The following is a 71,908-nucleotide window of genomic DNA, read 5'->3' as shown; positions in this document are numbered from 1 at the left end:
AGCCGGCCACCGACGTCTAAATCTTCTAGTGCATCAAGGATTGCATAATGGAGTACAGTGTCGTATGCACCCTTAATATCCAGAAAAACAGCTCCAACTAATCGACGGCGTCTTCTTTCTTGTTCAACAGTGGAGACGATGTCGATAACACCGTCAATGGAAGAACGGCCTCTTCTAAATCCATGCATAAAATCAGGAAAGCAATTATTTCTCTCTAGAAACCATTCCAGCCTTGACAAGACCATTCTTTCCATTACTTTGCCGACGAAACTGGCTAAGGTGATCGGTCTGTAGGAGGAAAGCTCGTTAGGGTATCTTTCCGGTTTAAGCAGCGCTACAACAATCTGGAACAATTTCCAACAATCTGGATCATTTCCTGTCTCCCACGTCGTATTATAATAAGATAGACGAAGACGTCGTGATTCGGTGCCAAGATGGCAGAGTGCAGCGTATGTGATTCCGTCTGGTCCTGGTGCCGATGAGCGTAGAGAAACCGAAATCGCAGCGTCAAGCTCTTGCATCGTAAACGGTACTTCGAGTCGCTCATCAGGTGACGGGGATGCGATGGTGACAAGGGATGAAGTCACTGCATTAGATGCGTCCACAATGAGTTTACAGTAGTCCTCTGCTACCTCCAATTCGGTCCGGCGTTGATGTAGAACCACCGCACGGAATGGGTGTCTTTGTTGTGGAGTTGCCTGGAGACTTCGTATGACCCGCCAGATCTTAGATAGAGGCTGTCGTGGATCTAAGGATCCACAGAATGCCCTCCAACGCTGTCTATCAAGCTTCTCCAGATACCGAAGAACATGTCGTTGAGCTCGGCGAATGTTCGAAAGATCTGACGGTGACTTTGTTCGCCGTTCCGCGCGGCGACGGATTGCACGAAGCCCTCATATCTTATGTCGACCGATGATCTGTGCCTCGGTATGCTGATTTCTCTGGTTTTGTCCCGCAGATTGGAAGCAATGATGTCCTCTATTTCGTATGGAGATGTCATACTCTGACAGGCGGTGTCGATATAAATCTTAAATAAAATCCAGAGTGTTTGACGAATGTAACATGAGGCTGAACGGCAAAACCAGCTAAAGTGAACGTAAGTGGGGAGGTAGCCCTACCATGAGTCTCTAGATCCGTCGACCAGCATGCTGAAGACAGAAGGCTCCTTGATACAAACGTTAGGTCAAGACAGCTGCTGTAGGACGTGCCACGAATAAATGTAGGAGACCCGTCATTGAGCACATTTAGTCCCTGACTACACATGAAGTCGGCCAAACATTTCCCACGAGAATTAATCGAAGTGCTACCCCACAGGAGATGGTGCGCGTTAGAGTCACCAATCAAAATATGAGGACCTTGCGGTGCTTGCAGCAGAGACATCAGGTGCGAGCAATCTATCCTTGCTCTTGGGTGGATGTATCCTCCAATAACTGTAACCGTGCGACATCTGTGTTTTATGGTAAGGCACACGTAATCATTAGTGGTATGCGATGGGAAGTCATGTCTGAAATACACCAGATCGTGACGTATGCAAACTAACAGTTCGCTCGAGGTTTGGTCGTTATGAGACCAGATCTGGACATATCCAGAAATACTGAAAGAAGAATCCATATTAGGTTCAGAGATAACAATAACTGGAAATTGGTACTTAAATACCCGCTGTCGGAAATCCGAGAAACGACCACGTAGACCTCGAGCATTCCATTGCATAACAAGCGATTGACACATCCGTTCTTCAAACATCATCGCCATACTTGCTTATTGAAGAACCACTAGCAGTGGTTTTAATACTTCAAGTAGCTGCACGGCAGCCTTGGCAGCCGGGGTATTTAGGCCGGAAAGAATGCTGCGCGTGGAGCCCATCAAATGTTTCAACATAATCGTGACGTCAATGTCATCCATCTTTTCATTTTCTTCAGTGCGTGTAGGAGCGGTGCACAAGGGCGTTCCTGCAGGCCTTGATGGTAACGAGGGACACTGAGTCTCCGATGTGTTTGGGGCCGATGATGAGCCGCCTTTTACTTTCGCAGCATACAGCGGCTTTGAGGCACGTGCTTCTTCATTCCTGAGAGGGGGTGGATGCTGCACTTGAGCTGTCGTTCCTCCTACGCGGGGAATTGAACTGAATATATCTTTATTTCCAGCAGATTGGGGGAGACAGGGAAGAAAAGCTGCAAGTGCAGCTTGAAAAAACACCCTGCCCCCTATGACCACAGGACATGGGCAGCGCGGAGCTGCCGCGTGTTTTTAACAATACAAAAATACACAGTTTTGCAAGAATGCATGAGCAGCGCTAAGTGAAAAGTGAGTAGTTGCGCGTAATGAAGTTACAAAACGTTTCACATATGACAGATGAAAAAAAAAACATATATAGACATATATATGTAATATAAATGTGAACAAAAAGCTGTAAACTCATCTAATCTGCACTTCTGGAATAGCTGGCCATATAAACATTAATATTAGTCCCGCTGATTTAGGCGAGAAAATTCGGATGGGGTAAGGGCACATATATCAATGGCAGATTTGTTGTAAGCATTTAAAAGCCTTGGTAAGTTGTTTTTTTAGCATTTTTGAGCTGTAATTAGTTCTAAAATGGTGCACAGTCCAAGGTTCTGTGTTTGTTGTGAAACGTAAGGGGACACGTTCTTCTAAACATGATAATTTAACAAAGGATAGATCGCTTTTCCTGTTCACGTAATAAAAGTTCTGCAAAAGTAGACGCCTATAGATTTCGTGCGCTGCGATAATTTTTAAACTTGTCAAATAAATGATCGGTGTGTGATACGTACGGAACATTTGCTAGGACGCGTACTATCCTTTTCTGTAATAAAAATAACTTGTTTAAATTCGTATCCGTTGTAGTGCCCCATACGAGGTGACAATGATTGAGATGAGAGGCGAATAAGGCGTTATATAATAGTACTTTAACTGATGTAGGAAGAAGGTAACGGTTAAGACTTATTATACCTGCTATCGGACTCAGTTTTTGCGTTACAAAGTTTACATGGTCATTCCATAGCAGCGATGAATACACGCCTAAAATTTCGATGCCTTCTACAAATTCAATCGGAGCATTATTATAGGCTATGCCATGTAGTAAAGGGGAGGTGCTTCCTTTTGGATGAAAAATTATAGCTTTAGTTTTGGTTGGGTTGACACATAAACAGTTTTGCTTAGACCATGTACTAAGTTTCAGGAGCACTTCATTTGATGTTGTGATAAGCTCGGTATAAGAACGTGATGTTAGAAATATACTGGTGTCGCCTGCGTAAATTAAAAAAATTTACATTGAAATGGATATTTACAATATCGTTAACATATAGATTAAAAAGCAAAGGACCCAGAATGCTGCCTTAAGGTACTCGAGAAAGTATAAACCTCTCTTGCGACCTGAAATTATTTATCTGTACATATTGGCGTCTATATTGAAGATGTGACTTAATAAATTCGAGAGGAAGTCCTCTAACTCCATAACGATTGAGCTTATGAAATACAATATTGTAGCTAATATAATCGAACGCTTTACTTAATATCTACAAATAAACCGAGAGTTATGAGCTTGTTTGCGAAATTGGTAAGGATATATTCTTTATGATGCAGTAGGGCTAACTCTGTAGACTTGTCTTTTTGAAACCCATACTGAGATTCGCTAATTAAGTTGTGCTTATTACAGAATGAATTTAAACATACAAATATTATTTTCTCTAAAGTTTTGGAAAAGATAGGGAGAACAGATATGGGCCCGTAATTATGTCTAGCTTGTTGCCTTTCTTATGGAGTACGGTTACTCTCGCACTCTTCATCTTTGCAGGAAAAACACCAGTTGAGATGCATAAGAGGGCTGCGGTCCCGTTGATGTCGGTGTCGTGAACGGTGTCTGCGGTGGCGGATAGCCCTTGCCGCTTCTCTGTGCGTGGAATGATCTCTACCCATCTTCTTCAGAATACCCATTTCCTTCCTGATCTTTGGGCACTCTTTTGACATTGCGTCGTGAGCACCAGAACAATTTGGACACTTCGCAGCAACGTTGCAATTGCTGTCTCCGTGAGGTCCACCACATCGTTTGCATGTTACTGCACCCTTGCAAACTGCACTGACATGCCCAAGTTTCATACACTTGTGGCATTGTAAAAGCCTCGGCACGTAAGGACGTACCGGATGGCTCACATATCCTACCTTGACGTGTGCTGGCAAAGTTTCCGACTGAAACACTAATTTCACACATCGGGATCGTCCAAAACGGCGAAAGCTGAGCACAGGAGCCGACGATGATGGTAGTTTCGCCAGGTCAGTGTCTGTAATATCAATGTCCACGTCGTAGATGACGCCTGTCGTCGCTTCCTTGCCGTATGTGGGGAATGCGCGAACAGGGATGCTTCCCAACTGAGTGACGTTTTTCAGTGTCGTCAGTACTGTCGGTGTATTGACTTCCACCGAGAGGATGTTCTTCCGATCGTTTATTTCTTCTACTTGACCATGGGCAGTTCGTTCAAAATATTCCGACAGGCTCTGCCTGTTCAGTGTGTTGAGGTTGTCTGTTGTCGAGGTTGGTAAGTATGCAATAGTGTATGATTGCTTGCCACTTGCCTTTTTCGTCGCCTGGCGACTGGTCGGTGATGTTCTTCGTATCTTTCTCTTGAGACGTCGGCTTGACACCACGGTAAAATCGCTGTCCGAGCCCATATCATCTGTAGAAGAGCCATCAAATGACTCAATCGGGACCATGCTGGGGTCGAAGCGGTCACTCACATCACCGGCATAACGAACTGGCCGTTCAGGACCCAATTGCTGGGCGGGGTTTGGGGCCCCCATTGCGGAGGACGACGTCCTCCAGTTTTCTACTCACTGATTGCAGGTAAAAATTGGATAAATTCAATGGAAAAGAAGCATAGTGTTGAACTATATCGAGACTGGAAACAGCAGATCAGGAAGGAAGCGTTTTATGATAACTCAAGAGGTCCTTCTCTTTGAAGCTAGGTCAGGATGTCTTAAAACGCGGAGCTATAAAAAGAAATTTAACGAAGAAGAAGACACATAAACTGTGTGTGGTAAATCTGTAGAAACAATAGAACACCTCATACTAAAATGTGATGGTATCAATCCCGATGTCGGTGCGGTCACAGTCACGCTTCCTGAGGCCCTAGGGTTCAGAGATAATAATAGTCATGTAAATAAATATGCGGTGGAAATTAGAAAAAGGCGATTGGAGGATTGGCGGCTCAAAAGCAGAGAGGTGACATAAAGTTAAAAAGGTAGGAAGAGGTATTTAAAGAAACTCGACAATTTTAATAACACGCAGCGTAGGTAAATAAAAATAAAAGGCAAAATAAAAAGCTGAGCATGGTGGCAACTGCCATCACCCCGTTTCAAAAGGGACGCTCCTACCTTCCATCCATCCATCCAGCCGCTAATAGGTTGACGATGATGATGATGATGATGATATGTGGTTTTTAATGGCGCAAGGGCCAGTTAAGGCCAAAGAGCGCCATGACAAATGGTAATATAAAGGATTTATTCTAAATGGCGTGGACAGTGAATTTAGTATGGTAAGTGTGACATGGCTGTATAAGGGCCTAAAACGTTCGCTGTAAATGGCGTAAATATATAGCTAGTAAAATAATGACACTGATTAGTTATGGACGTGGACGATGGAAGTTGTGTTTGATAAAAACATACGAAAACGAGACAACAGTTACACTAAAGCATCGAGACGGCCCTCGAATACAAGGGCTGGTAATCACGTGTTGAAATTTCCTGGCCAAATTATTTTCAGAATGTCGGTTTCAGCTAAGAAATCTAAAACTATTTGCAGTTTAAAAAGCGGTTCATCACTAAGAAAAAATGCAGGGTGAAGTGGTATATTTTCCCGATATGTAGAAGGGAAATAATTTTTCCTCTCTGTTTCTATTGCAGGGCACTGGATAAGAACATGGAGGACTGTCATGGTATCGCCGCACCTACTACAAGTAGGAGGATCCCCGCCAGCCAAGAGGTAGGAGTGAGTACTGTAATTGCGTCCTATTCTTAATCGGCAAAGAAGTACTTCTTTGTACCGTGCTGTTTTGTCACTTATCCAATTCTGCAATCTTGGTTTTATAACACGTAAGTTATTCAATGTTTGTGTATCCCACTCTGCTTGGCAATGTTTCCTCAATCTACGGCGCAGAAAGGGCTTTAGGTCTGTGGCAGGAATGGGGATATTTCCATCTGTGTCGCTAAAACTCACTGACGTAGCGTTTTCGTCAGCAGCTACGTTGCCTTTTATACTTTTATGGCCAGGTACCCAGCATAGGATAATCGCTTGGTTGCACATATATGCGAAGCACAACAAGCTCTATACAGCTCGTTCAAAACGGGATTACTATGCTTTCGTAAGCAAATTAGGGCTCTCACGACACTTAATGAGTCTGTAAATACAACAGCCTTAGCGACATTTCTGCGCCTTATGTTTTTAATAGCCGAAAGTATAGCGTACGCTTCTGCCGTGAAGATACTAGTGTGTGGGTTTAGTGGCCCAGATGTTGAAAATGAGGGTCCGAGAGCTGCGTAAGCAACACCAGCAGGAGACTTCGAAGCATCTGTGTAATATTCGTCACAGGAATACTTTTCTTTAAGTTCAAGAAAATGCGATTGTATGTGAGCTTCAGGTGCTTGTTTCGATATTTCTCAGAAAGAGATGTCACATCTTATAGTCTACCACTCCCAAGGCGGTGGAAGCCGCGTAGGAGCCATTAGGACATTGTGTAAAAGAGGGACCCCTGTGTTTTCTGAGAGTGTTTCCAACCGGAGGGACAGAGGAGGCCTAGTGGCCGGGCGGTTACGAAACAGCCTAGCAGTGGACAAGTCGCATATAGTGGAATGACAAGGATGTTTAACATCTGAGCTAACTTTCAGGCCGTAGGAGAAAGTTAAATATGTCCTTTGGTAGTGCAATGACCATTCGTTTGATTCGACGTAGAGGCTTTGCACAGGGCTAGTCCTAAAGGCGCCTGTAGCAAGGCGGATACCTAAGTGGTGAATAGGATCTAGCATTTTCAAAGCGCTAGGTGCGGCAGAATTATAGACTATTGCTCCGTAGTCAAGCCGTGTTAATATTAGACTTTTGTAAAGTTTTAGAAGGCACCGTCTGTCGCTTCCCCAAGATGTACGTGATAAGAGCTTCCGCAGATTCATAGTCTTGAGGCACTTTGATTTCAGATACTTCAGGTGTGGTACAAAATTCAGCTTACTGTCTAAAATGATTCCTAGAAATTTGTGTTCATGGCTCACAGATAGCCGCTCTCCATTTAGATCTATTGCGGGGTCCGCAAGTATGCCTCTCTTGTTAGAAAACAGGACGCGTGTACTTTTTTGTGGGTTTAGCTTGAAACCGCTTTTGTCCGCCCACATACATAATTTATTTATGCAAAGCTGTACTTGCCGCTCGCAGATACTTAAGTTACATGATTTGAATCCTATCTGGATGTCATCCACATATGCAGAATAAAACATAGTATGTGGTATGACAGTCTGGATCGAGTTCATTTTGACAATAAAAAAAGTGCAGCTTAGCACACCACCTTGCGGAACACCAGCCTCTTGCGTAAATGGACGAGACAGAACGTCACCAACTCTAACACGGAACGTGCGATTGGAGAGGTAACTCTGAATCACGTTCAGCAGGTTGCCTCGAACTCCCATTTCAGACAGATCACGGAGGATTCTATAGCGCCAGGTTGTGTCGTATGCCTTTTCCATATCTAAAAATACTGATAGAAAAAATTCTTTGTGGACAAAGGCATCTCGGATATTTGTCTCGATGCGGACAAGGTGATATGTAGTGGATCTACCCTCCCTAAAACCGCATTGAAAGGGATCGAGTATCTTGTTGCTTTCAAGAAAATGGATGAGGCGACGGTTAATCATTTTCTCAAATAATTTGCTTAGACAACTTGTCAGAGCTATAGGCCTATAACTGTTCGGTGAGGAAGGGTCCTTGCCCTCTTTGAGAATGGGGATTACGATTGCTTCTTTCCAGGCAGAAGGAATGTAGCCGGCAGAGAACATGGAATTGAAGAGTGACAGTAGTGTATTTTGGGTTTCAGGGTGTAAGTGTCTGATCATCTCATACATTATTCTGTCACTTCCTGGAGCGGGCTTGTTGCAACAGTTCAGTGAGGCCTGGAACTCAGCCATACTAAATGGACGATTGTATGGTTCATTTGATGTGCTTTTCCGACCCAAATGCAGCTGTTCTGCTAGTCGCTAGTATTTCAGGAATGTTTCTGTGTAATGAGATGTACTGGAAATGTGCTCGAAATGTGATCCTGGACAATCTGCCTGATCCTCAAGAGTGTCTCCTTGTGCATTTAATAAAGGTAAGGAATTGATTTCGCGGCCTCTTATTTTGTTCACCCTGTTCCAGGCTTTTCGTTCGTCTGTATATGAATTGATGCTGATTATGTAGTTTTTCCAACTTTCGCGTTTAGCGCGGCGGCGCGTTTTTCTACCTTGCGATTTGTTCGCCTTGAAATTAATCAGATTCTCTGTGGCTGGGGAGTTACGGAGGAGATTCCAAGCCTTGTTTTGCTTTTTCCTGGCTTCCCTACACTCCTCATTCCACCATGGAATACGTCGTTTCGAGGGCGACCCATTTGTTTGGGGAATGCATACTGATGCAGCCTCAATAATGAACGCGGTTATGTATGCTACTGCGTCGTCAAAGCTAAGTTCAGAGATATCATTCCATGGCAGCTGCGTTAGTTCGCAGAACTTCGTCCAATCGGCTGAGTCAACTTTCCATCGAGGAAGATGTGCATGACACTCACTTTGTTTTTTAAGGTTTAGAACGATGGGGAAGTGATCACTGCCATAAGGGTTATTAATGACATCCCACTGGAGATATGGCACAATTGTACTAGACGCTATGCTTAGGTCTATCGAAAAAAATGTTTTATGTGTAGAGCTGTAAAATGTTGGCTTTTTCTTGTTAAGCAAGCAGGAACTTGAAGTGAATAGGATGTTTTCTATAAGCCGTCCTCTCGCGTCACAGCGTGAGTCGCCCCACAGTGTGCTATGCGCGTTTAGATCACCGACGACTATGTAAGGGTGACGCAGCTCATCAATAAAGCTTTGAAATGTTGTGCTAGAGAGTTGATAACTTGGGGGGATGTATACAGACGTGATGGTAACTAGTTTATTGAATAGAACTGCTTCGATAGCCACTGCCTCAAGAGGAGTTTGGAGATGCAGTTGCCGACAAGCAACGCCTCTATCGACTATTATTGCTACACCGCCGGACGATGCAACAGCATCATCACGGTCTTTCCGGAAAATAGCGTATTGCCTAAGAAAGTTTGTTTGTGTAGATTTAAGATGTGTCTCCTGAACACACAGCGCCTTTGGATTGTATTTGTGTAAGAGTTCTTTGACATCGTCGAGGTTGTGGATCAAACCTCTCACGTTCCAGTGTAATATTTGTGTATCCATATTGTTTGTGTTTATGTGCTGTGTGTCAAGAGATATCACTTAGGTTGGCTCAAGGGACCTTTCCAGGCCCCTTGATGCGGGGTATTTCTTTTTTGTTGGCGCGCTCCAGGGAGCAACGCCGTTCCTTCGGCGTCTTAGACGCCGGAGAAGTTTTTGTTACATCCATCGCCTCGTCATAGGCGCTGGATGACGCCCGCTCAGCGGGCACTCTCGGGGGTTTTTGGGGCCTGTCTGCACGAGCAGTGGCCCTGGGGCCGGCAGGCTCGGGGGTCGGCTGGCCCTACGTGCTAGGGGGCGGAAGAGCAGTGGCTGCTCCCGCCAGGGGGGCTGATGGCGCAACCGCCGTCACACTCCGTGTGACTTGCGCGGCCGCCAGAGGATGTGGCACTGCCCCCCGGCCTGTCACATCACTGTAGGACGGATTCGATTGGTGGTGGACAGAAAAACGCTTGCGCGCTTCTGGAAAAGAAATGTTTAGTTTAACCTTCAGTTAGATTATTTGTTTTTCTTTCTTCCATGATGGGCACGATCGCGAATAGGCGGGGTGGTCTCCATCACAGTTAGTGCAGTGGGTTGGTGAGGAACAGTTATCTGATGTGTGGTCTTTGGATGCACATTTTGCACAAGTAGCACTCCCTCGGCAGCTCTGAGATGCATGCCCAAAACGCTGACACTTGAAGCATCGGCGCGGATTGGGAATATATGGTCGTACGCGAAGTTTGCAATAGCCGGTCTCTATCGAATCAGGCAGTTCACTTGTTCCGAACGTTATTATTACATGCTTTGTTGGGATTTCCTTGTCATCGCGTCTTAACTTAATTCGTTGCACCTTTACAACGTTTTGGTCTTGCCATCCATCCAACAGCTCGCTTTCACTGAGTTCAAGGAGGTCGTCATCAGAAATGACACCACGCACAGTGTTCATAGACCGGTGGGGGCCCACAGATACAGGAATATCACCAAACGTAACAAGTTTCGTCAGTTTGCTGTACTGGAGCTTGTCACGCACTTCCAGAAGAAGGTCGCCGCTTCCCATCTTAGTTACTTTGTAACCAGAGCCGATTGCTTCTGTCAGTCATTTTGCAACCACAAATGGGGATATTGTACGGACTGTCTTGGTTTCATGTTGACTATGTATTACGTGGTATTTGGGAAATATTTCTTTTGGTTTCATCAGAAAGTTGAACGTTTCATCGGTGCGCCCCCTCTTCAGGGAGCGATCAGGGAGTGGGGGGAAACTAGAAGCCATATATAGGATTACTTTATTCGGCAGGAATGCCCGCCGCCCACCTCGGAGCCCAACCTGGGGACGTCACAGGATTAGAAAAGTTCTATTCTGCGTACGCCAGCGCTACGTTCCCACTATAACCTAATATAGATATACCCGAGACTGGACCCTAGCCGCCCAGAAAATAGGAAGTTAAAAGAAATGAATAGAAGACAGGAAAGATGGAAAAGTGGGAGAGAAAGCCGAAAATGAGGGTAGAGAGAGACAGGAAACAGCGACTGCCGATTTCCTCCAGGTGGGTCAGTCTGGAGGTGCCGTCTATGCGAAGCAGAGGCCGAAGAGGTGTGTTGCCCCCGCCGGGGGGCCTTAAAGGTCCAAAACACCCAGCATCGGCTCAACCCCCAGGATCCCCTTTTCCCCAGACACGGCTAAGCCGCGCACGGCTACACGCGGGAGGGTCCAACCCTCGTGTGCTCGGGTACGTGGCGTCGCAACACACCAAACGCCTGCTGACGCAGACGCCCCTGCGGGGAGCCGCTAATAGGTAGCGGGCATTGACGCCCGACTTGGCGACCGCTGTGTCGGAAACACTCTCGCACCTGGGGCGCTCGTGCTAAGTCAGTCGTGACGGATTATAGCTTTCTCGCGCCTTACGACGAAGTACTTTGTATATAACATCACAGACGTTTGTGTGGGAGCAGTAGCGCCCGTATTATAGAGCCCGGGCCGCATATATTGAAAACCTAGAAGGCAAGCGCTGCTGAACGCAAGTGGCTGAAAGGCCGCCGGTGAAGATGACTGCACCAGCGCCGCAGGTGCGAGAAAGTCTGTCCGGCGTACCTTCAGGGGCACAGTTCTGGCTGGTGTAGCAGAAGACGCGGGGCGCCGAGCTTAGCGTCACAAGGTGGCGGCTGGGCGTAATTGTATTTATTCAATCGTGTTTTTCTTTTGCTAATTGTAACAACGTGTCGTTATTTCGCATTATTGGCGGCGCCTCCAGGACACCAAAGCGGCAACGGCAACACCATGGCTAGAACCCGGACTGGTCCGTAGGTGTTGGCTCGCGAGGCCTGCGCGTGCCGGGGGTGCATAGGAGATCGGCTGTCCGCGATGTAAGCGAACACCCCCTGGAACGCTTCGGCCTCCCAGGGTGTCTACCAAGTTGATATTTCCAAATTCTCTGAGTGCCTTTGAAAAATTCCCTGAGTGATGCAGAACATGTTTTATGTGAAGACAGGCTGAAACCATACCGCCCGACGCTGTCACGCTCTAGAAGGCACATGAAAAAAAAACGACCTAATCTATTTTTAAAACTAAGGAGTAGTGTTTATGTTATTGAAAAAGAGAATAGAAGGGAGGGTTTAGTAAAATGCATAGCAAAAAAAAAAAATGTATTCGAAAAAATTGCAAATCGAGCTACACATTCTCAAATACGAATAAAAAGCAGATGCATACAGAAGCAAATATTTTGAATGTGAGCTATTTCTATCAACTGATAGCAAGCTCAGTGGTATGAGGCCCGAACTTTGTCAGGTACAATTGAGATTCACTCTTAACAGCTCGTAGTCAACCTCAACTGTCCTGACGTACTCTCAGCCCGCGAACGACGCCTCAGTGTTGTGTTTTACTGCTTTAAAGTGTTTATTTTGGTCTGGGTGAGGGACACCTGCATCTCGGAATCAGCCAACACTTTGTTTTTTTGAGCGCAAGCTCCTTCAAAACGGCGGCAGCACGCTTTCTTTCCCGTTCATTCCTCAATGCGTAGGTGCTTTATGTTCCTGTCCTCCTCCGCCACTCGTTCGCCATACGGACAATTTGAAGCATCTTCTTGGTCAGTTGCACAGTCCACGTCCGATATTTCGAACTCCCTAGGGGCTGCTAAAACGTCCGAAAAATTGCCCAGTTGGAAAGGAATAGATGCATTTCATTTCCTGCCCTTAAGGGCTCAAACCGCCACAGGTACATTCGAAAACGCTCTGAAGGCCTGTCGGTACACGTATTAGGCATATCGGTGCTCGTACTGTGACAGGCGATACCGGGTGCACGCATGTATAATTAAGCAATACGTACTGTGTCCCGTGGCAATAGCCCTTCCCACGCTTGTTATGCTTCGCTGCAATACTTTTGTGTATGCTTCACCAAGCAACACTTATGTACAGAGGCGAAGCTGACTTTCGGAAACCAGCATTATGCAACGCACCGTGCTTTCCAAGCTTCTAAGCTAATCGCGAGGACCACAAAGGCGGAGTCGGTGCGCCATTGCTGACAGCAACGAATTCTTTCAATGAAAAATAAGGCACTCAACGGCAAGAAGCTTCATAGCGAACGTCGAAGCAGCCAGGCCTAGCGTCGCCGCAGTGATCACTACGGTTGCCAGTGGATCTGCGTGCGAGAGCGCCGGTAAGAGGCGGCGACGTAATCAAAACGGCAGTGGTGGTGGCTTTGACCAATGCCGTTTCGGACCTGCGGTCATGGCAAAAAGTCCGGAAAGCGGATGGCGAAGGATTGTTTATGGGTACGGTGACTTTATGGGTACGTGGTGGTGCCACGAAGCCGTCCAAATTATCGGGAATCCGGAAAGTCGGTCGTTGACTGTACACTGGCAACTCCTCCAGCCGACGACAGGGCGTCAGAGACGATTCATTACGATTAATGTCTGTTACTCTAGCCAGCATTACCGCAACTTCCGACCCTTTCAATAATATTAGAGCTAATTTTCCCTGATATAGAGGCACAAATTTCCTGAGTTTTTGCTGAGTTTTTCCAGACTAGTCAATATCCCTGAGAATTCCCGGTTTTCCCGGTTGGTGGGTTGGGGCCGCGGAGGCCCCAACCCAGGGGCCACCCTGCTTCCAGCTCTGGTCCCTCCACTACCCCTTGGGTGCCCTGCAGATCCTGCGCCGCCAGCTTTGTTATAACCTGAGGTGCTCTCCTGAGGCCTCCGTTTGCCGGTTACATGTGCCCTCCTGGAGCAGTGCTTGTAAAGAACGCAATCTATCGTCGCGATGAAAAAAGCGACCCGCGACTTATACAACACCAGTGAGAACCTTGCCCCTTCACACACAGCGATCGCCAAATGGGGCGTCCGCCCGGGTCCACTGCCTCAATGCGCGGGCAGACGGCGGCGGAGCGTAAACAAACTTGACCGCACTCCGTAATTCCGGAATGTCTAGGGGACAAATGCTACAACACGGGCTGAGAAATCTCCTCCGTAGTACCTAGGCAGAGTCATACATTCAAGGAGCAAAAGCCCCCAGATTTTCTCTCACGACCGATCTTACTCGCGCCTGCGCACAAACTGCTGGCGATCCCTCAAATGAACGTCTCGTCCGTTGCTGCGGCTAGGATGAGGAGGGAGAGGGAGATAGAGAGAAATAAACTTTATTGCTAGACCAGGCTTCTTGAGCACAAAGGTGGGTGGCCTCCTCAGTCCAGATAGCCATGGCTCGCTGCCGCCGCCCGAGCCCTGTTCACCGCTGGCTGTCAGGGTCTCGCGTCACTAGGAGAGAGAGAGAGAGAGAGAAAAAAAAGGAACTGGCTTGCACTGCTGCGTCATCCCTTAGCGACTTGGAAATGACGACTGACAATCTACGAGGAGCCAAATGCGTGCTGGAGGCCCGTTTATTCTCAAATGGGGCAATTTCTTTCGACACATACACTCCCACTTCGTTCCCTTTGGTATGTAGAAGTGGAATACTATATATCGGCAAGAGTTCGTCGTGTGCCGTAAACGCGCTATACTTCACAATTTGCGGGTTGTGTCTATCTTTATTCGTTTTGGAAACTGGTTTCTAAGCCTTTAATGAATCGCCTGCTCGTGTCAGCGCTTGCGTTCACGTGTGCATTTCACCGTCGTGATAAGGCGTGAAGCCAGGCGTAGCATGATCCGCCCACACACAAGCATGCTGCATTCGCTCGTGTGCAGCATGCATCCAAGGTAAGGTCAAAAATTAATCCGGAAACTCCACTACAGTGTGCCTCATAATTATATCGTATTTTTGGCCACGTACGCACCTCTTTCTTTCTTTTCTTTCTTTCTTTCTTTCCTTCTTTCTTTCTTTCATATTTTTTTGTGCCCCAGTCGCCAAATCGTCGTGCCAAATGGATCACCACCTGTGATGGAGGTCACCTTGCCATATGACTCTGAAATATTGGACCCTGTTTACTGACAGGAACCAGTGCTTCGTGTATTGGCATGCATCAGCGCACATGCGAAATCATTCTAAATTATTATACGAAAGTACAGGAAGAAAAAAAGTTATGCTTGTCTATTTATCTGGTGTTGTCTTTGTCAGCAAACGAACAAACCTAACTCACACTATTAAGTATGCCGGTTCAAAGGTAAATATTCAAGGTATAGCATCACTGAGAGGTACAAAAGCACAAAGAATGTTTCAGCTAAGGCGCAGAATTGTTTAAGAAAGGTTTTTTTCTTTTCTTTTATTTTTTCCGAATACAGAAAATCTGTGTTTTCCCCTGCGTCAGTTTGCGTGCCATTACCTGCTGCGTGCCGCAGCCTTAAGGCTGGATAGAGCGAGAAATTCATAACGAATAGTGAAATGATAAATTATGCAATCATTTACTCGTTTATTGCTATATTTAGTTGGTGCCCAAGAGACATAACCTTACCTAAAAGAGCAATGTTCAAAACTTTGATTACATCGAACGGAAAACGACTAGTCACTTTTCCGCATGCCTTCTTAAGGTATGTTTATTTTTTATTGCGATTATGTGGTCTCTTCAGGCGGATTTCCGCGTAGAGAGGTGTTGCATTATTGATATCACATGTCCGTGTTGTTTGGGCTCACAGTCAAAGCGACAAAAGTCGAAGCGAAAATTGTGATAAATAAGTTGGTGCTACCTTGAAGGACTGTCTCAAAAATCAAACGAGAATCGTAAATCTCAAGAGGCAAGAAAGCAGACGACCCGCAAAAAGGCGGCCGCAGCAATGCGAAGCCCCCGCACACGCCGTCACTCACGTGAAGACACGGCCGCAAGAGAAATGCTTCGAACAGCGGTATGCACAGCGGCGGCAGTGAAAGCCCACCTGCTCTACTTCCTGACAAGGACGTTTCTTCGCTTCCTTCAAGACCTGCAGCTGCCTGTCGGGAGGATACTATACCGTCTCGCAGCAGCAAAAGGTGAACTTTCCTGAAATCTCTGCCAGTGACCAATTTGATAATGAAATTATTGGCCTGCTTCAGATGCTTGTCAGTGCTATATTCGGATGCCTATTAGCCGACGAAAAACTCCTGCGTCTTTAGCGGAGCAGAACATCTTTTGACAGCCCGAGGTCCTGGATTGCATCAAATAACAATGCTTCTGGTCAGATAACACGCCGAAGTGGACTTATCCGCTTGCACGGCACGAAAGCACACACTCGGCTTTTGGTTCTGCTGCGGAATGGGAGGCCACATAGAGCTCGTCACGCTGACTTAGCCATCAAACTCGTAAACACGAAAGATCCCTCTGATAGCACTTCAATAGGCTCACGTTCGTGAAGGCGAGCTCCGACTGCTTGGATATAACGGTACGCACAGTGCAGCACCTTGTGCATCTCCTCATTGTGTAGATATGACTCATCAGAAACAGCTCTCAAAAGCTTCAATATGCAGGCTGCTTCAGCGAACACTTTCAAAAATTTTTAAAAGTTGCCTGTGGCAGATAGCTCAACTCTAGTTTATGGGCCCGTCTACTCGAAGCAGCGGACACTACTTGCAGAAAAAGTGAAATTCAAAATCAACTAATTGACAACATTTCACTAATTAACTTTTAGCTAATTATCTTCTGACCCATATTGTAATTTACAAATTCTAGCAGTGGTCATCGCAAGGCAGATCCACCAGGAACGAATTCTCAGGAGGACACCAGTTGCGAAATGTAAATTCCCGAACTTTGCGGAGAAATGCATTGGCGTTTCAGCTACTTGTGTGTTTCAGTTCATGAAACGAAGTTTTAACGCGACAGCGTTAAGGAGCTCGTGTCGCAGAAAAACCGGTGCCGTCGGCGTCGGCCGTGAACGATAAATCCCGGGAGGCAGTTCATGAATAAAAAACAACTTGCAAGATGGGCTGGGTGGGAACCGAACAAGGGTCTCCGGAGTGTGAGACGGAGACGCTACCGCACAACCACGAGTTCTATGCTTCAAAGCGGTACAAAAGCGCCTCTAGTTAATGCGGTGTTGCCTTAGAAACGAGCCGTAGAAAGTTATGCTGCGGTGTATATCGGTAATTGTGAACATGTAACTTACAGAGGTTGCAGTTACACGAGTAGCGAAGTGCGTTTCCGCTAGGTTTCTTCTGCGCTGTCCGCACACGCAGAGCCATCTTGCGGCAAACACAGAAGACCTTCTCCTCTCAATGTACGGCGCTGCCCCGACAGGTGGCGCGCCACGCGCGCATTGGGGCTGTGTGGGGACTGGTGCGAGGCGCGTCGCAGACCGGGCTTCCTCTCCCCTGTTTGGATCGCACCGCTGGTACGATCTGTTGGGAACTCGGCGCTGACGCCCGTGGTTGTACCTGGGTCGCAAGCCCCAAGGGTAGCGTTGGCCTGGCGGCCTGGGGTACAACTGGAAGCATCCGAAGGTCCCGGCAAAGCATGATTCGACTGGTAACAACGAAACAACTTGTTTATTTTAACATCGCAAAGAGTTGGCGGTCAGGTTTGACCGAAGTAGAGAGACGGGAGACCCCTGACGACGCTTCGCCGTGCTCTCTCACGGGTTGCAGAATCAAGCGTCCTTTCTTTCTTTAGATCGCTATCTATCTCTCTGCCCGTGCCGATCATGACGTTTGGCTGGCGTACATCGTTTCCCCCTCCGAGACACCGAGTTCTTTGGTTCGTTCCGCTTGCTCAGGCGCGCGTTTCGTTGCCGCGCCGAACGCTGCGTTGCTCGATGCTCACCGCGTGGTTGGTGGGTGCAAAGTCCGATGCGGGGCGCCTCGTAAGTGATCGCGGCGCCGTAGCGCATTGTCTTACACCTCTTGGCGGGTCGACGGGAACGCTGTCACGTTCCACTCTTGAAGGCGAAGCTTAAGCTTCCTCCATTTTTTTTGTTAACAAATTAACTGGAACGTCAATGCATTGCTCCGAAAAGTTCGGGAGTGAATATCTCGAAAGTGGTGTCATCTTGAAAGTTCGTTCCAAGTGGATCCGTCTTGCGAACTCCACGGCTGTAATTTGTAAATTGCAATATGGGTCATAATATAATTAGTTAAAACCTTAATTAGTAAATGTTCATTAATTAGACGACTTTGCATATCAATTTTTTGTGCAAGTATTGTCCGCCGTTAGGAGTAGACCAGCTCATGAACTGGAATTTTGATATCTGCCACAGGCAGCTTTTAAAGTTTTTTAAAAGTGTTCGCTCAAACACCCTGCATGTTCGATTTGAACTTTCCCTTGATAGATACGGTGGCCATACGCGATTTCGCTTTTCAGTGCTCAGCTGTAACCGTGTGCCTCGGAGGAACAGTGACAACCGTATTTTCGGTGTATACTTTCGCCCCACTCGTTTATAGGATGTTAGTAGATTGGACAATTTAATTTCTCGTGCTGGAGAATCGTTGATTATTTGTGGTGATTTTAATGCACGCCATCCATTGTGGTGTACGCGTCCGCACTCTCATGGAGGTGAAAAGTTATACGAACTGATCATCAAACATGATCTTGTGAAGCTGAGCAATGGCTCGTTGACTTACTCATGTTCGTCGCGGAAGGACACCCTCAGCGATCGACCTTGTGATGGTGACACCAAACGCTGTTTTTTGTACCGGTCATGCCAGTAGCACATTTGGGGTTCTGACGCCTCAGTATATCGCTTACTCCAGTACACAGACTCATGCGTCCGTTTAGACGATATTAGGTTACGACCCGGGATAGATTTCGGAGAGAGAGGGAGAAAGGCAAAGGAAAGACAGGGAGGTTAACCAGAGATTACAGAGTTTTATAATAGGTGTCTCAATAGTTTGGGGGCCCCTAGTTGGGGCCACAAAGAGCTTTGCGGGTGTTAGAGTTGGGGCACGCAGCAGTCAATAGCTTTAGAATAGGGCTTTGCGTTTGCAGATAGCCTCCTGAGTTGACAGCGCCACTACGGCGTGAAAGAAAAGCTATTAGAAATAGTTTATTAAAATATGCATTTGTATGGTAAGAATAGTAATGTTGACTTTCGTGTTTTCGCGTTTCATTAGAATTTAGAGGTTATTCTCTTAGCAGCAAACAATTAGTTGCGCTTCGTTTTGAGTAACCAACTTTACGTGCTTTCACCAGCCCAGCTAAGCCGCGTTAGCCCTACGAGCCGTATGAAATCCACAATCGAATTCGGAATCAGCGGCGTCTAATGAATCAAACTTCATAACACACGCTAGTTTACGGAAAGCCATAACCGCTGTCATTTCTCCTAGCTTGCGAACTTCACGCGTTACCACGAAGCCAGTCCAGTTTGGTGCTAGGCTAGAGCCGTGGTTCGATGGGTGCGGCCATGTTTGTTTACGCAGATCTATTGGGGCAACTTTCGAGGCTCCGCTAAATCAGTGAAATAGCGTGCCCGACGCAAAACCCAAACGCAGTTTGCGTCTCGCTTGCGCAGTGGCTTCGACGCTATTTCTTTAGGGCCCGAAACGTTTGGGGCCCGTATTCTAAAACTCTCTATTATCTCCGGTTGAGTACTCTGTTACGGGGGAGGTGAAAAGGAATGCGATAGGTGACAGAAAAATAATTTAAAAAAGAAAAAGAAAACCCAGACACATACACACACTACAGAATTGTGTCTGTGGGCACAGTCACGAAGTCTGCGAAAGCGTTCTTAGTATTACAAGTCATAGACGGACTAGAAGGCTGCAGTTACGTCGCAGAAGGACGGGTGGAATACGGAGCTGTAAATTAGGGTCCAGGGTTTGAAGGCGTGCACTTGTGAATTCGGATGAATTCCCCTGAGTTAATGTTAGGTCACGCGCAAGCGCAGAAAGTTTTTTCGCTGCGTCAGCTCTCGAAAGAGGAGTGACAACGCATCATGAGCGGACTGGCGCGGGCAGCTGTGCCTGCTCGATCATTGGCATGTATGCAATGGTGACTAGGCAACGTACCACTGATATATTATATCGTGTCCTTCGTCAACTCTGTGATGGTGAACTTCTCTGATCTCTGTGAGGAGCTGCTCACGTGACCCATGGCGCTGTGCTTAGAGTACACTCTGTAGGGTTGTTGGGAATCACAGAAGAATAACCTGTAGGCATGCGCTATGCTCCTTTCGGTGGCAGTTATCAGCTTACTCTCCACCTTTTTCCATTGTGTGCTTGTATGTTTCCTTATCTAATAATAATAATAATAATAAACGATGCGTGGGGTGGTTCCTCCTGAATGACACGAAGAGCCGCACGTACGGCTACCGGTATGGCAGCTGTCGTTGATGATACATGTGACGTTTTTAGCTGTATTGTGACGGATCTTGCTGGTATCACCACAACGGCAGCGGAACTTGTAGGTGTGACTGAGTCAACGATGTATACATGTACGCGGCCACTGTGCACCTCTTGTAAATGTTATAATGTGGCCTGCTTCAGGGCAAACGACGGAATGTTAGCTTTCTTCGTGATTCCTGGAATGGCGAGGCGTGTTTCAGGTTTGTGCAGGCACCATAAATGTGAGGATGGTCTTGCTGCAGGCACGCAGTTCGATGGCAATGAGGTACGATTAGCAGCAAGTAAATGACTGAAAGTTGTGGGTAGCCTTTCTGCAGGTAAATAAGCAAGATGGTGAGAAGATAGTCGGGAAACGTGCCGAATATGAGCCCTGAGTGCGTCGGTGGCTATGTACGTTGGTATTGGGTAATCTCGAGCTATGACAATCGTTGCCGCTGTAGACGCACACTTCGGAAGACCGAGACACGTCTTTAGGGCCTGAGCTTGCAGTCCTTGGAGTACACGCAGGTTTATTTTGCAGGTGTTGTCTAGCACAGGGAGGCTGTATCTTGAGAAACCGAGGAAAAAGGTGTTTTAATGTTGCAGCATTGACCACACCGATGTGCCCCCTGACTTTCCACCGAGAAATTTTAGGAGGTGTGTTATTGTCGTTAACCTCCTCTTTAGGTATGAAAGGTGCGGGCTCCATGGTAGGTCACGGTCGTAATTACACCCAAAAAGTGGTGTTTCCCTGCGTTTGCATTTGCTTCCCCATTGACATTTACAGATCAATTAAGGCCATATTGCCTTCCAAAGAAGGCGCCACGAAAGACCACCTAACATTCCGTGGAGTACCGCAAGGCAGGGGTGTTGAGCCCGACGCTATTCAACCTAGTATTCGTTGGCCTAGTCAGATGCTTGCCCAAGACAATTCAAGTGTCAATTTATGCGGGCAACATATGCACTTGGGCGTCTGCTGTAACACGCCTGCAGGTATGAGCAAGGCTACAAAAGGCAGCTACGTTAACATCACTCTACTTGCGAAAACTTAACTTAGAGCTCTCTTCAGAGATGGATTTCGGAAGCTGCTCATTGAACTTAGTGATGAGGATTGCTCAAAATTGAGCCTAAGCAGCTGCATGGGCAGGCGACAGTTCTTCGGTATCTTCAAAAAGGACCCTTGAAACCTGATCTAAAGTTTCTGCATCTTCTGGCAGGAAGGCGGCGCGCACAGCCGAGAGCGTAGTATTCACTGCGGCCATCTGATTGGACGATCGACAACCGCCTAGATGCATCTCCTTGAAGGCACTCCAAACAGCTTAGGAGAGATTTATGGGCAATGCTGTGCAGCATGCTAGAAACTCACAAAGGTTCTTCAAATATTCGGAGGATATTCTGCGCCCTTCGCTGCGCCGAAATATGTCAAAACCCTAAAGCAGCGTTGTGCATTGCTACAAATCAGAATCAGCGCTAGCGGATAATTTGCAGGTCACTTTGCGCCTGTGAGTACGACAGGCACACATGTATAGCCCACTGGGAGAAAGGAGAAGGCACGATTGCAACACGCACTTCTGTATTCAAGAACCAAGACGTACATTTCAACCATCGAAGTGGCGCAGTGCCCCGCGTGGAGGCGGCATAACATATTGTCACGCAGTATAGTGACGGTGAACAGTCGCAAAACGGTGAATGACGGAACTAACATTTATTGGGTGAACCTCTGCCCACAAAAGCAAGTTACACTCAAAGCACAACGATAGCAGCGAACACAGTCGGCTATCGTCAAAATCTGTTCAGCGGGTCAAGCGCGTCGGCTTTTATATACATATCAGTCATATCGAAAGCTTCAGTTTAATCGTTGGTGCCTGCGTAGACTCTAGAAACTATACTACAGTGTTCGTGTCGCCCATACAGTCTGATTATACAAGGTTCAGCGATGACATACACAACAAATATAATCAATGATAACATAAGCGCAAGTTCTAAATCATGCAGGCGCGTCTTGCGCTGAGCGATAACATTAACATTTGTCAGCAGGTGAAATGCGGTCACCGCATTAATGTACTTGTGTCAATGCCTCTCTCTGAAGAAGCATCGTCATGGTGCTATAAACGTAACAGAAGAGCGAAGAAAACTAAATTACACGTGCTAAAGAAAAATGACCAAAAACAAAAGTTCGAGAGTTCGTTGACGCTGGCAGAAAGGCTTAAGGCGCACCACGTGGACGATTCAGGTCGTGTGCGGCGCCGCTGTGATTGCGTAACGCCGTCTGGCACGACCTCATAGTCCAGTGCGCCGATTCGTCGGATGATCTTGTAGGATCCGAAGTAGTGTCGGAATAGTTTCTCACTTAGCCCTCGTCGGCGTATCGTCGTCCAAACCCAAACACATTCACCGGGCTGGTATTCCACGTAGCGTCGTCGAAGACTGCAGTACCGGCTGTCGGTCCTCTGCTGGTTCTTGATGCCCATGCGGGCGAGCTGGCAGGCTACGGCACACTGGAGATAGGTGGCGACGTCGAGATTCTTTTCGTCCACGACGTGGGACGACGTCGACAGTCGTCGTCGTGTTCCTTCCGTAAATCACCTTGAACGACGTGATCTGCACCTTTTTCTTGCACTGCTGTGTTGTAAACAAAGGCTACATACATAAGAACGGCATCCCACGGCTTGTGTTCGACGTGACGTACATCGCTGGCACATCGGCGAGCGACTTGTTCAGACGTTACATTAGGCAATACGTCTGCGGGTGGTTGGCAGTGGTCCTCCGGTGAATTGTCTGGCTATACTGCCGGGCGTCTTGAGTAAGCTCAGCTGTAAAAGCCGTTCCTCTGTCAGTAATGAAGACTTCTGGCGCACCATGTCGTAACAGGATGTTCGCGACGAAAAAGTTGGCTACTTCCGCAGCGTTACCTTTAGATAGGGCTTTCGTTTCGGCGTAGCGAGTGAGGTAGGTAGTCGCCACGACGATCCACTTGTTTACAGATGTGGACGTTGGAAAGGATCCCTACAAATTCTTTCCGATCTTCTGAAACAGACGGCAACGAGGCTCGGTTGGCTGTAGTAAACCCACTGGCCTTATCGATGGTGCCTTGCGTCGCTGGTAGTTACGGCGTGTCTTGACGTAGCCGGCAACGTCGGCGGTCAGGTGCCGCCAATAGTACTTGTCTTGTATTTTTGCGAGAGTACGGAAAAAACCCAAGGTTGTCTGGTCGTCGTGCAGGGCGTGCAAGACTTCTGGCCGGAGTGCTGCGGGCACAACGAGAAGGTAGTCTAAGCGGACTGGAGTGAAGTTCTCTTTTAGAGGACGTCATCGCGCAAGCAAAACGAAGAGAGTCCACGCTGAGATACCCTTGGCACAATGTCGGTCTTGCCTTCTAAGTGCTCCACAACGCTTCGTAACTCTCGTAATACCACGTCTGCTGGTTGATGTTCGGCGAAGTCGTCTGCAGTTATTGTTCCCAGGAAGGTGTTGTCGGCCCGTTCGTCTTGCGATGGCGGGTCAATAGGTACACTCGGCAGGCAGTCGGCGTCGAAATGCTGCTTCTCAGATTTATACACCACATGGATGTAGAATTCATGGAGTCCGAGATTCCATCGCGTTAGGCGACCTGAAGGATCCTTTAAATTTGCCAGCCAAGGCAAGGCGTGGTGGTCGCTGACCACTTTGAAGGGCATGCCGTATACGTAAGGCCGACATTTCGCCGTAGCCCAAACGATCACAAGGCACTATTTCTCTGTCGCCGAATAAATCCCTTCCGCTTATGAGAGTGACCCGCAAGTGTAAGCTACTACGCTCTCAACTGCGTTCTTCCTTTAAACAAACACGGCACCGAGGTATATATGCTACTTCCGTCGGTGGGGGTTTCCGTCTCGGCGTCTTTGCGAAATTGTGAAAGCACCGGCGGTGATTGCAACCGTCGTTTTAACTCCATAAATTCGTCATCTTGCCCTGTTTCCCACTCAAAGTCGACGTCGGTTTTCATGAGATGAGTTAATGGTTCCACAATGATTGAAAAGTCTCTTACAAAGTACCTGTAATAGGCAGACCAGGCCAAGGAATCTGCACACTGTCTTTTTGTCGACGGGTCGCGGGAACTTGACGAAGGCAGCTGTGTTCTGCAGGTTGGGACGTACTACCGGAGTCGCTGTTGACGTGGCCTAAGAACAGAAGTTCTTCGTAAGCGAAATGACACTTTGCCGGCTTCAGGGTGAGTCCACATGACTAAATCGCCTCTTGTACTTTTTGAAGCCACCTCAGGTGTTCTTCGAAATTCATGGCAAAGACTGCATCGCCATTCACGTAGACGAGACGAGTCTGCCATTTTAATCCTGCCAAGGTTGCGTCCACAACGCGCTGGAACATTGCAGGCACAGAACAAAGTCCGAATGACATCACCTTGGACCCGAAGATGCCGTCTGGAGTGATAAACGCGGTCTTCTCTCGTTCCCTTTCGTCGACTTCAATTTTACAATAACCAGTCTTGAGATCCATCGACGAAAAGTACTTCGCATTGCAGGGTCGGTCTAATGCCTCGTCTATCCGTGGGAGGGGTTATACCTCCTTCTTCATAATTTTGTTCAAGCGGCGATGGGGGGAAGAAGAAGAAGCCGAGGCGAGCGGACGCGTGTCACATGCACTCCGCTGTTTTTGGACTTTTTGACCCGTCAAACCCCTTTGGACCACCAAAATTTTGGCTGGGATCGACGCCGGAACTGAAGAGGACCACGAGGACCCCAAATTCAAACCGGTGGGCCCAATATTTTGGATTTTATCGGACTTTGAATTTCCCCCGTGGTCGGCCGGACGGTAGGCCTAACGAGACGTAGCGCGAGAGCGGGGCTCCACGGGCTCCCCGGCCTCGGCCCGAGGTAGAGACGACCCGGAGCGAAGTCCCGAATACCCAACCCCAACCTTGAGCAATAATCGACGAGAGGACCGACAGGTTTCATGGCGGAAACCCAGGAAACCACGGAGGAAGATTTTCACGACGCCACGTACCGAGCCCGTCCTCGTACAGGATCGAAGCGGGCGCGCGGCAGGCCCCCAAGCCCCGAGAGGCAGCACCCCAGCGACAGGAAGACCACAGGCAGAAAGCAATAACGACGCGGACCCGGAAGCGCATTTACACTCGCTCGCCTGTGCATCCGGTCGACTGCAGCGCCGCCCGCGCGGCACCAACGGGAACTATATATCTAGGTAACTTTTCGCCCTAGGGGAGCCTAGGTCCCTAGGTGCCGTGTAAAAAACGCGCCTAGCTCCTGAAACGCCCTAGTCCCCGGGCGCGGGGGCGCGCGCGCGGGGGGCCCATAGAAATGTACCATAGCGCTGGGTGGATTGTTTGTGCCAACTCGCCGGAGCCACAGGGTGGGCGGTTCATTGCGCGTGCACGCAAGCAGCACGACCACGAACGAAGCAATACAAGGTGGAAAAGTGCGTTTTACGGCAATTGAAGTTGTGTGTGTGTGACGCGCTTGGTGTGTGCAAAGAGCAATTTAGTTGCGTGTGTGACGAATGTGTATGCGCAAATAGCACGACCACGAATGAAATTGGAACATCGCCTTTGATGTGCGCAAACAGCAATCGAGTTGCGTGTGTGACGCGTTCGTTCGCGCAAACAGCACGACCACGAACGAAGCGATGCAAGGTGGAACAGCGCGTGTGGCGCAATCGAGTTGTGTGTGTGCGTGTGTGACGCGTTTGTGGTGCGCAAAGAGCACGACGACGATCGTCTTCTAACTGCGCCAGAGCAAACCGATTGTTGGGTTCTACATACGTATTGAAATTTGGCCGATCATTTTCAAAAGCAAAGGCTTACCCTTAATTACGGGTTATCCCCTACCTTCTACTGAAACTGCAGCCTCTAGTAGTCTTCATGCACTTTTGTAGTCATGACATGATACGACGATACCCTCTGACGTGGGGCCCAGACTACTGGAGAGCTGGTTGATCAAGCTTGCTCAATAAACTTGACCTTTTGTTCTTTGATTATGCTACAGTGCTAGAGCGTAGTTTCTTGCTATTAGTAAACAGGCAAGACAAAATATTTCTACTCTACTCCTGTTGTGGCTCTTCAGTCAATGACACTAGAGGGGAGAGGAATCGAGATCCAAGCCAAGTGGCAAATTGTGTTTAGTCAGTCATAAACAACCTTAACTCACTGTTTTAAATGCCTGTGTGGTAGGTACCTTGTCTAGTGGAACTTCTTGTCAGCCCCACAATGTGCATAGCACCAGAGGTATAGTTTGACAGCTGTAAGCAGTGCAATTAAGGGAGTGCAGTACCTGTATTGCAGCTTTACACCAGCTAAGATATTGAAGCAAGTATGTTCATATTTCTCATCTGTAGTGTGGCAACAACTTGTAATCCGCCCTCAAGTTCTTCTGGAACACAAGCTACTATTGCTCTTTTGTGCAGCTAGTGCCAGCAGACAAGCTTGCAGTATTGCTAGGTAGAAAAGCACTTAGGCTCCACGACCATCTAAGTCATAAATGAATATGTGCATGGCTAGAAGTTGTAATTGCAAGAAACAGTTCAAATGCCATTGAGCATAATTGCGCTATTGCAATGTATCCATTGGAGCATTGTACGAGCCATGGTAGTTCCCACATTGTGTTGAGTGCCACACCAGTGACATGATAATGATGCCAGCGAGATCAAGCATGGCTGTACTTTGTTCTATAAAAAACTTTTCATGTGTTTTAGATCATATTTAGTGCAGTGTCTCAAAGGCTATGCACAGAAGATGATAGTTGACCTTACCGCCATCTTTTCTATACATATGCAGTCCTTCACTTGCCATCAACTTCAGCGAACCATTGAAGCCCCAAAATAACACATTTACTATTGGTACTCAGATTGAACAGTTGCAGTTCTATGTGTATGTTTCAGAGAACTGGACCAAACATCAAGAAAAGAAATGAAAACTTAGCTACCTATTGATGCTGTAGCTTTAGGCTCTGCAGGAACCATTTATCTGCAGCACCCAACTTGTCCCGTATTTGACAGAATCACGATAGATGTGTGAAGAAGCATGAGTGTTATGCAGAACAGTTTTCAAAATGAACCTCTACCATATAATTCGTAAATAACCGGAAGCCTTCTAAGAAAATGTTCATGCTCTGCACTGTAACATCGACAAGTCCCTCCCTTAGATAAGGTGATAGAGAGAGCTGGTTTTATGAATCTGTTGTATTTCCACACTTTTAGCATGGTATAACTGAGGCCCAAGGCATAAATGGGACTGCGTGCTGTTCTGCATGTGTGCTGCGCTTATTGTACAGATCAATAGTAGCCAATCAATAGCCATCTTATTGAAGATGCTAACTGGATCATATCCTAGGGCCAACTCACTGTCAATGAAAGCTGTTATACTGGCTTCTTGCACTGTTTATTGATCATGGACTTTTTGAGGTGCGATTGAAGTCCCTCAAAATATTAAACTATGAATTGCAACTGGGAGAATGAATCCATTCATTAGGGCCACACTTCTCGTATTTAGCTCTCATCATTGTAAACGGCTTCATAATGAGAGGAAGCTCAGACGAAATGCTTATTTTTTCCTTGCATCCTTCTGCCTTCTTTGTAAGTACAAACTATGGACAGGTAAACAAGGTAATGTTGCGTTCATCCTGCCTACAAGTGCCTCTTTTGACATTCGTGCCTGTATTGCCTTTTCAGTGCCTAAAAATTCCCTTTTTCCTTCTTACGACTCCATTTTGTTAAACAAGAACCACTGAACAGTAATCACGAAAGCTTTGTGCGGAAACATGCAAGGTGATCAGGAAATGTAAAATGAGTCATACACCCAATTCTAGCAAACTGTTATAGAGAAAACCCATGCGGGTTTCTCGGAAAGTCTTCACAAACCTACCACATGCTTCAGACTGCTCTTGTGATTCAGATGTCTGGGATAATACGTAAGAGTAGGTTCTCACGGGCACATCTATTCTCTAGTTCATGAAGTCTTCATTTCAGAGCCTCACCATGCCATAACACTAACCCCCCGTATTCAGAAATGCATCTTAACTTGAAGCTCATGCTTGACTCGATTTAAGTGACGCCTGTCATGAACACACCAAAAGAAACGCAATGAGCATCTTGGGCGCGTTCACACCACGCATCATTTATGTCAAGTCAAGCAGGAGCTTCAAGGTGTATTGCTGAATACAGCGGTAAGACTTGATAAAGGTTGCTATTAATTATTTGTCCAATGTTTCAGTTTTCTCATCAAGAATACCTGGCTTTTTCTGAATGCCACCAATTTTTGCTTCATTCTCCTTTTCACCACATGTGCTTCATGGCAATCTCTTTCATCTTTCCATCCCTTCTCCTTTCCCACAGTGTTGGCCAATGTGCAGGTGTCTATGCGCTAGACAGTTACGATGTGGTCAGCAGGCTTTGCATTTTTCTTTCAACCAATTTCTCTCTCTTTGCTTTTGTGATCAAGTCCGCCTGACCCTTAGCTTACTGTATACAATGAAAATAAAGCCTTTTTTTTCTCATGTAATGGGCAAGCACTTGCATCTCTTGCAATGGATCTTCCAGTAATGTTTCTCATTCCTGCAATCACACTGTACATGCACGTCCATCATAATTTTTATGTATCTAAAACACACTGTCAGAAAGAGTAACAAAAAGCAGCTATATTTTCAGATAACACTTGTGGCTAAGGGAGCAAACCAAGACCAATTACGGGTGGCATCCATTTCTTTTTTTTTTCAACATGCAAGGAGCATTGTGCACACACCTCTCAAGCATAAAGGGAGCACATATGAGCCATGATGCCTCAATGGCTCCCATATCTGATCACCCAAAAAAAGGCAGGCCAAAAATAAAATTTGTTTTTTGGAAATTCCGTTTATTATAGCTAAAATTGTATCTTGAAAACACAGAAAGTAGTCTTCATTGCAAGACCGTGCAACCTCTGGCTGTATTTTGCAGGGCATGAAAACATGAAAATATACAAAATTGAAATGGCAACAGCAAAGAAACACTGGCTTCCATCTTCTGCAATGCAGAAGAGAGTGACACTATACACGGTAATCCAAAGTATGGACCCAACTTCGTCGTAACATACATGCTCTGTGCTGATGTAACTAATTAGAACTGAAGTGTGGCATCCACTACTCGCCTGTGTCGTCAAAGGCCATTTCATGTTGCCACACATTCTTTATCCGCTACACGAAAAAATTACATTACACCGTGAAGATGACAAAGCTCACATGCATTGGAGGAAAATTGGTCGGCCATCTTGTCGCCCATACAACTCCGCCAAATACCTGCAATTGGTGTAAGTATGCTAGTTCCTGGCACTGTTTCCCATAACATCTTTGTTGAAGGCACTGGGTAACAATATCTCAAACACTTCACAAACTCTGGAGATTATTGTTATTTTTAAAGCGAACAGCTTTCTTTGCCTCTTGACAGCACATGGCATGATTTGTTTAACGTAAAAGGTTGAAGCAATTCATCGGCATGTGCTTCACAATGTGCCTTGCAAGGACTCCTCATTAACAAATATACTGTTTCGAGAGTTTTCATTTCAGTTTGCTGACACAATGACAACAGACAGGAGGGAAGCTATGAAGCTGCTTGTCTCTCCACACCAAAAGCGAGCATCTATAGACTCTGCTAAAGATGCACTTCTCAAAATCTGGCTACTCCTTGACCAAACTGTGCAAAAATGTTAAATATGTGAGTCAGGAGTTATGTCAATCAGGCTGCTGCCACTCAAAAGGCAAAGCTCCTTGAAACAGCAAAGCCCAAAAAAGAAGGAAATAAGAGCATGTGCGAACATTTAATGCTTTATAATGTAGAATAACGATTTCACCAACGCCAGAAATGCCACGCATCAGTTCCAGCGGGAACATCGTCTTGAGAATGGCTCCTTGATTTGGATAACATATTTCAACTGACAATTGTGCTGTACTGATTTACAGGTTGTATTTATGAAAACAGCAGCAATTCTGCTCGTACAGTTTGAGAAATATGCCAAAATTGATGCATGGTTCTTTCACATAAGAATTTGAAGGATAAATTCTAGGAAGCATTACAAAGGCGGAAACAGTGTTCGAAGGTGTCAGAATGAGGGCCATGGAATGAAGTCCTTGACTAACCGAACAGTGCCACTGCTGCAGATATTTTAAGCATGAAATGCTTTTAGCTCCTGTTGTCAGCCACCGTCAATGAACCAAAAGCCAGAGCCATTATCCTGGCACTCAAACCAGATCATGCGGGAAAGCAGTCAAGACTGCAATACATACGCTAGTTACTTCCCAAACATGTTACAAAAAATATTGCTTCTGAGTTCTCCTAAATATTTGCTCACAATATCACTCAAGCTGTAACTTCTAGTACGCTGAAGTTTTATTTGTCACTTCTAATAGCGACGTTCAGAGGCAGATACAAGGCACTGTACACTTGATTGTCATTTTTTGGCACTGAGACACAGTTGCTTGTGCTCTTTTCAATGCCAGCAGTCTGTGAGGTCCACGGTGCGTCTGGTGGACCGAGACAAGACTTGCAATGAGGTCCTGTTTTTGACAGGAAACTTACTTCCATATGGACCAGTGTACAGTATGCTTGGTGCAGTGTGGTGGGGTGTGCCGTTGCGAATGTGCGCTACACCCGTTTTAAGATTGTGGCTAGTATCATCTACAATCCATCTGCTTTGTCGGCAGCCATTTCATGCTTACATCTACTCTCGATTACAGGAGAGCCAGTATTTTTTAGTGTTACCAGAACAGCCTGAAAATGCTCATACAAAATTCTCCAAAGAGTGCAAGCGCTTCTGGGCTTTTTTAGTCTGTACATTCCAGCTATCTGAAATGAATCCAAGAAAGTAGTGGACGTTAAGGATATGATCATAGAGCTATGGCATATTACTTCGAGGTAGATGAAGTAGTACACAAAGGTGTCCTGTGTATTCTATTTCAGTGATAACATCATAGTGAGCTGTTGGATAGTGTTCAGGAGAGATGCCACGCTAGTGCAGCCAGCATCAAGTGCAATCAAAATGTGGCTTTGCTGTTGTTCAAAGCAGATATTGCATTCACCCTACAGCAGAAAGGAAACAAAGCAACACCTTCAAGAAGGCAGTCCCCAAACAGCGAAAAAAAAAAGATTGGGGGACACTTAAGCTGCGCCTTTAAAATGGAACACGATAGCATTAAAAGATCCCTGGCTGCTTCTCACGCTTCCGGGCAGCTGCAGCTTATGCTTCTGTAATGTTTCCCTGGAAATGCTGGTGGCGAACGCTATGCATGAAGACGAGCTTTCTGGGGCGTGCCACTCCTGAGACAGACCTGAAATGGCAGCTGGAAAAGGCGTTTGTGTTTGAGTTTCCGGCGCAACAGAATTGTATTTTCTCGCATATTCAAATTACAATCCAACGCTATCATGTCTCGAGGTTGTGTGCAAGTCATACTTTATGAATTGTTTGACATATTCTACTTTGAGAACTTCAATTATTTCAGTAACACCTATGTGCCACTTGGAGGGCCTGCATGGATCGGGATTCATGGTTTGGGATTAATTTTCTCATATGGAAAAGGTCGCCAACACCCCTGCTGGATTTTCAGCAACACAGGGCCCTGAACGCTGTAACTGTTAATATTCTGAATCAGTTCCACGCCATGGCTTGCGGACGAGGGTCGGGAGAGCCAGTTGGCTCTTCTGGACCAAGCCCAGCGAGCCGCTCGTGCCAGTGGGGCCCTGGAATAGGGGCCCCAACCATCGTGCCTTATTTTATTTACATTGAATAAAGTTTTACTCTCTCTCTCCACGCCAACAGCACATGTACCATGCACACACAAAAAAATATCAATGTAGATGCACTTGGGCACTTCCCAAAAATTTTTTTGCAAGAAAGGCAGAGGAAAAACCTTCGCTGCTAAGGCCTCAGATGAGTAATTTGTAAAACATGTAATATAAAGCTTAATTGTACACCCGACAAGGACTATATTGTAACGTAGATTGGAGACGGAGTCTTGCAAAATATACGCTTCACTTTAATGGCGGGCACGAATAAGAGCGTGCAGCTTACGCACTTCATCGTCTTTAGTGGCGCCGACCTTTGCGCGCGCCGTCCTGCGGTGCGAGAGCCCCACGTCTTTGTGTCAATTGCCTCCCATGCGAAAAGCGACCGCCTCGGTCGCGTCAAAAAGTTCTTTCAGCGACATAATAAATGAAGCTCCTCAGGTGCATCTCGGCGTACATGTATGTGCATAGTATGGTTTCATGCATACTACATGAACAACTTCAGCGGGAGGACGACGACGGAGTGAACTGGGGTCAGAACTGCAGAGGACGACTTCGTAGGTCATGTCACTGAGGCGGCGTGTAACCTTGTAGGGACCAAAATTCCGGGGGATCAACTTTTCTGAGAGTCCACGGAGACGGACGGGCGTCCAGACCCACACGCAGCCGCCGGTATTGTAATGGATGTCGCGTCGACCCTGGTTGTATCGAAGGGTTTCGGTATGCTGTTGGCTCCGGATATGATGCCGAGCAAGCTGGCATGCCTCTTTGGCTCTTTGTACGAACTCTTCTACGTGTTCGCTGGCATGGCTATTATCAGCCAGAGGTAGCATGGCGTCAAGTGTTGACCTAGCGTGGCGCCCGTATACAAGTTCGAACGGCGTAAACTGTGTAGTCTCCTGTACAGCAGTGTTATAGGCGAAAGTCACATAGGGTAAGATCGTGCCCCCCGTCTTGTGCTCCACGTCGACATACATGGAGAGCATATCAGCCAGCGTTCTGTTCAGACGTTCCATTAATCCATTGGTTTGAGGGTGATACGCAGTGCTCTTGCGGTGAGAGCTATGCGTCAGCTGGAGAACGTCCTGCATAAGTTCCGCTGTAAATGCTGTACCGTGGTCGGTGATGAGAACAGACGTTGCACCATATCGTGGACGATGTGGCGTACAAAGAACTTGGCCGTTTCATATGAATTTGCTTGCGGAAAAGCTCCGGTTTCTGCGTACTGGGTTAAGTAGTCGGTAGCGACAACTATCTATCTGTTGCGCGAAGAGGTCACTGGGAATGGCCCAAGTAGATCCCTTCCTATTTGTTGGAATAGTGCTGGAGGAGGGTCCACAGGATGGAGAAAGCCAGCCGGTTTAACTGGTGGTTTCTTGCGGCACTGACAATCCCGGCAGGTCTTCACATACCGTTGCACAGAAGAATAAAGCCGGGGCCAGTAATACTTCTGTCGTATCCTTGCCTAATGTCTTAGCGAATCCCAGGTGTCCAGCGTATGGCTCATCATGGCAGCCTCGCAAAATGTCTTGGCGTAGCGCCGACGGCACGACAAGGAGGTACGTATTGGGGCCGCTTCTGCAGTTTTTCCCATAAAGGACGTTGTTGTGCAAGTAGTATGATGATAAGCTACGCACGAGCGAGCGGGGTAAAACACCTTCAATTCCTTGGAGGTGCTCGAACCGTGGCAGCAGCTCAGCGTCAGTGTGCTGGTGCTCAGCCATCTTTATGGCGTCGATAACGTCGACAAATGGCAAGTCATGGTCAGGGTCCGATGACGTCGTAGGGAGTGTTGCGCGTGACAGTCAGCGTCACTGTGCTTCCTGCCAGATCGGTAGAAAACTGTAATATCGTACTCTTGTAAGCGCAGGCTCCAACGAGCTAGTCTGCCTGAAGGATCCTTGAGGTTGGCAAGCCAGCACAGGGCGTGGTGATCGCTGACAGCGCTAAATGGTCTACCGTACAAGTAGGGTCGGAATTTACCAATTGCCCACACAACTGCTAAGCATTCCTTTTCAGTGGTTGAGTAGTTTTTCGCAGCCTTAGTGAGACTGCGGCTTGCATAAGCAATGGTGCGTTCCGCACCAGCTTGCCACTGCACAAGCGCCGAGACCCGCATTGCTGGCGTCAGTATGAATTTCAGTGTCAGAGTCTTCGTTGAAATGAGCATATATTGGGGCCTCTTGCAAACGCTTGCGCAATTCATCGAACGACTGCTGCTGCTCGTTCGCCCAAATGAAAGGCGCATCATCGCATGTAAGCCGTGTCAGAGGCTCAGCAATTCTCGAGAATCTCTTGACGAAGCGCCCATAACATGCGCACAAACCAAGGAAGCGTTGGACAGCCTTCTTGTCTGTCGGTGGTGAAAACTCAGCGACGGCAGCTAACTTGTCAGGGTCTGGTCGGCCGCCTTGAGAACCAATGACATGGCCAAAAAATTTGAGCTCTTGGAACCCGAAGTTCAGGCTTGATGGTGAGGCCGGCAGTATGGATCGCAGTGAGGACACTCTCAAGTCGTGCGAGATGTTCGTCAAACGTGCTCGAGAACACGACGATATCTTCCAAGTATACGAGGCAGGTTTGCTATTTGAGTTCAGCAAGCACGGTATCCATCGTCCGCTGAAAGGTGGCTGGTGCTGAACAGAGACCGAAGGGGGAACTTTGAACTCATAAAGCCCGTCAGGTGCCACAAACGCTGTTTTTTCATGATCCTGTTCATCAACTTCGATTTGCCAATATCCTGATTTAAGATCCAACGAAGAAAAAAACTTGGCATGTTGCAGACAATCCAATGCGTCGTCGATGCATGGCAATGGATAAACATCACGCTTGGTGCCACGGTTCAACTTTCTGTAATCTACACAGAAGCGTAGTGTGTTGTCTATCTTTCTGACTAACACTACAGGGGAAGCCCATGGGCTGGTGGATGGCTGGATCACGTAGTCTTGGAGCATCTCTTTCACCTGATGCTTGATCGCTTCCCTTTCCACTGGAGACACTCTGTAAGGATGCTGACGAACAGGACGTGCGGACTCGTCCGTTATAATGCGGTGCTTTGTGATGGACGTGTGCCGCACTTTGGACGACGTTGAAAAACAGTCCGCAAATTCATTCACGAGACTCAGTAGACGGTCTTTCTGATGGTCTGGCAGAGCGGCGTTAACGTGAATCCGTTCTTTTAGGCTGGGTAACTCAGATTGCTGAGACGATGCAGTTTCCAATGTGGCAATGTCAGTAACATCAGTGGTTTCGTGAAGAAATGCGATTGTCGTTCCTCGCGGTACATGCCGATACTCGTTGCTAAAGTTTGTTAACAAAACGACTGAACATTTGTTTCGCACCTGAAGAAGCCCTCTGGCTAAACAAATGTAGCGCTCAAGAAGCAGGGGCATGTTTGCCTCAGCAATTCCTTCGGCGGCGTCCTCCATGTCGCATCGGACAAGGGTAAGCACGCTGCTCTTGGGTGGCAACGTGATGTGATCATCAGCTACGCGAAGTGCGATGTCATGGTCGTCATTACTGTTCGCTATGGTTTGCGTAGTAGCGAAGCTGACTCTAGACTCTTGCAGGTCGATGATGGCACCGTTCGCCTGAAGGAAATCCATGCTGAGTATAAGGTCCTTTGAACATTCAGGAAGAATGACGAAGTCGCCGATGTACGTGAAGCCCCGAATGTTGACTCGTGCCATGCAGCGGCCCATTGGAGTGATGAGATGCCCTCCTGCAGTACGAATCTGAGTTCCGGTCCATTGCGTCGAAACTTTGTTTAGAATACCCGCGAGATTCTGGCTCATAACAGGCATGTCCACACCCATGTCGATTAACGCCGTGACTTCGTGGTCATTTATGGTAACTGGTATGTCGCAGGATACTGACACGAAACTACACTGCTTTCTCTGCCTCTCAATTACGTCATATCGCGGTCATTGTAGTGGAGGATCTTCAGCGTTCGCAACATCAGCGACGTCACCTCCGCAGGTCGCTGAGTTTTCCCGGGAGGCTGGGCTGAGTGAGTGACGCCTCGTTGCTCTCGGCATGAATAGGGGGTTGGAAGACCTGTTTCGGGCGGGTGAAGGTGACTGGGGTTCACGGAATCGTGGGGCAAATGAGGTCCAGGCATCCGCAAGGTATGCTTCAATCTCCAGGGCGCATTCAACATTGCGCGGGCATGGCGCATTCAATGAAAATTCACGGAGCCCAGTTCGATGGTAGGGACATGCCCTGTAGAGGTGATCGTCTTCACCGCAACGAAACACAAGGGCCTTCGGTCTGCGGTGCGCCATACGTCGCTCTGGCGAGGTGGGTGTGTTTCAGCCTTGAATGGCGTGCAACTAGGTGAGTGGCTTGTTCAACGGCACGCACACCATGAAAGTCCAGGACGTCGCTCACATCGCGAAAAATCGGGGACAACGAACTTCGTGCAGCTTCCGTATACGACATGCGAGGTTGTGGCTGCAGTACCTTGTGCTGTGGTGTCTCGCTTCGCTCTGGGACTTGGACTGCCTGTCTGATTTCCTCCCGGACGACCTCAGCCAGAGCGGGTCGCTGTACCGATGCTGGAGCCACCTGAAGCTTTTGAAGCTCTTCTCGAATGATAAGCCTAATGAGCTCCCACAAGGCGTTGGTATTGTCCAGGGGTATAGCGAGAAAGTCACGCGATAGGGTCGACACATCGCGGTTCTGCCTTGTTCGCTGCTGCAGTGCCTTTTCCATTGATACGGCTTCCGCGAGCAACTCTGCAACAATATTTGGTGGGTTGCGTATTAGGGCACCGAATAACTCTTGCTCGACACCGCGCATCAAGTTCCTTAGCTTGTTTTCTTCCGGCATGGACGGATCCGTTCGTCGGAAGAGTCGGCACATATCTTTGAGAAACATTGCGAAGCTTTCGTTCGGCCTCTGTACTCTCGCCTGAATTGCAGATTCAGCTCGCTCCTTGCGATCGAGGCTGGTGTATGTGCCGATTAGCTGCCGTCGGAATTCGTCTCATGTCGATAGGGCCCTGCCTCACGGTTCTCAAACCAGGTCCGTGCATAGTCCTCTAGGGCAAAGTAGGCGTTGCGTAGCTTGCGCTCTGGAGTCCAGCTGTTGAATTCTGCGACACGCTCAAAGTGATCGAGCCAGTCCTATACATCCTCAAAGGTGTCCCCATGGAAGGACGTGGGGATTCGCGGCTGGTTGAGGACGACCTCGGTCGGCGCGGTCGAGGAAGAAGGTGGAACCAATGTATTCATCCTTCAGACTTGATTGCGTAGAGGCTCGTGCTCAGGCGGCAGTCCTTGAAGTCGGCAGCTTGTCCGTACCTGCACAGGGGTCAGCTCGACCGGACTTCGTACTGGGCTTGTAGACGGTGTTCGATCTGGGAGTGGTAGCATGTACCCCACACCTCCACCAGAAAAATGTAACGTAGATTGGAGACGGAGTCTTGCAAAAATATGCTTCTCTTTAATGGCGGGCCCGAACAAGAGCGTGCAGCTTACACACTTCATCGTCTTTCGTAGCGCCGACCTTTGCGCGCTCCGTTCTGCAGTGCTGGAGCCCCACATCTTTGTGTCAATATGCACAAATTGCACGCAGAATTGACGTCGACTTGGGGTGAAGGTCGCTTTCCGAGTTTTGCCTGGTGTTGTCTACAGGCAACAAACGCATTGCTGAAGAAGCTTACACAAACATTTTTAATTTTCCTTCACTGTCTTTAGTCTTTGTGTATTTTCTACATATCCAGCAAACCTAAATGTTTTCCTTAGGGTTTTTCATGTTTCATCCCTAACAGTTAATGCCCATTACAGTGTTGAAGATGTTTGCATGCTTTTTTCTTCTACGCACAGCACTTAAAGAAGAGCCATCCTGTCAGGCACCTACGTCCACTCCTTTTTCTTAACTACATTTTTTAGCCCAATGATGAGAAAGACTTCTCTAGCATACCTGAAGGTCATGAAGACGTAGAACAGGATTACCGGCTGCGTGAGATATTTGAAGACATACTAATGATTTTTTTTCAGACAAGATTCGACACATGAGTTCCAAATTTATTAGCTTTCTTTTACCATTTTTTATAAGGCTATTGAGTAAAACCATCTTCATCCTCAATTACTGACTGAATTCATCTTTGATAGCAGCAACATTCTTATATCATATAGCATGTGTTGATGTCGGGCAGTGCTTCCACAATAACAGCTTTTAGTGAGTTTTTATCTATTTGTAGCTGTTCGTTAGTCTCCTTCCCAGTAACCCCCGCCATACACAGTGGCATGCAGATTGAAGTATTTGGAACTAGGGATGCTACATCGAGGTTGATGTGGTGATGATGATGATGATATGTGGTGTTTTGTGGCGCAAGGGCCAGGTTTGGCCAAAGAGCGCCATGACATGTGGTAATGTTGAAGATGTATTATGGAAGATGTGACTTGGCTGTAAAGTGGCCTAAAAATATTCGCTGTAAAGTGCGTAAAATCTACGTGCTATAAAATTATGGCGATGACTTATGACGAATACTATGAAGATTAAAATCCATCGTAGAAGAATGATGCAAATTATAAAATATATAAGATCGTAAAATTACTTGGAGCACTGCTGCCTCGACAGAGCCCTTGAAAGACAAGGGCCTAGAGGCATGTGCTATACTAAAGAGATATCGCAGCGGCATCCTCTGAAGAGAGGACCCGCTACGAAAATGTGGGGCTAAAAACATGCAAGACAACATCTTTCAGAAAACTTAGGACGGCGTTGGTGTCAAATAAAGGTTCTGGGCCGAGTAGCATTGCGGGATGAAGGGGGATGTGATGCCGGTATGCTAAAGGAAAATGTTTCTTTCTTTCATATTCAGCTTCCCGACACTCCAGGAGGACGTGGAGGACGGTCAGCCTCTCCCCGCATCTACCGCAGGTTGGAGGATCATTTTCAGTGAGTAAATTGTTATGCGTGCCGAACGTGTGTCCTATTCTGAGACGACAGAATAGGACATCTGTTCGGCGCGATTTTGTAGTAGACGGCCAAAATCCTAACTGTGGTTTTATCACGTGGAGCTTATTATTTGTTTCCGCGTCCCATAGGCGTTGCCAGTGATTTCGTAGTTTCCTCCGCAAGAAGGGCTTCAGATCTGTGACAGGAACTGCAGCGGTGGGATTAGCAGAATGCCATGCAACTGACGTGGCCATCTGGTCCGCCAGAACATTACCTTCGATGGCCCTATGTCCTGGCACCCAGCATATAATCACATGCTGGTTAGATATATATGCGTTACATAAGATGGAATAGAGTTCAATTATAACAGGATTTTTGTGCTTACAGAACGATATCAAAGCCTTCACAACACTTAGGGAGTCCGTATAAATAACTGATCTTTTGAGTTTTGATTTCCTTATATGCTTCACGGTCGATAATATTGCATAGGCTTCAGCCGAAAAGATACTAGTTTCCGGATGCAGTACGCCGGATTCCGAGAAGGACGGACCGACGGCTGCATAGGACACCCCGTCGTGCGACTTCGATGCGTCTGTGTAGAACTCCGTGCAGGAGTGTTTGTGTTGGAGTTCCCGGAAATGCATTTGGATTTCAATGTCTGAAGCGTGCTTTGTAACTTGAACGAAAGATGTGTCGCATTGTATCAGCTGCCACTCCCAAGGAGGTAGCAGCTTGGCTGGATGCATTAGGCGAAGCTCGAGGAGCGGAACATGCATTTCTTCACTAAGCTCCCTCACAAGCAGCGAGAAAGGCTGTCTTACGGAGGGACGATTGCGAAAGAGTGTAGCGTATGTCATTTCGTTAACGGTATTATAACACGGATGTTGAGGATTAGAGTGGATTTTCAAAAAATATGTTTGGCTGATGTATGTTCTCTGGATATGAAGTGACCACTCATTCGATTCTGCATATAAACTTTGTATGGGACTCGTTCTGAAAGCGCCCGTGGCTAAGCGGATTCCTAGATGGTGGACCGGATCTAGCATCTTTAGCGCGCTCGGGGCGGCAGAATGATAGATCACGGCACCATAATCTAATCGTGACCGAATCAGGCTTTTATAGAGATTCATTAGGCACGTCCTGTCGCTACCCCACGTAGTCTGCGATAGAAGTTTGAATAGGTTCATTGTTTTGAGACATTTTTCTTTAAGATGTTTTATGTGTGGGATGAAAGTGAGTCTACTGTCTAGTATAACACCTAGAAATTTGTGTTCTTTGTTTACAGGTATCTGTTGTCCACACAGTTCTAAGCAAGGATCCGGAACCAGGCCTCTCTTTCTTGTATACAGAACACAAGAACTCTTGTGAGGATTGATTTTAAATCCATTTTTCTCTGCCCACTGTGACACCTTGTTCAAACCGTGCTGTACCTGTCTCTCGCAGACTGTGAGGTTGCAGGATTTAAAACCTATTTGTATATCGTCTATGTAGACGGAATAGAAAATAGCTGGTGGTAAAGATGCACGAAGCGTGTTCATCTTTACGACAAAGAGCATGCAGCTGAGTACGCCACCCTGCGGTACCCCAGTTTCCTGTATAAATGTACGCGACAGTGCAGGACCTATTTTCACTCGAAATGTACGGTTCTCTAGGTTGCTCTCTATAGTATTTAGCATATTGCCGCGGATACCTAGCGCGGAAAGATCGCGCAGGATTCCGTACCGCCAGGTTGTGTCGTACGCTTTTTCCATATCCAGAAATACAGATAAGAAAGATTGCTTGTGCACGAAGGCATCGCGAATGCTCGCTTCGATGCGCACAAGATGGTCGGTTGTAGATCGCCCTTCCCGAAAACCACATTGAAATGGGTCAAGCATTTTACTGGACTCTAGGAGATGCACGAGACGGCGATTGATCATTTTTTCAAATACCTTACAAAGGTAACTTGTCAGGGCTATCGGGCGGTAACTTGCCACTGAGGAAGGATCTTTGCCTTGTTTCAAAACCGGGATCACAATGGCTTCTTTCCATGTAGTCGGGAAGTATCCCGCAGCCCAAATCGTGTTGAAAATTGTGACTAGTGTAACTTGGGTGTCCTTATGTAAGTTTTTAATCATTTCATACATGATTCTGTCAGATCCCGGTGCAGAGCTCTTGCATGCGCTCAAGGCAGCTCTCAACTCGGCAATGCTAAAAGGACAGTTGTATGGTTCATTCTGTTGACATTTTCTCATGAGTGGCTTACATTCTTCTATTTGTTTATGTTTCAGAAAGGATTGCGAGTAATGGTTGGCACTTGACTCGCTCTCAAAGTGCTCCCCAAGTGAGTCCGCCTGATCTTGTAGGGTATCGCCTTCTGTGTTTACCAAAGGGAGTGCATGTGCTTGTCGCCCTCTTATCCTATTGACCCTGTTCCAGGCTTTCGCCTCATCTCTGAACGAGTTAATACTCGATAGAAACTTCTGCCAACTTTCTCGTCTGGCCTGTCGGCGGGTTCGCCTGCCTTCGGATTTTACTTTTTTAAAGTTAACTAGATTCTCTGCAGTGGGAGAAGCGCGTAGCAACCCCCACGCCCTGTTCTGTTTTTTACGAGCGATCCTACAATCGTCGTTCCACCATGGGACACGCCGTTTGCAGGCCAAGCCTTTTACTTCTGATATGCATTTAAATGCGACATCTATTATGAATGCTGTAAAAAACTCGACTGCAGCGTCAATTCCTAACGAAGACAGGTCAGCCCATGAGATACTAGTTAGAGATCGAAATTTTTCCCAATCAGCTGTCTCAATCTTCCACCTAGGAGCGTATGGTGGATATTCGTTTTCTTTATATGATCTTAGCAGTATAGGGAAGTGGTCGCTACCGTAAGGGTTGTCGGTAACTTCCCATTCAAGTTCAGGTAGTACAGACGGGGAGACTATACTAAGATCTATTGACGAAAAGGATCGGTTTGCAAGAGAGTAATACGTGGGTTCTTTCTTGTTGAGAAGGCACGCTCCGGAAGAAAAAAGGAACTGTTCAATAAGGTGACCTCGCGCATCTATACGAGAGTCGCCCCACCGGGAGCTGTGCACATTGAAATCGCCAAGAACAGCATAAGGTTCTGGCAATTGATCGATCAAGGAGTGAAATTCATGTTTGTTCAGTTGGTAATGCGGGGGTATGTAAAGGGAGCAAATGGTGACGAGTTTGTTTAGTAGGACAACTCGAACCGCCACTGCTTCAAGGGGCGTTTGTAGCTGTAAAGGTTGACACGCAATACTTCTATGAGTAAGAATCGCAACACCACCCGATGATGCGACGGCATCATCGCGATCTTTGCGAAACGTAACATAAGTACGGAGAAAGTTTGTGTGTTTAGATTTTAAGTGTGTTTCCTGTAAACACAGCACTTTTGGATTATGTTTGTGGATGAGTTCTTGCAAATCATCAAGGTTTCTAAGGAGACCTCTGATGTTCCATTGAATTATTTGTGTATCCATGTTTAAGGTAAATTGGTGCTGTGTTTACGGAAACGGAGTGGATGCCTTATATTACAGAGCCCTTTCGAGGCCCTGTAATAGGTGTTTTGTTCTTTCTGAAGCGTTCGAGCGATTCTCGACGCTCCTTAGGCGTTTGGTGCGCCTTGGGGACAGGTGTAGTGTCCATTGCCTCGTGTGAGGCGCCGGACAAGCGCTCTTGCGAGCGAGAGGTTTTCAGAGGGAGTCCCGCCTTGGAGGGCAAGACCCCTGCGCCCACCAGCCCGGAGGTCGATGGGGCTCCCTGAGGGATTTGGCTGCGCTGGCCGTTGCCAGCGCTGGAAGGGGCCTCGGAGGTTGGGGCAGCCTCGGCTGCACCCACCTTCGGGGTGGATGGTCCCTTCTCCTCGGTTGACGGAGCAGCGCTAGCTGCAACCGCCGCGGGGGCAGATGGCGTAACTGCCGACTCACTGCCTGTGGGTCGGACAGCCGCCGGAGGCCGTTGTGACGCTGCCCCCTTACGCGCCACATCGGCAAAGCTGCTCTTAGACAGGTATGACACCCGCCTACGTGCCTCCTTGAAAGATATATTTTCTTTGACTTTGATTGTGACAATCTCTTTTTCTCTTTTCCAGGACGGGCAGGACCGCGAGTATGCGGCATGCTCGCCCTCACAGTTGACACAATGTGGAGTGTTCTGGCACGTTTCGGAGGAATGTTCTTTGTCACTGCACTTGGCACATGTCAGCCGGCCTCGACAGTTCTGTGAACTGTGGCCGAACCTTTGGCACTTAAAGCATCTGAGAGGATTGGGCACGTATGGCCTAACACGAAGTTTGATATAACCGGCCTCGACGGACTCGGGGAGGACACTTGAACCGAAAGTGAGTATCAGGTGTTTCGTATTGATCTCTTTACCGTCTCGCCTGATCTTAATTCGCTTTACATTTATGACATTCTGTTCACTGAAACCCTCCAAGAGTTCAGCTTCAGTGAGCTCTAGCATGTCATCGTCCGAGACAACGCCGCGTGTGGTGTTCATGGTTCGGTGCGGAGTAACTGTTATTTGGGTCTCCCCAAATGAGACAAGTTTCGGCAGTTTCTCGTACTGATTCTTATCGTGGAGCTCCAAGAGAAGATCACCACTTGTCATTCTCGACGCCTTATATCCTGTTCCAAAAACTTCAGTTAAAGACTTCGAAACAAGGAACGGTGAAATGTTACGCACTAGTTTGTCTGGGTTTTCTGAGTGGATTACATGATATCTGGGAAAGTTCTGGACTTCTCGTCCGAAAAACTGAAAGAGATCTTCGGTGCGCCCTCGTTTGTGAGGGCGATCAGGGAGTTTAGGAAAAGCGTTTTCCATGAGTACAGTAGGGTTTTCGGCCGCGATGCCGACCACCCACCATGGAGCCCAACAGGGGGACGTGACAGGAGTTCCTGCTAGAGAAACCCTGCCAACGCCAGCCGTACATCGCTGCTATAACCAAATACAGCATAACCAAGGCTGGCTAGCTACACAAGGTTAACCCTTGCCGCCGGGAGACTAGGAAGTTAGCAGAAGTGAAGAGAAGACAGGAAAGATGAAAAAGGCGAGAGAGAAAGACGAAGATTGGAGAGGAGGACAGGAAAAGGCGACTGCCGGTTTCCCCCGGGTGGGTCAGTCCGGGGGTGCCGTCTATGTGAAGCCGAGGCCGAAGAGGTGTGTTGCCTCCGCCGGGGGGCCTTAAAGGTCCAAACACCCAGCATCGGCTCAACCCCCAGGATCCCCTTTTCCCCAGACACGGCTAAGCCGCGCACGGCTACACGCGGGAGGGTCCAACCCTCGTGTGCTCGGGTCCGTGGTGTCGAGGTTGATGTGGCTTCAGAAATTTACCACCGGACACTCGTGAGCCATGCAGGTGTTGTGGAAGCAAATAAATTATATAGGGTGGTGCCTAACGACATCGTGCCCAAAAAGCTTTACTATGTCACCTGAGGCTGCTTGGCTAAGGCCATAATTGGCTTTTGAGGGTTCTCACTCGTATCACCCCCTACCTCCTGGAGGAACTCAACCACTTGGATGGCGCCTTGCCACGGGCATCAGTTATTTCTTTTTGTCACAGATGATAATTAGACACAATTTCTTGTCTCACCCTGAAAACAATGTGGTTCGTGACATTTCAAGAAGGTGATGATCTCCAAGTTACTGTGGTTAGTGTGTAAGGCGTCTAGCACAACATAAAGTTCCATTTTGTGCATCAGGCAGAATGCTGCTATTTCCAAATAAATTTGCTAAATAGGTCAGAGAGGTGATTGTGAAGCTGAAGTCGAGCACTTAGACAGATTGAGAATGTTAATGGTTTTGGAGATTCAAAGCCGCATCCTCAAATACTTTGCACAGCTTGCACGAGAATGTTGAAACTGGAGCCTGTGTCCTGTGCACTAATATTTCACTGTTTTGTATGGCTACTTTTATAGAAGACGAAAGCCAAACTTCTCCAGGTTTAAGATTGGTTTTACGACAGCTATGACAGAGCCAACTCCTTGGTGCACGCTTATGGTAGTGGTGATGAAGCCATCAGGAGCACTCCACACTTTTATGGATTACACAAAAACTGAACAAGCAAGTCCTATGAGCATCATATCTAATTCCTGCAGTAGAGCATACCCTTCAGATACTACGAGTCACAGCTTGGTGTATGAAAAAATTGATGCCCAAATTCAGGGTTTTGGCAAATCCCTGAGAAATTACGGAAAGTTCTTGACCACCTTTACAGCACCGTTTCGTTGGTTTCGCTTTAACTGCTCATGCGAGTTGGTATCTGGCGTGCCCCAGATCAAACACAATGGTATATGAATGATATTCATCCAGAACGTATGTGTTGCTTGTCATATGGTCGAGGTTATCAGTTGGTGCTCAACTAAACAGCAACACAACGAACTCTGCAGTACATTTGAGGGCACCCACTGTGCAAGAGCTGCCATCCACAAAGAGAAATGTAAGTTTGGCATCACAATAATATCCTACTTGGGGCATATTATGAATGAAAACAAGCTCAAAGCTGTCACAGACATGCCAAGACCATCCTCCAGAACTACTGCTGCTAATGGGCATGACCACCTATCTAGGTTTATTCGCTCCTAACATGACAAACACCACACCCATTGTCCAGCATGGTGTTTTCAAAGCATGGTTTGTCTGGAACCCACACAGGTTCCAGAATTCTCAAAATGGAAAGAAATACTTTCTTCAGATCCAGTGCTTGGCTGGTGCTCCTCAACATGAGAGACCAGCTGCTAATCTGATGCTTTGTGCTGTGGTCTAGTTGCAGTGTTCAGCCAAAAGCAAGACGATGGGCAACGTGTTACTAGATACGCCTCAAGATATCTTGCAGAGACAGAATGCCTGGCTATGCCCAGATATAGAAAGAAGTGCTTTCTTTCTTGCAAGCTCGAGATAAATTCTATAAATGGGGCAACAATCTGTTTCCCAATTCATAAAATGTGCACATGATTGATGCATTATGAGGCATAATGTACATCTTAGGCAAAGACTTTCCGGCAGCTGATACACTGTGAAGTTCTCATGTGAAGGAGAATAACAGGCACCACAAGGGCCTACCAAGATTGAAGGCTATGCATGCTGCCTCTCCCCACCTTCTTTACAAGAACTGAAGAAAGAACAAGTGCTAGATTAATGCTGCTGCCAACTTTGCATTTTCACTCGAAAGAGCTGGACAAGGTGTTTCAAAGTCTGAAAGGATTCTGGCTTTACAAAGACGATGTAGTCCAAGACATGTTGACATTTTGGCAACAAAACCATCGCGCCCAAGAAGCTACAGGAGCTTACCCACCCAGCACTTCTCACTTGAAGGCCACTTTGGAATCAATAAACGCTTAGCAAGACGACAAAGTACTGCATCATAAATACATACAAACAGCAAATGTCTTCAAGTCATGTCGTACATGCTAGCGCCACAGGGCTAAGAGAAGGGTGACACTCCTGCAACTGGGATTCTGAGAAAAGCTGTTACAGAAGTTCACTATGGACATATTTTCTATTGGAGGGGTGAGGTGGTTCATCGTCACAAAATACTAGTAAGGGTATCCTGAGCTAGCACTGGCTAGTTTGACAGGACCTGTGGTTGCGACTCAATGCCTCTTTGTTTTCACAAGGCGTGCAATAGTGCAGTGGTCGTGAACCGCAACAAACTGTAGCTTGCAAAAGGGCCCAGCTCGCTGTTTGCAGAATTCATAAGAATTCCAACAAATGGCGTGCAGTTCACGCTAACAACAGCGCCATGATCTCACAGAAACCACCGTAAGCTTATCCAAGAACTCCCTTGAGACGTCAGGTGATGCCTACAAGACACACGATTATAGACTGAGCCTTCTGAAAAGTAGCTCCTCGCTAGTGCAAATGCTTACGAGCTGAAGGCTTAGGATTACACTTCCAGCTACTGCGACAGCTTCTTTCCACAACTCCCGGACCGGAGGAAAATGAAAGTGCATGAGCAAAAGTGCTGGCAGACACAGAAAACTTACTCTGATGTTGGGCATGGCATACAAGATCTACCCAATTTGTATCGAGACATTAATGTCCGAGTAGTTGACCTGGAAAATGCAGGCACACTTCAGCAGCCAGGAGATAAGCCCAGATGATAGTGGATAGACACGGACAAAAGGACCATTCATCTCAAACAGGACACAACCAGTGCCACTGCGTCTGGCTGCATAATCAAGGGTTAGATGAAAGTTCGGCTGGCGAGGCACGGAAACGAAAAAAAATGTGATCTAAGAAATCACAGTCACACGACTAATATTTGCCGAGCATGCGCAGGAACACAGTCACAAGATTGACTGGTAAAATGCCACTGTTGTTGCCAAAGAAAAGAACATGTCACCCCGGCGGCTGCTAGAATCGCTAATCGTTCAATTGACGCCAGCTACAATGAACCGGACACCAGGGACTATGCCTGCCATTTACGCATGTTCATTACGTCACGTGCTGGCTACATAAGTGACGACGATTTCCTGTCCAACTCAGTGAACAAGGAAACCGTGTGCAGTTCCGAAACGTCGGGTTATACATCAGACCTGGTCAGTGACCGTGAACCCCCCTTCATTCCTCTGGCTAGGGGAGAAGAACACAAGCAGCCACAAGACTGTACCACACAGGTTCCGTCTTGTAGAGATCCTGGGCATCAACACCATAGAAGTGGACAATGCATAACAACAGCTAAGCAGTAAGCAAGATGACCCTTTTTATACAGGGAAGGATGTGCTACAAAGATGCTCGTACTACTGTAACGCTAATGTGCATGCTTGTAGAAAATGATCACAATAAAAAACTCACCTCTTGCCTTGTGCTCAATGTTGAGGCTACCATTCTGAATCACAATTACTTTATCCCACCTAGCTAACAGTTTGCCAAATCTCAAAGGGGTTTTAATAAGAATTTTGTCTCGACTACCCGAAACGCCAGTCTGTGTAGTAGTGTTACGCAGTGTTGGGTACAAATCTGCCATAATCATGAATCCGAATGAACTTGCCCACATTTCAGTTATTCTGGAAAAGTATTTGGCATCACTTCGTTGCTTCTATATGCACTGAGGCAACCACAGCTGTGAAACACATCTAGGTTGTACTGAAGATGTCAAAGGCCATGTAACATGTGTGCTGAAAGGAGCAATGACAACTTACGACATTGACAGATGCCATTCAGACGAGCGTTGCTGCGCCAGTCGAAATTGATGCTTTGACAATGGCTAAACTTGAGACAGAATAGCATGAGGCAAAGTGAAAAGAGAACAAAGGTGCATTTTTCTGCTACATCGCCTCATTGCTCCAATGCTCATGCATTTGATAATTCATTCATACAATGCGACGGCCTAGGCAAAGCCACGTTTGGATGAACCAATGTCTGCTATTAAACATCACAAAATTCCACTTTTTCACGCACTAACGAAGAACTGGCAGGTTTGAGGATTTTCGAGTGACAAGAAATATTGAATTTGCCATTCATGTGTTTACACTTTGTCTCATTATCTTCGTATGATCAAGTGTATGCTTGAAAGCGCAGACACTGCTGCTGGCTTGCTAGCTAAACGCACTTTCAAGTGGCAGCTGGTGATAGAAATCTTCGAGCATTTGTCTATAAGAGCGCTCGCGTAGATTTCGCGGTATGCTCATGCGCTTTCAGTGCAACGCACTGCTTGACACCTGCCTGTCAGGCCGAGCAGGAGAGCGCCAAGGGACGAAACACCAAATTGTTCATTTGGCACTGTAAATACGTATGTCTCTATTATAGTGTGCCTGTATATACACTTCGACGACGGCAATGATGCCACCGCTTGCAATAGTCGGCCAATTTAAAGAGCGTGTCACAGCGTTCGCTCTCCATGTGTACAATCTAACACGGCGAGTCTCTTCTTTCATGCGGAAGCAGTCTTCTGGATCTAAAAACATTGATATCGCGAGCGCAACAAAACAAAGGGGCGGTAGTGCGCATGAAGTTAAAATCGTAGTCCGCAAAATATGGGCTATAATTAACGGCTCTAACACGTTACAGATGGGTGTCAATTTAAGGCGTGCAGTGCATTTAAAGCGTACTTTCAGCGAGGATTTCAGGCGGCGTGAAAAAATGATGCCTAAGCATGCATAAATAACACAAAAAATTATGTACGTCCCAGATAAGTTGAAAGTGGTCGCGAACAGCTACCTTACCTGTCTATGTGAATGACAGGTGCAGCCTCTGAGCTTCTACACGATCCCTATTGGGTATTCTATTGGGTTCAAGAAAGAGTTATTACGCGGAAATATAAGGAACAGCTGGGGATAACCAAGAAAGCTTAGATGTACCATTGAAGCTCCCATGCTACGCTCACATCCAATGCATCCAATTGACAGGAAGCCGCCATGGCACATTTGGACTACCGGAAACAGGTGGCGCTTAGAGCCCTACATTCGTCACACACGCAACTAAATTGCTTTTTGCACACACCAAGCGCGTCACACACACACAACTTCAATTGCCGTAAAACGCGCTGTTCCACCTTGTATCGCTTCGTTCGTGGTCGTGCTGCTTGCGTACACGGTCAATGAACCACCTACCCTGCTGTTCCGGCGAGTTGGCACAAACAATACTACCACACACTACCTGCGCTATGGTATATTTCTATGGGCCCCGCGCGCGCGCGCCCGGGGACTAGGGCGTTTCAGGAGCTAGGCGCGTTTTTTACACGACACCTAGGGACCTAGGCTTCCCTAGGGCGAAAAGTTACCTAGATATATAGTTCCCGTTGGTGCCGCGGGGGCGGCGCTGCAGTCGACTGGCTGCACAGGCGAGCGAATGTAAATGCGCGACCCGGAATGGGAGATCGCCATGTCCAGGAGACAGAAGAGGTGCCAGCAAGACGGCAAAGGATCGAGCAGCCAAGTTTTGGCGGGAACGGCGCTAAGGAACGGAAATTCCCTAGGCGACGAAAAGATCACAGGCGGCGCGTCAGCTGCGCCGAAGCGAGGAGGAGGAGAGGGGGTGCCGCGGAGGAGACTGCCTCCGCTCCCCAAGGACGATATAAAGATAGTGCTCAGGCCGACGGGACTCGCAGTCAAGAGCTTGCAGACACACCAGGTTGCGCGAGCGGTGGTCGCGGCCACCGGATCCGCATGCACGGCGGAAGACTTGATCACAGGCGGCGCGCCAGCTGCGCCGAAACGAGGAGGAGGAGAGGGGGTGCCGCGGAGGAGACTGCCTCCGCTCCCCAAGGACGATTTAAAGATAATGCTCAGGCCGACGGGACTCGCAGTCAAGAGCTTGCAGACACACCAGGTTGCGCGAGCGGTGGTCGCGGCCACCGGATCCGCATGCACGGCGGAAGACTTGATCACAGGCGGCGCGCCAGCTGCGCCGAAACGAGGAGGAGGAGAGGGGGTGCCGCGGAGGAGACTGCCTCCGCTCCCCAAGGACGATTTAAAGATAATGCTCAGGCCGACGGGACTCGCAGTCAAGAGCTTGCAGACACACCAGGTTGCGCGAGCGGTGGTCGCGGACACCGGATCCGGATGCACGGCGGAAGACTTGATCATCAGGCTGTGCAATGGCTCCCAACATCATAATAGTAAGCACCGACTACGAAGAGGCGGCCCAACGTATGCGGCGCATCACGCAGCTAACGTTCGGGAACAGCAGCTACGCCATCAACGCACACGTGGCGGCGCCGGAGGGCACGTTGCGTGGGGTCATCCACGGGGTGGACGCGGGGACCTCGCCGGAAGAACTCAAGGCGAACCTTAGAGTCCGAACTCAAGGAGTCAAGATTTTAGCAGCCAGGATGCTGGGACGTTCGAGCACGGCCGTCATCACATTTGATGGCCCCGTAATCCCGAAGCAAGTACTCTACCACGGTGGAGAGATGTGGTGCTACCCGTACCGCCCGACGAGACAAGTATGCTGCAAATGCTGGACTCAGGGGCATCGGTCGGACGTCTGCCCGAATCCGGAGGCCAAGGCCTGCAAGCAATGTGGCTGCCAAAATCCAGCGGAACAACACCAGTGCACGCCCAAATGCCTGATATGCGGGGGCGACCACGTGGCAGGCACGCGGGACTGCAAGCAACGACTCAAGACGGCAGGCAAGCTGCGAGGAGGTCCCCAGGGACATCAGCAGCAGAGGCGCAGCCGCAGCCGAAGCAGAGGCGGTGCAAGAAGACCGAGGTGGTTCCGAGACGAGGGCCAGGGTCAACAAAACTTCAATGCCTACCGGAGCGGGTCACGGAGCTGGAGCCGCGGTCGGGGCCGGAGCCAGAGCCAAGGGTCCAACCGGGACGCATCCTATCCACCCCTGGGCGGCATGGGCCAGCAGCAGCAGCAGCAGCAGCAGCAGCAGCAGCAGCAGCAGCAGCAGCAGCAGCAGCAGCAGCAGCAGCAGCAGCAGCAGCAGCAGCAGCAGCAGCAGCAGCAGCAGCAGCAGCAGCAGCAGCAGCAGCAGCAGCAGCAGCAGCAGCAGCAGCAGCAGCAGCAGCAGCAGCAGCAGCAGCAGCAGCAGCAGCAGCAGCAGCAGCAGCAGCAGCAGCAGCAGCAGCAGCAGCAGCAGCAGCAGCAGCAGCAGCAGCAGCAGCAGCAGCAGCAGCAGCAGCAGCAGCAGCAGCAGCAGCAGCAGCAGCAGCAGCAGCAGCAGCAGCAGCAGCAGCAGCAGCAGCAGCAGCAGCAGCAGCAGCAGCAGCAGCAGCAGCAGCAGCAGCAGCAGCAGCAGCAGCAGCAGCAGCAGCAGCAGCAGCAGCAGCAGCAGCAGCAGCAGCAGCAGCAGCAGCAGCAGCAGCAGCAGCAGCAGCAGCAGCAGCAGCAGCAGCAGCAGCAGCAGCAGCAGCAGCAGCAGCAGCAGCAGCAGCAGCAGCAGCAGCAGCAGCAGCAGCAGCAGCAGCAGCAGCAGCAGCAGCAGCAGCAGCAGCAGCAGCAGCAGCAGCAGCAGCAGCAGCAGCAGCAGCAGCAGCAGCAGCAGCAGCAGCAGCAGCAGCAGCAGCAGCAGCAGCAGCAGCAGCAGCAGCAGCAGCAGCAGCAGCAGCAGCAGCAGCAGCAGCAGCAGCAGCAGCAGCAGCAGCAGCAGCAGCAGCAGCAGCAGCAGCAGCAGCAGCAGCAGCAGCAGCAGCAGCAGCAGCAGCAGCAGCAGCAGCAGCAGCAGCAGCAGCAGCAGCAGCAGCAGCAGCAGCAGCAGCAGCAGCAGCAGCAGCAGCAGCAGCAGCAGCAGCAGCAGCAGCAGCAGCAGCAGCAGCAGCAGCAGCAGCAGCAGCAGCAGCAGCAGCAGCAGCAGCAGCAGCAGCAGCAGCAGCAGCAGCAGCAGCAGCAGCAGCAGCAGCAGCAGCAGCAGCAGCAGCAGCAGCAGCAGCAGCAGCAGCAGCAGCAGCAGCAGCAGCAGCAGCAGCAGCAGCAGCAGCAGCAGCAGCAGCAGCAGCAGCAGCAGCAGCAGCAGCAGCAGCAGCAGCAGCAGCAGCAGCAGCAGCAGCAGCAGCAGCAGCAGCAGCAGCAGCAGCAGCAGCAGCAGCAGCAGCAGCAGCAGCAGCAGCAGCAGCAGCAGCAGCAGCAGCAGCAGCAGCAGCAGCAGCAGCAGCAGCAGCAGCAGCAGCAGCAGCAGCAGCAGCAGCAGCAGCAGCAGCAGCAGCAGCAGCAGCAGCAGCAGCAGCAGCAGCAGCAGCAGCAGCAGCAGCAGCAGCAGCAGCAGCAGCAGCAGCAGCAGCAGCAGCAGCAGCAGCAGCAGCAGCAGCAGCAGCAGCAGCAGCAGCAGCAGCAGCAGCAGCAGCAGCAGCAGCAGCAGCAGCAGCAGCAGCAGCAGCAGCAGCAGCAGCAGCAGCAGCAGCAGCAGCAGCAGCAGCAGCAGCAGCAGCAGCAGCAGCAGCAGCAGCAGCAGCAGCAGCAGCAGCAGCAGCAGCAGCAGCAGCAGCAGCAGCAGCAGCAGCAGCAGCAGCAGCAGCAGCAGCAGCAGCAGCAGCAGCAGCAGCAGCAGCAGCAGCAGCAGCAGCAGCAGCAGCAGCAGCAGCAGCAGCAGCAGCAGCAGCAGCAGCAGCAGCAGCAGCAGCAGCAGCAGCAGCAGCAGCAGCAGCAGCAGCAGCAGCAGCAGCAGCAGCAGCAGCAGCAGCAGCAGCAGCAGCAGCAGCAGCAGCAGCAGCAGCAGCAGCAGCAGCAGCAGCAGCAGCAGCAGCAGCAGCAGCAGCAGCAGCAGCAGCAGCAGCAGCAGCAGCAGCAGCAGCAGCAGCAGCAGCAGCAGCAGCAGCAGCAGCAGCAGCAGCAGCAGCAGCAGCAGCAGCAGCAGCAGCAGCAGCAGCAGCAGCAGCAGCAGCAGCAGCAGCAGCAGCAGCAGCAGCAGCAGCAGCAGCAGCAGCAGCAGCAGCAGCAGCAGCAGCAGCAGCAGCAGCAGCAGCAGCAGCAGCAGCAGCAGCAGCAGCAGCAGCAGCAGCAGCAGCAGCAGCAGCAGCAGCAGCAGCAGCAGCAGCAGCAGCAGCAGCAGCAGCAGCAGCAGCAGCAGCAGCAGCAGCAGCAGCAGCAGCAGCAGCAGCAGCAGCAGCAGCAGCAGCAGCAGCAGCAGCAGCAGCAGCAGCAGCAGCAGCAGCAGCAGCAGCAGCAGCAGCAGCAGCAGCAGCAGCAGCAGCAGCAGCAGCAGCAGCAGCAGCAGCAGCAGCAGCAGCAGCAGCAGCAGCAGCAGCAGCAGCAGCAGCAGCAGCAGCAGCAGCAGCAGCAGCAGCAGCAGCAGCAGCAGCAGCAGCAGCAGCAGCAGCAGCAGCAGCAGCAGCAGCAGCAGCAGCAGCAGCAGCAGCAGCAGCAGCAGCAGCAGCAGCAGCAGCAGCAGCAGCAGCAGCAGCAGCAGCAGCAGCAGCAGCAGCAGCAGCAGCAGCAGCAGCAGCAGCAGCAGCAGCAGCAGCAGCAGCAGCAGCAGCAGCAGCAGCAGCAGCAGCAGCAGCAGCAGCAGCAGCAGCAGCAGCAGCAGCAGCAGCAGCAGCAGCAGCAGCAGCAGCAGCAGCAGCAGCAGCAGCAGCAGCAGCAGCAGCAGCAGCAGCAGCAGCAGCAGCAGCAGCAGCAGCAGCAGCAGCAGCAGCAGCAGCAGCAGCAGCAGCAGCAGCAGCAGCAGCAGCAGCAGCAGCAGCAGCAGCAGCAGCAGCAGCAGCAGCAGCAGCAGCAGCAGCAGCAGCAGCAGCAGCAGCAGCAGCAGCAGCAGCAGCAGCAGCAGCAGCAGCAGCAGCAGCAGCAGCAGCAGCAGCAGCAGCAGCAGCAGCAGCAGCAGCAGCAGCAGCAGCAGCAGCAGCAGCAGCAGCAGCAGCAGCAGCAGCAGCAGCAGCAGCAGCAGCAGCAGCAGCAGCAGCAGCAGCAGCAGCAGCAGCAGCAGCAGCAGCAGCAGCAGCAGCAGCAGCAGCAGCAGCAGCAGCAGCAGCAGCAGCAGCAGCAGCAGCAGCAGCAGCAGCAGCAGCAGCAGCAGCAGCAGCAGCAGCAGCAGCAGCAGCAGCAGCAGCAGCAGCAGCAGCAGCAGCAGCAGCAGCAGCAGCAGCAGCAGCAGCAGCAGCAGCAGCAGCAGCAGCAGCAGCAGCAGCAGCAGCAGCAGCAGCAGCAGCAGCAGCAGCAGCAGCAGCAGCAGCAGCAGCAGCAGCAGCAGCAGCAGCAGCAGCAGCAGCAGCAGCAGCAGCAGCAGCAGCAGCAGCAGCAGCAGCAGCAGCAGCAGCAAAAACAGCAAAAACAGCAAAAGAAGAGGGCGGCGGCGTTAAGGTGAGCTGGGGGACCGGCCCTCCCAAAACACTTTTTGCTCCGCACTCGGGACCACACACTAACAACACGCAGACAGCGGCCGAAAGGCAACTAAGTGAGGAAAACAAAAGTCTCAAACGCAAACTCGAGCTAAGCCGAGAAGAAACGCGACCACTCAGAAAGAGGATAGATGACCTAATTAAAGAAATGCAAGAGCTCAGACGAGCGGGGTACTCGCCAATCAGAACGCCAACGCCACCACCGCAGGCCGTGGCACCAGTGCAGCAGCAAAACACCGAAGAGAAAAGCTTTAATGATGAAATCAGGAATTTCATGACTAGCGTGCAAAACCAAATGCAACAGGTGCAAAATCAGATGCAACAAACGCAACAAAAGATAGCTCTGCAGGACCAGAGCTTCCGTAACTACGTCAAAAATCAAAACACGTAGAAAAACCACTAATGACGCCAGGGATAAGCTATACAATGACAGGAGATTCGGATCAGAAACCCAAGGTACAAGCAACAGCAGTAACAACGCAACATGGCAGGACAAAACCAACTAGAAGTATGGCAGTAGAACTGTAGAGGGTACAAGCGCAAGCAAGGACTCCTGCAACAGGTCATATCTATGCGAGAAAATCCACCAGATATAATCATGCTACAGGAAACCAATAATACCCCCGCGCTCAGGGGCTACATGTGCTAGGAGAGTGGCCGCACCGCGACCCTCATAAGTAACAAAGTAGTAACCATAGCGCATAAAGAAATTGAGGACACCCAGATAGAACACGTGATCACGGAGGTGATTCCCAAAAAGAAAAGAAAGGCTAGAAGTACCTACATAGTAAGCTTGTACAGTCCACCTAAACAAACAAAAGGAAACTTTATTAAACTTTTCGCGGAGGCCAAGAAATTGGCGGGACAAAACACTCTAATCATAGCGGGAGACTTTAATGCTAAAAGCCCGCACTGGGGCTATAAGAAGGAAGACAAGAAGGGACGAGGCATCCGCACGGCGGCAGAAAACACCGGATGCGAGCTGCTAACCGATGAAAACCAGCCGACTAGACAGGGAAACAGCGTCAGTCCAGACACGTGCCCCGACCTAACCTTTATGAGGGGCGCCAAGCAGGCAGAGTGGGAAAACCTGCTCGAGAACCTTGGCAGCGACCACCACATAATAAGAGTGAGCACGGTGGCAGACAATGTCAAGAGGAAAATTGGTACGGCTTGGCTAACGGATTGCGACGCCTTTAGAGCACACTGTCGACAGCTAAAGGGTAACATTACCTCGGTAGAAGAGTGGAGCCAACAACTCAAGCAAATTCAGGAAATGTACACGCAAGAAGTGCACAGAACCGAACAAACACCGGAGATTGACAAGCGGCTCCTCAGGCTCTGGGAGGCTAGACACGGGCTCACCAAGAGATGGAAAAGACAAAAGCTAAACAAGAAGCTAAAGAAGAAGATAGCGGACATTACTAGGCAGACGGAGGAGTACGCGACGCAGCTGGCCAGACAGGGGTGGCAAGAGTTTAGCAACTCGCTCAATTGGACCCTAAGTACGGCCAAAACGTGGCGCATCCTTAAGGCCCTAATGGACGCTAGCAAGAACAAGTCCGAAAGCGGCAAGTCGATCCAAAGACTGGTTCACCAGTGCGAAGGTTCCGAAGAGCAGCTGCTGAAAGAAGTCCGCGAAAAATGCTACGGGAAAGACCGAATCGAAGGTTACAAAGGAGATTATCTCGGTGAGGAAAACCCGAACATGGACCGACCCATCACGAGAGAGGAGGTCACCGAAGCCGTGAGAGCGGCCACCAAGAATACAGCGGCGGGAGCGGAAAACATTCGAAACTCGCTCATAAGAAACCTAAGCGACGAGGCAATCGATCAGCTGACGTCGTACCTCAACACGCTCTGGCAAGAGGGGAAGGTACCGGCGGAATGGAAACACGCCGTCGTGGTCACGATACCCAAGCCGGGCAAGAAACTACAGATCGAGAATCTCAGGTCGATCTCGCTCACGTCGTGCCTGGGAAAACTGTATGAGAGAATAGTCATCAGAAGGATCCAGCAGCACCTAGAGAACGGGAGGTGGTGCCCTGACAGCAGGCATGGCTTCAAGGCCAACCTATCGACGCAGGACGTCCTCCTACAACTCAAAGAGGAGGTACTCGACACAATGCCCAAGGCGGGTGAAAACGTTGTGATGGCGCTCGACATCAAAGGCGCCTTCGACAACGTCAGCCACGCGGCCATAATGGAGGGCCTTAACAACACGAACTGCGGAAGGAAAGTACACGACTACGTCAAGGACTTCCTAACCGACAGAACAGCAACGGTAGGGCTGGGGGAGTTGAGAAGCGACACCTCCACACCGTGTAAAGGCACACCCCAAGGCTCCGTAATATCGCCCGTGCTATTTAATGTAGCGACGATCGGCCTGGCGAAACGACTCGGCGAGATCCAGGGCATCCAACATGCGATGTACACGGACGACATCACGGTTTGGGTCACGCAAGGTTCACCGGGAGAAAAACAAGAGAAGCTACAAGAGGCTGCGCGCTGTGTCGAAAAGTACACCAAAGGGGACTGGTATGCTCCACTGAAAAATCCGAACTACTGAGAGTAGGTAGACACCCCCCCCAAGCAGCACTGGAAGTAACGCTTGACGGTCAAAACATCCCGGAACAAAACATGATCAGAATCCTGGGCATGTGGCTACAGGGCAGCAGAAAATGCAGCCACACCATCAGCCTGCTGAGCAAAGTGACGGAGCAGGTGGGACGGATGATCAACAGGGTCTCCTAAAAAGATACGGCATGAAAGAGGAAGACACAATCAAACTCGTCGGCAGCCTGGTCGTCAGCCGAGTCATGTACTCGCTACCGTACCACGCGATGACCAAAGGAGAGAGGGAACAGGCGGATACGATACTCAGCAAAGCATACAAGACGGCTCTCCATCTGCAAAAAAAAAAACACGTCAAACGAAAAACTGCTCCAACTGGGCAACAGCAACACTTTCAGCGAACTGGCGGAAGCCCTGCTCGAAATGCAGAAAGCCAGACTCAAAAGCACCCCTGCAGGGAGAGCGCTCCTGACTAGGCTGGGACGGGACACAAGCGGACACGTAGATAGATACGCAGACGCGCCCGGCTGCTTAAGAAAAACAATAAGCGTTAGGCCAGTACCTAAGAACATGGACCCCAACCTTCACGAGAGCAGAAGGCAGGCGCGAGCCGAGTACGTGGAGAACACACTAGCGCTACTAAACAACACGATATACACGGATGCTGCCACGTACCCGCGAGAAGGGAAGCGCACGGCCACGGCGGTGGTGGTGGACGGCGACGGGAATCTGATCACATGTGTGACGGCAAAGGCAGCCGGCACAGCGGAGGCCGAAGAAATTGCCGTGGCGCTGGCGGCAGTAGAAGGATATAGGACAGGCAGGCCTCTAAACATCTTAACAGACCCGAAGGAAGCGTGCAGAAATTACACGAGGGGCAGGATTAGCAAAGCCGCCCTCAGAATTCTTGGCAGAGCCAATTTCGCCGAGAGAACGTTACGCACAAGTTAATCTGGATTCCGTCCCAGGCAGGCATAGAGGGTAACGAAAGGGTAGACAGCCTAGCTCGAGAGACCACGTTCCGAGCAGAGCAGTCGGACGCCCCGGAGTATCACCCACACGCTTGTGAAGGAGGATACACAGAAATCTTAAACTTATACAGAGGGACGAGAGCCAAATATCCCCCACCGCACAAAACTCTAACGAAGGAGGAAGCAACGAGTTGGCGCAAATTGCAGGCAAACTCCCCCATTCCCAAATTTATACATCCTAAACAAAATTTACCCAACACAATACAGAGACACCTGCCCATGGTGCGGGGCCACACCCACACTATATCATGTCACATGGGAATGTAAACACAATCAATCATTCCATCAACACAATAACCCGAGTGCGGAGCAGTGGGAGAGTCGGCTTACCAGCTGCGAGCTCACGGCTCAAAGGGCCTTAGTGCAGCACGCTAGTGAGGTAGCTAGGCTCAGTGGAGCCCTGGAATAGGGGTCCACCCTTGCCGGAAGAGGCTCCAAGTCGCCGGCGCCCAAGAAGACAACGGAGACCTCGAGACGCTAATTTCTTGAAGGAACCAAATAATGTTTCTCTCTCTCTCTCTCTCTCTCAAGCGGCGATAATCGACACAGGAGCGCGAACTTCCATCTTTCTTCTACACTAAGACCACAGGAGACGTCCACAGGCTTTTCGACGGCTGAATGATGTCGCCGCGCAGGATTTCGTCGACTTGTTGTATGATACTTCTCGTTCTCGCGTCGACACTCGGTAAGGGCTCTGGCGGAGTGGTCAAGCGCATTCTTCGGTTATTATGCGACGCTTCGCAATTGGTATTTGCCGAGCCTTTGACGACGTCGAAGAGCAGTCTTTGTACCGTTGGAAAAGTCTTTCGAGCTGCTGCTGCTTCATCAGTGGGAGGCTTGGATTTATGCCGAAGATTGGTTCGGGAGCTACGGTCATCGAGGTAGATGCGACAGAATCCAAGAGGACGAATGCATTGCTGGTTTTCACAATTTCCTCGAGGTATGCGATAGTCGTGCCCTTGTTGACGTGCTTGAACTTCTGACTGAAGCTGGTCAGCATTACTTTTGCTTTTCCTCCGTACAGCCGCGCGATCCAGCTTGCGACGCAAATTTCACGATCGAACAGTTTACGTTGATCACCCTCGATTACGCCTTGTACATCTGGGGGTGTTTCGGGGCTGACGTAAGTGGCAATACTGGAGCGAGGCGGGATGCTCACTAGATCTTCGAGTACATTCAATGCGCACTGACTGGAAGGCCTCTCCGTCGGTATCGCTTGGTCTTGTTGTGCCTGACGATCCCTCAGAATAAAGGATGCTTCACCGGCAGACATGTCGCTATTACGGGTGCTGATCATGCCTGATCGTTCAATCGTGGTAACTCAATCAACGTCACTCGAGTCTAATGGACAAACAAGCAACTCCTGCGGAAAGTAGTCGACGGCAGGTTCACAGTTTACCACGTGGTGGCCTCGTATTGTGCCACGTTGGAGAAACGTGGGATGTTAAGGACAGGCCTGCCACGTTGGAGACAGGCGTGCCACATTGGAGACAAGTGAGGGTTCGGCGTTTGTGAATGGCCAGTGAATTCCCTCGACGAGGGAAATAGGGAGCCAAACGGCATAAAAAGCGGGTCCGAAAGGCTGCGAAAGAGTGGAGGGACGCATGGACATGCAAAGACTCTAGCCTGTAGTGTGCTCCGATAGCTGGCGCCGTGTTAGTAAAACTGAATCATCATCATCATCATCATCATCATGTTTTATGTAAATTGCAGGACGAAGGCCTCTCCCTGCGATCTCCAATTACCCCTGTCCTGCGCCGATTCCAACTAGCGCCCGCGAATTTCCTAATTTCATCGCTCCACCTAGTCTTTTGTCGTCCTCGATTGCGTTTTCTTTCTCTTGGTACCCATTCTGTAAACCTAATGGTCCAACAGTTATCTAACCGGCGCATTATATGACCTGCCCAGCTTCATTTTTTCCTCTTGATGTCCATTAGAATATCGGCTATACGCGTTTGCTCTCTGATCCAAACCGCTCTCTTTCTGTCTCTTAACGTTATGCCTAGCACTCTTCGTTCCATTGCTCTGTATCACGTACTTTTTTTTAAAACTATAATCCGTTTTCTCATCTCTTAGCCGTCTCTCGGAACCCTTCTTTCTCCCGGCATCTGGCACGGTACCATCCATGGCACCTTTGTGGACGCACGGACCCCCAACTTTAGAACAGTCTGTGGACAGCATTATCGACTTCGATTTCAGGTCTATGATCGCGCCGTGTTGGTTTAAGTTCATGCCGAGAATGACGTCCTTTGAACACTTTTGGAGGATAACTGAAGTGGCAGGACAGGCCCGGTCAGGAACAGTAATTCTGCCGTGCAGATTCCAGGCAGCGTTATTACGTGTTCTTCGGCGGTTCGAATTCGAGGGCCTTCCCATGCAGTCTTAACTTTCTTCAACTAGGAGGCAGTGGGTCCACTCATGACGGAGTAGTCGGTTCCTGTGTCCATCCATTAAGGCGATGACCACGAAGGTGTCGAGAACCACGTCGAGTTCAGTGGTTCTTAGTCTTGCGTTGCAGTTAAGTCTTGGCGTCGGATCGCGGCGACGTCGTGTTGACCTGTTGCTGGAACGTCGCGTCGTCAGGTCTTCTTCTGACGATGTATTGTTTGCTTCTAGGCTTCGTCGGGGTGGCGGCTTCTCATTGATGTGCAGTCGAGGTAGTCTTTGCGTCCTGTTCGTCGGTGGCAAAGGGTCTTCGTCTGTTCGACGAGCAGCAGCCACACCTCCATCGGTTACTGCTTTTAGTTTTCCGGATATGGGCTTGCAGACCGACCCCAGGCTGGGCCAGTGTATGGCCGACGTTGCAGGGACAGGTAACGCCCTGGTGACGGCGAAGGGACGGTCGTCGAGGGCTCCACTGAGTGGCGGCGAGGTAGTCGGCGATATCACGCGGCCGTTCATTTTTCTACGGGCGCGACGCATTAACGGCGAACCCTCGCAGTCCTAAGTTATGGTATGTGCATCGGCAATAGACATAGCCAACTTCTCCACAATGATAGCAGAGCGGGCGGTGGTCATGGGTGCGCCAAATGTCCCTCTTCGTGGGGTAGTTGCGCTGGGCGACGGGTGGGCGTGCATGCGGCGGTGAACGATGGAACTGCGGCGTTACGGGGCCTTCGCGCGGAGGGGGACCTTGACGGCGGGCGACGGTGGCGTAGGTTATCGCTTTCGGCTGGGGTTGCTGCGATGGCGGAACTTCTGGTACTTCCAGTGACCGCTGAACTTCCTCTCGAACTATACGTCAGCAATCCAATTAACTTGGGGCTGCGACGCTGTGAACATTTTCTGTAGTTATTCTCGCACAACTGCCTTTATCGTCTCCCGCATATCATCGGAGAAGAGTGCTTGAAGGTCTGCGTTGCCTGGCGTCGTGCGGCGGTTGTACTGCCTAGTACGCATTTTTAGCGCCTTCTCAATCGTCGAAGCCATCGTCAGAAATCCTGCTACGGTATTGGGCGGGTTGCGCATAAGTGCGGCAAAGAGTTCTTGTTCTATCTCACGCATGAACTGATTTTTCTTCTCCTCAAGCATGTCCGCGTCGGTGTGCCGGAAAGGTCGGGCCATCTCTTCTGTAAAAACAGCGATGTTCTTGTGGTGCAGTTGAACTCGTGCTTGCAGTTGATGTTCGGCCCTTTCTCTTCTGACGACGCTTGTAAATGTATTTAAGAATTCGCTCCAGAACAGGTCCCGTGTCGTTAATGAGGGCTCTCAATTTTCAAGCCAAGTTAGGGCTGCTTCTTCCAGTGAAAAATAGACGTGACAGAATTTGTCCTCAGCGTTCCACTTCTTCTAAGTCGACAGTGTTTCGAATGTCTCAAGACAGGTCTCCGGGTCCTCCGATGAGGCTACATGGAATGTAGGGGATGTTCTTGGTCGTATCAGGTAGAAGTATGTGGTCCGGGAGCAGTTTGTGTAGCCTGCGGCTAGCTTGTTGGTCCAGGCCAAGACTGGTGTTAACTTCGTGTTTCGGGCTTGGATCGAGGCTTTGTGGGGGCATTCGGTACATGAACGCATTAGCACCTCCACCAGATCTCATGTATAGTGACGGTCAAGAAAATTGTCGCAAAACTGTGAATGACGAAACTATCTTTTTATTGGGCGTACATGTGCCCAGAAAAGCAAGTTACACTCAAAGCACAAGGATAGTGGCGGACACAGTCGGCGATCGTTGAAAATCTGATCAGCGGGTCAAGCGCGTTGGCATTTACGCATCAATCGGCAAAGGTTCTGCTGTAATTGCTGGTGCCCGCGTGGTCTCCGCAAACTAGTGCAAAATTCGTGTCCCGCTTATAATCTGATTATACAAGGTTCGGCGAGGACATACACAAGAGATAGAATCAAAGATAACATTCGCGTAAGTTCTAAATCATGCAGATACGTCTTGCACTGAACGATAACTTTAACATTTGTCAGCCGGTGAAATGCGGTCACCGGATACAGATAAAGAAGTGTTCCTGTCATTATAAATCACTCAGGGATGTTGACGAATCGTTTCATGAACGAATGTTGGATGAATACAATGGAATTGGGCGCCTTGTGTAGCAATATCCCCGCTGGACTGAAAATCATCCGTCGTTAAACTCGTTCTTAAACTAGGACGTGTGAGAAACCTCCTTTTTGCGACAAACCTCCTAGGGCATCCGACAAACTAATTAGGTTTAATTAGCGAAAATTTAATTATTGGCTGAGGACCCCAAGAATGATACGCAGATTTGTAGAGCACCTTCAGAAACCACCGATCGAGTTGTTTCCTTTGCGATACGTCCCACGGAGTCCTTTTTTCCGGGTTTCAAAGAAAACCCGTGAAATATGAAAAAAAGCCACGTGACGGAGCGCGTGCGCAGTGCTATCGTGCTGCATATCATAGTGACCACAAATAAAGACGAGGACAGCGGAAGAGAACACAACCGAAGAGAAAGGCACTTTTGAATGAAATACTATGCCGACGGGGGAATTTACCAACTTCAAGACCCCCTTCAGTTGGGACAACAGGCTAATTACGAAACAAGTGGTTCTAGCTGTTTTCTCGTGATCGCCGCTACATCAAACGCAAAACTATAGACATTGGCCTGCTGGTGTGCCGGGAGCTCTAGTCAGGCCATAGCCTCGTGGTTGAGAAGTTGATCTGTGTGTGCGTATGCTGCCCTTCCTATGTGTACTGCTGATTACCGGTAATAAAAAAAAAGGCCATAGCCTCGCGGTTTCGACGAACGTGGACTGAAGTCGCTGGTAAGGCGTAGACGAGTTTATTGGTTCGATTCTGGCGCATCACTCTTTTTCTTTTCTTTTTTGACGTAGCGAAAGCGTAATGCGAAGACGTGAGATCGTTCCCCACCTGCGGCAAGTTGTTTCTTTATCCCCTTTCATCTCCATTTATTTATCATTTCTTGAATTCAATTAGTACAAGTAATTTCCCCTAGCTTTTCCTTGGTGTCCTTGTTTTTTGGCTTCTCATGATATGTTTAATAAAAATCGGGCCCCTCGCTTAACCCCCTTTTTCACGTTGAACAGGACAACGTCATCTGCAAACCTAAAGTTATATTCGCCATTGATCCTCACTACTAAGCCTTCCCAGTCTAATAACGTGAACACTTTCACGTTATTTCAAGCACGCAGTGAATAGCATCGGAGATGTCTCCTATGTCGCCTATCCTGTACGGTAGCAACAGGTCCCGTATTCTAAGTTTAGGTGTATCGGCTCCACCAGAAAGAGGACTTGAACGGGCCCAGCTTATTCGAATTTGCTCTATTTCCAGTTCCCTCATTTCAAGAGCAAAATCTCGCTCTTCGCACCGTTCTTTCTCCTCCTCACGCACTTTCCTCTCTTCTGCCTCCTCTCGTCTTTTCTGCTCCTTTGACTCGTCGAGTCTTTTTTTTTTTCTGCCTCGCCGCGCATTTTTTTCTCGCTTCGCCTCTCGAGAATTCCTCGCCAAACCTCTTAGAATTCCTGCTAAGTTACCTCTTGTGCCCTCATAACGTCCAGAATGGCTTTCTTTCGCCTTGACGCGGCAACCGAAATGCTAATCTCCTGACAAACATCAAGAAGGTCCTGTATCCTGAGCTTCTCCATCGCGAACTGACGGATCATCTCCGGTTTTGCCTGTAAATTAGCTTTGTTTCCGAAGCCGGAAATCTATGCAAGGCCTGAAGCGAACTAAGACACAACCACTACAGCCCTTTCAGAATACTTGAGCAATGGTCCTTGGCATTTACTTGTGCGACAAAGTCTGGCGATGCGAAAGGCAAACGTCGGGCACTCACCCCTCCAAAGGAGCTGACGCCGGTGGTCCTCGTGGCTGCCGTTGAGCGGGGTAGCGGGCTTTCTCTGGCTTCGAATCCCACAGCTTGCCATCCACTGTTGCGATTTCGGGGTGGAGGACGAAAGACGGACTCTTTCCGCAGACGAAGAAGAACCGAAAGACGTTATACGATATTTACAGATAGCGGATGATAGCGTACATGTAGCTGTAAGAGCGCATAAGACCGACTGGGCGGCTGGAAGCGACTCTCTCTCCTCACAATGGGGCGGTTCTCCCTTAAATCCTTTCGGCGAGCCCTCGTCGGCAGGAACCTGTTTGGCGACTACTCGTCGGCAGGAACCAGGCGGGGCAGGATGATGACTTTGCCCGCGTCGAATTCTTGATTCGTCGAGGAGAAGTGGGAGCTCCCGTCGCCTCGGTGATAGGCACGTGGTACGGCACAACAGACGACAATCACCCGCGACAACAATCTTGTCCGCCCTTGAGAACGCGACACAGTCGGTGATTGCATCCAAATAAGGCTCGATGTAGGCTTGTGGCGGCGCGGAGGCAGCGACAAGGGCAAACTCCAACGACGGAGCAGTCACTCGGTCGGCAATAACATGCGGACCCACCACCACGGGGAAGCAGTCAAACCAAGCACCAGCGCCAAAGACGGCCAACCACGCATTTTAGGTGGCCGCGAATTTGTAATAATTTAATGGTATGCGCGGTATGACGTGATTCTGCACGTAAGAATCACAGGCAATGACAAAGAACAGCGGTTTTTGGTGGCGTAGTCAATTAAACATTCTGTTGCCAATATAGAACGGTCGAGGTTAGTTTCTCTAGCTCTGCTGTTTTCTCCTTATTTCTGCGTACATTTTTAGAGAGCCGGCATGGTTCGTGGCGCAGATGCAAGTAGACGTCCCCATGCCTCTGCCGGGTATGGCGACTTCAGCGGCGGCTGCGTCTAGGAAGCGGACCGGCCTCCAGAGCGACACCGACGGCGATGACACCAGCGTTTACTCGCTCAGCAGTGAGGACTTCTCCGATGACGCCTTCGTGCTTGTGCGGAGACGCAAGGCGAAACCAAGACACACCACCAGGGCATCCATGTCTTCGAGCACGCCAACGATAGGACCAACTCAGAATACCGCAGTCAGTACGATTCTGTTTGTACCAGAACTCGCTACCGACAACCTGAGGTGACTTAACTGACAGTCCGTATCGGTGCAACTTGAAGCGGTGGCGCCAAATGAGATAACAGACGTTAGAGTCAACACACGAAAAAATGTGTCGGCTATCGACGTCACACATGAGACTGCGCTGAGAAATTTGACAGAAGTTACAGAACTAGGTGGCGTTAAGCTCCGCTCGTACATCCCCCTGAACAGCGGTTCCACTACTGGTGTCTTGTACGACGTGGACGTCTCCATCACCAGCGCTGAGTTGCCGATTCTAGCGAAGCCTGCCTTTGATGGCGTCGCCATAAAACACGTGTATCGCCTCGGTACATTCCGCTGTGTGAAAATTATATTCAAGGGCGAGACTCTCCCTTGCACGTCAAGGTGGGTGGAGGTGGAGCACTTTGGACACCCTGTGCGACCATTCATCCCAAGGCCACTGCAATGCCGCAGTTGTATGAGGCTGGGACACGTGAGCGCCGTGTGCGAGGACACGAGAGTTTGCTCACGCTGCAGCGAGCCCCACGCTGCAGACTCTTGTGCAGCCACGGTTGTCAAATGCACCAATTGCCTTGGGTCCCATGATGCTTCCTCGAAGGACTGCCGCAAAATGAAGAAGGAAGAGGCGATCTTGAAGCAGATGGCGAGAAACCATTCGTCTCGTCGGGAAGCTAGTGTGGCCGTTAGAGATTAAGCGACGCTCCCGACGCCCTCGGACTTGAAAGAACGCTGATGCCTCTGTGAAGAGTAAGCCCCATCCGACAACACCTCCTCCTCTGCTCTTTAGGCATGGGGCGATTCAATCTAAATGTGACAAGGTCATGGCGGAGAACAATACAACTTGGTACTCACTACTAAAGCAACAGCCAAAGACAGAATAACAGCGGAAGTCAAAACCGAAGTTCCGCGAAGAACCGAAGCCATCAGCTGATGCCACAGCCGATGCCACAGTCGGTGGCACAGCCGCGACGCCACAGCCGGGGCCACAGCCGGAGCCGGAGCCACGTCAAGTGATACAGAGAGAGAGAGCGAGAGACAAAAGGGAAAGAAAGACAGGGAGGTTAGCCAGTGTAAATATCGGCTGGCTACCCTGTGCTAGGGAAAGGGGTAAAGGGAATAAAAGGAGAAGGAAGAGAGAAAAAAACAAGAAAAATGCACACAGTGACGCGATGTTACGCGCAACAATAGTCAAAGGCGTTCGCACAATTCACATGTCCTTAAGAACACTTGAGCAAAGCCCTTAAGGCCTTGAGTGCCGAAACCCGTCTGGACCAGTGTCCTAGAACTTTCTCTTCTGTGAAGGGGCGATTCTCCAGTTTTTCGAGCACGGTCACGAGCACTTTTCTTTGCACATTGTAACGTGGACAGTCACAGAGGAGGTGCGCGATCGTCTCTTCGCAGTCGCAGGTGTCGCAAGCAGGGCTGTCGGCCATTCCAATGCGGAAGGAATAGGAGTTCGTGAATGCCACGCCGAGCCATAGGCGGCAAAGAAGTGTTGCTTCCGCTCGTGGCAACCCTGGTGGAAGACGGAGTTGCAAACTTGAATCCAATCTGTGAAGACGTGTGTTCGTGAATTCACTGGTGTTCCACAGAGTCAGCGTAAGCTCGCGTGCGAGGGAGCGAAGACTTGTGGCTGCATCTGTTCTTAGCAGCGGTATGGGTACAATCTGGGCACCATCATGGGCTGACCGGGCAGCGTCATCCGCACTGTCATTTCCCGAAATTCCGCAGTGACCCGGTATCCACTGGTAGATGATGTTGTGTCCCTTGTCGACTGCGTAATGGTGAAGTAGTCGGATGTCTGCGACTAATTGCACATTTGGTCCGTGGTTGAAAGGGACCACGGATTGAAGTGATACAGCTGTGCACGGCAGTAGAGTGCACAGCACGGGTTCCTGACAAATTGCCAGAAGAAGACCGGTAAGTGGTTATGATGCTCCGGTCTCTGATGAATACTTTTCGAATGCTCTTAAATAACCTGCACACTCCGTCAGCGCGAAGTGCAAGTGCTGGATGCTCTCAATTCAGTACTTGCAACTCTTGAGTAAGCATGATGGCTCATGCGCATCATTATATTCGCACTGAAGTCAGAACGGCTGGGGTTTAGCTTAATAATAATAATAATAATAATAATAATAATAATAATAATAATAATAATAATAATAATAATAATCAGCCTGGTTACGCCGACTGCAGGGCAAAGGCCTCTCCCATACTTCTTCAACTACCCCGGTCATGTACTAATTGTGGCCATATTGTCCTTGCAAACTTCTTAATCTCAACCGCCCACCTAACTTTCTGCCGCCCCCTGCTACGCTTCCCTTCCCTTGGAATCCAGTCCGAAACCCTTAATGGCCGTCGGTTATCTTCTCTCCTCATTACATGTCCTGCCCATGCCCCCCCCCCCCCCGTTTCCTTTTCTTGATTTCAACTAAGATGTCATTAACTCGCGTTTGTTCCCTCACCGAATCTGCTCTTTTCTTACCCCTTAACGTTACACCCATCATTCTTATTTCAATAGCTCGTTGCGTTGTCTTCAATTTAAGTAGAACCCATTTCGTAAGCCTCCAGGTTTCTGCCGCGTACGTGAGTACTGGTAAGACATGCCTTTCAAACGCACCCCAGCCAATTCTTCTTCTTCTGATTATTTCAGTCTCATGATCAGGATCCGCGGTCACTACCTCAGCGAGCATGTATTGCAATCGGCCCCCTGAGTTCCTAAGCAAGGCAATATCATCAGCGAATCGGAAGTTGCTGAGGTATTCTCCACTAACTCTTATCCCCAATTTTTCCTAACCCAATTTTTTCTAATGAAAACTTTCGGTAGAGGAGAAGCAGTTATAGTATACATGTGACAGAATGGCGCATATGGCTGAGTGCGTAGCTCCAGCAGGTTGAACAAAAAAAGACAAGCGTTTTTTTGAGTCCTGTACTTTGTTTCAGAAGCCGTGGTGGTCAGTCGGTTTGCTGAACTTGTAGCACATATGGTCAACGAACCAGCACTGGTGTCTGCATTTCTAGTGCTTCCTCACTTCACATATACGCTACGCAATGTTTTAATCTTCCGAAAATTCACTTGTCAATAGTTCATCAACGGCATTTGTTTTTTCGTCTTAGCTACTTCAGTGTGCTGTGTGGTAGCAACTGATGCATGTTCCATAAACTTCTTTCAAGTTCACGCGATGTCCAAATTTCTTTAGTTGTGCTACGTCTTTTCATATCCGTTGCTTAGGTATACTAAATTTACTTAGCGCTCGAGCGCCCTACCTACATAAAAGTTTTGGCATTCTGGTGCAGGATTTGGGCCTTTGAAATACCAGCTGATTAAAAAATCAACGCCTGTGCTGCACAGTAAAGCTTCTGGCAGACCTGAAAGCATCGATAGATATCGTGCCTGCCTGTTGGAATTGCACCAACTCGCTTCCCTGAAAAAACCTAGGTGCTGAAGAAGTACTTGACTAACCTACCCGGTAATTAGTCTCTGCTTATTTTGATAAACTTTGTAAAAATATTCATGTTACGTGTCCCCACATTCACAAAATGGTGAAATGGACACCGTGTTATTTCGAACCACAAAAATGAAACAGCCATGTCATAATGAAATCAAATTAATTTTCTTATTCTCCTTCAGCTGTCATATAATTTTTGTTTTAAATAGCATGAAAATGATGGGCGAAGTCATCAGTTGCCCGTGGTGCGTTGCAGCTGCGACAGGAGCTTTCTGCTGCCCAAAATGTGTGATGCATCACTTTCGTAGCATTTGTAGTCAGCACTTCAGTATTTAGTGGCATGCTGAAGCTACTTTAGCATGAGCAAGTGTAGATTAAAATATGCCATAGTTTTGATGGTTGATCTCAGCTTTTCTGAAATAACGGTAGTAATGCGCTCTATACTTTATTTTTCAGCATTGTCATTGTGACAGTCTGCATCACCATTTGGCCTATTTTGGGATCCCACAAGACACGCTGCTACCGTGGGTTTTGTAACTCGGTCAATTGCTAAAGTTCTGCAAGCCCCATGGAAGCCAACTGTTATCTGCATCCAATGGAAGAAACTCATTGTTCCGGCCCTCATAACTCATCTTAAGCTGAAGCTAGAACCAGGGTAGAAACAGCATATATTCTACAAGGATTTCCCACTGCATGCCGTCGGATGGCTCCACCCTAAAGGCTGCTGTCTTGAACAGATATGGTGTTTTATTCTAGAGTATATTTCTCAGCAATACTACTCCTTCTGTTTATATCCTTGGAAACAAACAAGCGAGGACACCAAAGACAACATAGGAGAAATTACTTGTATTTACTAATTGAATTAAAGAAATGACAACTTAATGGCAATGAAAATGGTTGAAAAAACTTGCCATAGGCGTGCAATGCTCTAGCCAATTGAGCTACCGCGGCGCCGTTTTCTTATCCACTTTCTTGTGTATTTATATTTTATTACTAGAACAAACTACTACTACTACTAGAACTAGACCATTCCCCACCTGCGGCAAGTTGTTTTTTCATCCACTTTCAATGCTATTGAGTTATAATTTGTTTAATTCAATTAATAAGTACAAGTAATTTTCCCTATGTTGTCTTTGGTGACTTTGCTTGTTGGCTTCTCATAATATGATTATTAAAAATAGCGACCCTCGGTTAACCCCCTTTCTTCTCCATTACTGCTTCTGTTTGTAGGATAAGAATTCACGCTGTGTTGCATACTATCAAAGTAGAAAAAGGCGAGAACAAAGTTAATTTATTGTTGTAGAAAAAATTGGCGCTTGAATTGACCAGAAATTATTAAGGGGTACATACTGTCTTAATAGATATGACTAGAGAAAGCATATCTGGATGAAAACTACAATGACTTCAGCTACAACGTGTCTATGAAGGCAAATCCATGCAGTCAAACTGCTTTTAGTGGTGATGTTTGAGCTGGGGGGGGGGGGGTAGGATGTCAGAAAAGTGATAGATGTCTTAAGCAGAATATTTCGACGGCTATTATAGTGCAGCAGGATATTAACTGGAACTCTCCTCCATTTGCACGCCAGTGCAAGCGCAGCACACACAGCACAGTCGGAAAGGCAGTTGTTCTTCGTGCGTGTGTTGGCAACCTAGTTCCTGCATAAGAGAAGGGGTTGGTAATAAATATACAACGATGTTAAAAAAGGTCCATGAAAACTAGCTTAGGTACTGTATTCGTTTTCTTTAGTTTACATTTCGTAATAATACATTCGTTTAAGAAGTTTGTGTTCTAGAGCGCGATTTTTTTACATTAATTCCCTCATACTGTTTTTATTTATTTTTATTTGCAAAGAAACATTCTTCAGCTGGTCTATCGCTTGCGCAACAAGACCGAGAACAGCGATCTTACACTTACATAATGAACCCTAGAGAGAGCTGGGATGTTCGCAATAAAGGTGTGCGAAATATATCCGCTACCACTTGTGAACAGCGTATTAGGAGCTGTCACTACACTCCTACACCTTTATTTATCGGAATAAAAAATAATGTGATGCACAAAAACTCTACTCTGTTGTATTGTTATTCTGTCTCTTTTATTCAAACAATACATTACATTAAATTGTGTATACGTGCAAGTATAATTCTGAATGTCATTTCATGGTTGGTGACTTCCTCGTTGAGCTCGGTTCTTCATAGGGATGATAAGCTAATTAATCTAAATGGTTTGAAGCAAGGATTACGTAATTATTGCTTATGACTTTAAATTGCACCAACTGCACACGGTCCGCGCGATATCACAGTACATTTCTTATTTTCCTTAGAGCAACTAGCCGCATCAAATTAAAGTGAACGCACCTGCTCGTTTAGAGAGATGCTCGCTTTGCTGCGGTGTTCTTCGCCGTACTTGGATTAGCGTAGGCAGTGACGATCTGCCCGAGTACAAACAGCGCCGACGGGGCGACACACGCACACAGGCAATACACGCACTAATAACAGGAATCTTCCTAGCTGTTTTCTTTTTACATGTTCCAAGTCCGCTGCAGTTATGTATCGCGCCGTGCTTGAACTGATGCGGCTTTCTACGATGAGCCGCGAGAAACACGTGAGTGCACTGACGCCGATAGTAGTTTCGGAGCACTGGCACGAAGAATACCCGTATGCAGGTCATCAACTCAACGAGCTCAACGAGGAAGTCACCAACCATGATATGGCATTCAGAATTATACCTGCACGTATACACAGGTTAATGTAATGTTTTGTTCGAATAAAAGAGACACAATAACAATACCACAGAGTAGAGTTTTTGTACATCACATTATTTTTATTCCGATAAACAAAGGTGTAGCAGTCTAGTGACAGCTCCTAATACAGACAGTGCTAGCAAGTGGTAGCAGATATATCTCGCACACTACTTTATTGCGAACATCCCAGCTCTCTATAGGG

The 71,908-nt window shown here is 48.8% G+C and overlaps 1 protein-coding gene across 1 annotated transcript; it reads left to right on the top strand.

The window, feature by feature from the left end:
• The first annotated feature begins 50,299 nt into the window (after positions 1–50,299).
• LOC142586070 (uncharacterized) lies at positions 50,300–61,734 on the top strand. The gene is made up of 11 exons (XM_075697335.1): positions 50,300–51,056; positions 51,344–51,510; positions 51,542–51,655; positions 52,618–52,809; positions 52,841–52,917; positions 52,949–53,022; positions 53,054–53,103; positions 53,195–54,447; positions 55,392–55,614; positions 56,020–56,410; positions 61,691–61,734. The coding sequence occupies exons 1-11, from the start codon at positions 50,300–50,302 to the stop codon at positions 61,732–61,734; spliced, it is 3,342 nt and encodes a 1,113-aa protein (XP_075553450.1).
• Positions 61,735–71,908: the final 10,174 nt, after the last annotated feature.

Source organism: Dermacentor variabilis, chromosome 6, assembly GCF_050947875.1.
Source record: "Dermacentor variabilis isolate Ectoservices chromosome 6, ASM5094787v1, whole genome shotgun sequence".
Lineage (NCBI taxonomy): Eukaryota > Metazoa > Arthropoda > Arachnida > Ixodida > Ixodidae > Dermacentor > Dermacentor variabilis.
Note: the sequence above shows the minus strand (reverse complement) of the source record. Positions and strands in the feature narration are given on the sequence as shown.

What these genes read in the sequence shown, in the direction of transcription:
- LOC142586070 (XM_075697335.1), top strand. Translation starts at nt 50,300, where the DNA reads ATGGCTCCCAACATCATAATAGTAAGCACCGACTACGAAGAGGCGGCC. An exon ending in CAGCAGCAGCAGCAGCAGCA is followed by an intron (nt 52,810 to 52,840) that starts GCAGCAGCAGCA and finishes CAGCAGCAGCAG; the next exon opens with CAGCAGCAGCAGCAGCAGCA. An exon ending in CAGCAGCAGCAGCAGCAGCA is followed by an intron (nt 52,918 to 52,948) that starts GCAGCAGCAGCA and finishes CAGCAGCAGCAG; the next exon opens with CAGCAGCAGCAGCAGCAGCA.